We start from the raw sequence: 72,089 nt of genomic DNA, 5'->3' as shown, positions 1-72,089 counted from the left end.
TTTGTAAATACCCACCCTATTAAGTAGAGCTCATACAACATCCTCCACAATCTAGATCCTTCCTGCCTTTATTTAAATAACCATTCTTCTGGGTGGTGGATCTCAATAGTGTAAGTTAATCAGGGTGGTTTTATTCCTTGTTTCCCCAGGGAATGGATTAGCTGTGGCCATAAATAACCATTCTGGACAATGAGATATGAGAGAAAGTCATGAGGAGGCTTCTGAGAAATGTTTACTTCCTTAGAAGAAATAAACAGAAAGGGAAGTACCCTTTTCTTTCTCTTGACATAGGTGTGTCCAGATGTGATGTGCGAAGTTTTTGCAGCCATCTTATGACCATGAGGGATAGCAATTTGGGAACATAGCTAATACATGGAGGAAGGCAAAACAGAGATGAAAGAAACCGGGTCCTTTATATCAGGACTCCCCAACCCTGGGCCACGGACTGGGCCACACAACAGGAAGTGAGCAGTGGGCGAGCAAGCATTACCACCTAAAATCCACCTCCTGTCAGGTCAGTGGCAGTATTACATTCTCATAGGAGCACAAACCCTACTGTGAACTGTGCACGTGAGGGATCTAGTTTGCATGCTCCTTATGAGAATCTAACTAATGCCTGATGATCTGAGGTGGAACAGTTTCATCCCAAAACCATCCTGCAACCTAGCCTGTGGAAAAATTGTCTTCCACAAAACCTGTCCCTGGTGCCAAAAAGATTGGGGGCTGCTGCTTTATAACATTGTCCAACTGTTGAATTAACGAGCCTGCAATATCTCTAGACTCTATATTATGTTATGTAATAAGTACCTTTATCATGTAAGGCTATTGAGTTTAGGTTTTTACTACACACAGCCAAAAGCATTCTAACTGACATATGCCTGATCTTTTTAAGACTCAACTCAAGCACTGCCTCTCCCAAGAAGACTTCCCTGATAGCTGCTGTCTTCTGTACCTAGACTGGGTTACAAACCCCTACTCTGTGTTCTCAGGACATCCTCTTATGGCCATTTTTTTGTGGTGTATGTAATTATCTATCTACAATTCTCCCCCTTCATTGGACTGGCAACATCTCAGGACAGGACCATGTTTTCTTTATCTCTATTTTACCAAAACCTAAAGAGTAATTAACACATAGTAGGCATGTAATGTATACAGATGAACTGAATTGAAACTCTCCTGCTCACCTTATCCTACACCAACCAATAGGTCTCGCTGCCTCCCAGTCATTCCCAGCCTACATAATTCTCATACCTAAGAATTTCCTTCTTCTCTATCTCAATCTTTTGTAGTTTCTTTTCCCTGACATATTTAGAATATGTAGTTATATTTGAGGTCTCCCTGAACCTACAAAAGGCCATACTCCAGGTGTGCCCCTGCAGGCTAGGAGGGAAGAAGGCAAAGGGGCTTGGCTCTTTCCCCACGTTTTGGGCATTGCCTCTCCAATTTCTACCCACAGTGACCTTGGCTCTTTGGGGGAGCAGCAGCTGTTCTGTCCACAGTGTGACAGCAGACTGAAAAAACTTTGAGTTTTCACCTGTTCTCCCCTGTTCCCTCCTTCAAGGCCCCTTGGCATTATGTTACTGCACATCTTGGCCCAAGTTTGCCAAGATTTCTAAGTTCTCAGTATTTGATTCTTTTCTATATCTTGCTATTTTGCAACAGCACCAACTCCAATGACACTGACAGGTAATGTTTTCCTGCCTCCCAGATCATTACCAGTGAAAAAGATGTAAGCCCAGAACAGGCCAACCCCCCAACCCCCCCTACTCCCAGGGGCTTCAGCTGGATATTTTTCTCCCCCTCCCTGGAACCTCAGGCTGGAGGCAACACCATTCATCATTTTTTTGGCTGCAAATTCTACAAGATTATGGTTTCCATTTTTGGAAAAAAAGACTTCTCTTTAAAATTTATAGTATAAAATGGCGTATTCTCTTTCCCCTTCCCTTTTTTTATTCCCCTCTCTCTCTGTCTTCTGTATCTTTCCAGATTAGTGCCTAAAAACACAGACTCTGAAATGAAACGATCTGATTTGGGATCCTTGTTTTATCACTGAATAGCTAAGTAGTCTTTGGAAATAAACCTTCTGTACCTCGGTTCCTTCAACTCAAAAGTGGTGATAATTGTGCTACACCTATCTCATAGAGTGGTTTTAAGTGTTAAAACATAACGTAAAAAGGGCTTATAAGGATGCGTAGTACAAGGTAAGTACAATATAGGTGTTAAGTGTTATGTTACTACTACCACTACCACTGATACCGTAGCTAGCATTATTGAGGGCATACTATTTATTATGTGCCTGATATTTACTATGCTAAGCTCTTTAAAAACACTGGTCTCTTAAATTTGTATTAAGTCTTAAGAGGTGATTGAAAAAAAGTTTTTGAATGCTTTGTGGAAGGCACTTTTATACGCTCTTTACTCTGATTTTATTATGTAATTTTCACAACAACCCTATAAGGTAGTTATCATTAAGGTGCAGCCATCACAGATGATGAAACTGAGGCACAGATTAAATGGTTTGCCAAAAACCAAGTCTTAAATTTATATCTCTCTAAACCGGTGGTTCTCAAATATTAATACACATCAGAATCACCTGGTGGGCTTATTAAAACACTGATTGCTGGACCCCAGCCCCAGAGTCTCTGATTCAGTAAGTCTGGGTGGGGTCTGAGAATTTGCATTTCTGGTAAGTTCCTAGGTGATGTTGACACTGCTAGTCAGGGAGACAGGGTTTCCTATTCTGAGATCCACTGTATTTTTTTTTTTTGAGACAGAGTCTCACTCTGTCACCCAGGCTGGAGTGCAGTGGTGTGATCTCAGCTCACTGAGCCTCCCAAGCTGAAATGATTCTCGTGCCTCAGACTCCTAAGTAGCTGAATCTACAGGTGTGTGCCACCATGCCCGGCTAATTTTTGTATTTTTAGTAGAGATGGGATTTCACCATGTTGGCCAGGCTGGCCTCTAACTTCTGACCTCAGGTGATCCTCCCACTTCCGCCTCCCAAAGCACTGGGATTTCAGATGTGAGCCATTGTGCCCGGCCGACATCCGCTATATGAATGGCAAGTGCTGCCTTACCCTTAAAACAGGCACAATCCACAGTTGATATCTTGAATTTTGCCAAGAATCTTAACTAGGAGTCATATTTCTCATCACAGGAACTGAAGAAAATAATTTATGTTCATCACTCCACTCACAGTGTCCTGGGGACATTATGAGTTCAGTTCAGTCTTCCTTACATGCCGGCTTCCAGCTAGCACTCAAGGAAATGGACTGTCACTTAGCATCCCATTCTCTGGTTATGGTGATCTCTTTGTTTTGATTTATATTATTTCATTATTTTCTTTTTCCACAAAGAGATTATTTATTTCACGAGCTGTCCTTGCAAAAGGACCATGAGTCTGAGCACTGAAGCTGCTGACATCGTAGATTTTAAAGGCCCATACCTGGAGAGGCACGGGAAACCCAAGAAAATGAAGCACCACATTGGTTAAAGGGTTTGGGTGTTTCCTTTATTAACAGTGGATAATCATCAAATATAAGAGATCTCCAGACCATCAGAATAGAGATCCTGAAACTGGCAAACGTAATCCATACTAGTAGTGCCAGTTATCAACCCATTTCCTCTCGGCTCCAAATGCACCCATCTTTGCTCATTAGTGGTAGTGGGACTGGACCCTGTAAACATTTCTCCTTTTCCATCTGCCGCAGTATTAGCCTAATTGTCAATAGAGGGTACTGGGGTGTTGCTGTAAGGTCATAGCAGAGGAAGAGGCTTATCTTCAGTTATGGTGCTCTTATTCTCTTATGGTACAGCTGTCAGCAAACAGGCAGACAGGAGGCCCAAGTCGTTCACTCTCTAGTGAGTTTCTCCTGCACCCAGCAGACCACTTCCTGTAGACCAGCTCTGACCCCTCAGCTGCCTGCAGGTTGTTTCTTATAAGTCAGCTCCAGTCCCCTGGTACCCCAGCTGGCCATGTCCTGCTCTCCAGCTCAGCCCACCAGCTCGCTCCAGTGAACTCAGCCACCCAGTTTCAGTTCCTGCAGACCAGTTGCAGCTTGCCTGCACCTTCTTGAGTGTCTCAGCCACCTAGCGAGCTGTTCCTACAGACCAGCTCTGGCCAAACTCTCTGACAAGTTTCTTTACCACTGAGAGGCTACATGTTTCTGTGTCAGCCACAAGATGCCCACTGAGGGCTGAATTCAGCCTTGGAGGAGGGACCTTCTTTCATGTTCTTAATTCTTTATGTTATATTCTCTCCATTCTAGAGGTGGGAACTTCTTCTCTATATTCTCTAGTTCTCTTTTAGTAGTTAATTGCATTTTATTAGCTCATAATTCTTTATATTACATTTTTTCTGTTCAAATTACTGGTGTGTAGCTATCTCCTGACTAGACCTTACAGAATTGATATCAGTAGTGGTCCTAAAAGACAGACCCTCACACATGAGATTTGGTACTAGTTTGATCATGATTTTAGGCTTGAGTGCAGAGACAATTTCTTTGCCAGTGGGAAATTGATACTAATGATCCATGGCAGGTAGTAGCTTTGCAATTAATCAAGCTATGGTAATTGTGATGAAGTGCAAACTAAAGCAAGGACTATGATGTTGGATGGATCCTCTGGAGTGTACTGTAGCATTTACAGAAAGCAAATGACAGGCTAAAATTCCTTAAATTTTCAGTTCAAGTCATGAGTGGGGAACTAGACATTTCTAGGGCAGCCCAAAAACAATCTTTTATTTATTATGGCCACAGGCTGGTATTGATAAAAATCAAACATAAAATTTAATTGGGAGGCTTGCAGAATTACAATTTCAGTTGGATTCACAGCCTTGCCAAATTTCTGATGTAAAAGATAGGAAATAGACTGGGAAAGCATGAGACACTGAAACTCAGAGTGAGGCTTCAGGTTAGAACTGATTCTAAACACACCCACGTCACTCTGAGCCTCGCTTGCTTGTTATTCTGTGTCTGTGCAGTAACCTCAGCTGGGATAGCAATGTTCCGAGGGGATGCTCATTTTCCACAAGACCTACAACAACCGCCCCCGTTGTCACTAGACCAATAACTAGGTTCAAATCACAGTGTGCCCCAGATCAGGAACATATGATGATCCAGGAGGAAATGATTTATATACACTGCATGATTTTGCTTATGTATATGAGCAGAAACCTGACAAATACATGTGGAGTAGATTTTGTAAAATATAATGCTAGATTGTTATCACTATGTCTTTTCTTTGAGGCATAACCAGGGTCCTTTTTTAAAATGAATAAACAAACAAACAAACTTTATTTTATGGAAGTTATGTGAGGATAGCTCTAATAGAAACTAGTAAAGTATTATGATCCTGCAGTATTTGAGACAAAATTATATTAGTACATGAAGAGACAGAATGATTACTGGAACAAAATAGAGTCCAGAGAAATACATAAGTATGAATGGGAATGTGATTTGTAAAAATGGTGACATTTCAGGTAAGGGTCAAATAATAAATAAATCAATAAATAGTGTGACAATAGGCTAGTCATCTGAGGGGAAAAAAGAAAGAGACAGAAGAGAGAGAGAGAGAAAAAGGAAGCTGAATCCTTACATCATTTCTTACCTAAAATAAATTTCATCTTGGTCTATTCTTTGCAACATAAAAAAATTTATGAAAGCATTAGAATAAAGGCAGTATTTTATTTTCTTGGAATGATAAAGGTCTCTTAAAGTGTGACATAAAACCCAGAAGCTATAAAGAATAGATTTATAAATTTGATCACATAAAAATGTAGCAGAGCAAAACAAAGCCCAAAGACAAAACAATAAACTGAGAAATGTTACTGTCACCCATATTGTAGATGAAGATTGATTTATTTAATTTTACTACTATAAGCTATGAAAGGAAAATAAATCTTGGGACCCCAAACTCACTAAGCCAAAGGGAAAAATCAAGCTGGGAACTGGGTCATGCAAACCTGCCTCCCACTTTCGTTCCTAAATAAGATGGCTACACGATGAAAAGCTACACATCTCCCTCATAGTTTGCCCACAAGGAAATTCTTTGTGGGCCCCAAGATCTTTACCTTAAAGCATTTCTGTTAAAATTCACCATGGCAATATAAATTGATAACTTATCTTCACAGGTGTGGGGACATAGGACAGAACTCAAAGTCATCCCTCTGCCCACCTGACGCAAACACATATCTTATTGTTTCCTCTGCCCTATTGTCTATGCTATCATATGTAAAAATTCACATTCACTGAGCCAGACAAAGGCATAAGTGACTATTTTTTCCCCTACTGCCCCTCTTGCATGAAAATTGTGTATATCTCAATATCCCCCTCTTTTCCCCTTTAAATTTGAAGCCCTCAAAATCATATTCGAAGAAAGGCATAGACCTGTCTCCCAGGCACACATCCTTAGCTGCGGCAAATAAGCCCCCTAAAATGATTGAGACTTGTCTCGGTCATTTTTATTGATTGACAAAGCCAAAAAGAAAAACAGGTGAAAACCAAGGAGAAAAATGGACCAAAGATAAAAGCAAGCAGCTCATAATAAAAGACAGCTCATTATAAAAGAAGTACAAGGCAATTCACAATACAAATGGATGCCCAACTCTACTTGGAATTCAAGAACATCCATGAAAACAACATAAGGAAAACTGTATGAAGATGGCTGGCACCCAGTGTTGATGAGGGTAGGGAAAGGAAAACTTTGGGTGAAAGTACAAATCGATTCAGTCTTTGAAAGTATAGCGAGTCAAATCTATTAAAATTTAAAATGTGTATGCCTTTTGACCCAACCCTAAAACATTTAGGAAAGATATGCTCACACACTTGCACAAGGGTATTTGAACAAGGTGCTTACTGCTGTTTGTACCAGTGAGAAAAATGGGGGAAACAAGCTGAATGCCCATCTCTAGAGAACCAGTTAAATAAGTCATGTTACACCCATGTGATGAAACACAGTAGATCCATTTTAACAATGAGTATAAACACCAAAAGCTAGCTGTAGCGTATTAAGTAAAAAAGCAACCTTCTGAAGAGTATGTATTGTGTAATCTCATCTGTGTTTTTTAAAAAGTATATAAATATAAATCTCTAGGAAAAGTCTGGAAGACATACTAAAAATTGTTAACAGTTTTTACCTCTGGTGAATGGGATGGGGGAGGCTGTGTTTGATGAAGAGCCTGAGATTCATACTTCTTATTTTTTATAGTACTGAACTGTTTAACTTTTTTTAGTAAGTATGATTCAATTTTATATTTAAAAAATAACTTGTCCCCCCATTTTTTAAAAAAGAGTTTTCCTTTCTTTTCCTTCCTTGGCAGTTTTCTTCTCCTTGCTCTGGATAATTGCTCAGAATAAATACTCTCAAGCTCTGACCAGGTGAGATGACCCCAGGAGGTACAGGAGAAGCAACTGACTGGGCTAGAGCCAGGAGAGCTGAGTTCCTTTTCTTAGTTTTGCCTCCATCTCACAGTAGATCTCCAGCAACTCACTGAATCTCTGCTAACCTCGGTTTCTTCCTGTGCAAATGAGGCTGTAGGGCAAGGTTCCTCTCAAGGTCTCATCAGCTTGGTGGCCGAGCAGTGACCTTCTGTTCAGCAGCTTTCCAGCCCCACTCCCTGGCTCCTGCGCTCCATCTCCTGCCTTATATGGGAGGCTCCAGCAGCGCCACCTTTCACACAGAGGTCCTGCTGACACTGATGGACAACAGAGGGCTTTTATTCCACCCCATACCTGCTCTATTTGGGGGCTGCTATCAGCCATTTCACATCTCAGATTTGCTTTTGTTATCTAAATGGCCTCTTTGGGGCTAGAAAGCAGATGCTCTGAGCCATCAAGGAGAGCTGTCTCTGTCTAGGTTTGAAGTGGGTTTCTCTGAATAATCCTGTCACTCAAACACCTGAGTGGCTCCTACATTGAGCCTACAGATGTTTAGGACACCTGTCTGTGGAAGGACTGTAGTCACAGGCCTAGTGTTCAACTATATAAAGATGACATGCACAACTCCATAATCAGGACATTGTGTGTGTTTGTGTGAACACGTGTGTGTGTGTGTGTGTGTGTGTGTGTGTGTGTATCCACTACCTTTTACTAAGCACTCCCTGTGTGCCTGCCAGAATACTTAATGCTTTATGTGGGATACATCATCTAGTCCTCTAACAGTCTTAAGAACTATGTATTATTAACCCCATTTTACAGATAGGGAAAACTGAGACTCAGAGAGAGGGAAAGCACCTTGCAAACTCACTTACAATAGACCAGTTTGGTTTTGAGATGTTGAGTCAAAGGGTATACACAAACTTTCCCTATCTATATCAAGCCTGTGCCCTTGTTTTGCTTTTGGCAAGGACATAACAGGTCACCCAAGACACCGCAGTGTATACTGGACTAGGATGAAGTTCATTGCTGACTTCTCTTGATTCTTCCCCATCCTGCTTCCCACCACCTGCCCAACCACAACCAAAATTTGACTATTCCACTCTCTTTCTTCACCAGATATTTGTTTAAATAAATAAAAACCTTCTGGTTGTCAGTATTTGCCAAGTTGTGGCAGTTGGGTGGAGGAGACAAGGGCCAGGGCTGAAGAGACGAGGTATAAAGTCAATGTTTATGTGTCGTTTAAAATATGGTCTTTGCATGTGTCAGAAGTTTGCACAAATCTCTGAATCAATTTGGTTGATTTGGGCACTTTTTGGAGGATAACCAACATATCTTGAAATATGGGGTTAGGAAACAATTTCACTGGGGTTCATTTTTCAGCGACAGATTCCACCTTATCTCCAGTGCCTCCATTCCGAAAATCATAAGCATATGTCTGCTGCTTTGAGAATAAATTTGTTGAGACAACAAGCTGGCAAGACAAGGGCAGTGTGCAAAACAGGAAACCATTGCAAATGCTTCCATACTCCGCCAGGAGACAAATTACTGTGCATCTTTCACTAGGAACAACTATAGAAGTTAGTATTTTATTTCCTAGACCTATAAAAGCCTAATTGGTGCCCATATGTCATACTGTAAGATTTCTTCCAGCCCTTTCAAGCGTGCTGCAAGATTAGGATGGGGGAAAAAGAATAATTGAGCTCTCCTGTGGGTGAGATGACTCTATACGAGAATATACAGACTCCATTTCTAAACTGTTTGGGTATCACGTTGACTTTTTCTTGATTCTTTGTTAGTCCTCTCTCATCCTCACAACCGAAACTCCACCAAGCCTTTGCACCCTCCCCCACAATATAAAAGCCCCAAATCACTTCTTTGTAAGCCTTAAGATTATTCTAGAGCCCTTGGTTAGTTTTGTAATATCCCAGAAGAAGGTACACATAAGCTTTTTAAGAGGACGAAAGAAATAAGAAATTCATTATTAGTGAATACAAAGAACTTTCCTGGGAAGGTGCAATGAACGGAATGTGTGTGTGTCTTTCCCTCAAATTCTTATGTTGAAATCGGCACCTCTGCGGTGGTGGTATTAGGGGATGGGCCTTTTGTTAGATGAAGGTGGAAAGCCTTCTCCCTGAAGGTGGAACCCTGATGAATGGAATTAATTCCCTTACAAAAGAGGCCTTAGAGAGCTAGCCAGCCCCTTCTGCCATGTTAAGGACACAGCTAGAAGGCGCCATCTATGCACCAGGAAGTGGGTCCTCACCAGACACTGAAATTGCTGGCTACTTGATCCTGGACACCCAGTCTCCAGAGCCGTGAAAAATAAATTTCTATTGTTTAGTAGCCGCCAGTCTATGGTATTTTGTTATAGCAGCTCAAATGGACTAAGATAGAGGGCAGGGATTTTTGTGAATTTTCTTCACTCTACATCTTCAACATCTAAGAAAAAGCCAGGCACATTCTTGGTGTTCAATAAATATGTGTTGAACTAATAAATAAATAAATTATAGTGGACATTTGTAGTTGTTGCCTGTCTGCATTCATTCCTTTCTTTCTGCTAGGAGCACCCTAAGCCTTCTTTGGAGGAAACCTCTCTTTTCTCACCCTTAGTGCACATGGCTCAGGTACAACTGATCCATCCCCAGCTGCAAGGCAGAGCGCGTGTTCCAGGTCTGAGCCACTGGCCACCGTGATTGGTTCAGAGATGGTACATGATTCAGTGAAAGTCCAATGAGGGCCAATCTCCAGTTCTGATGGGAACTCTGGGGATATGGAGTTTTTTCCCACTGGAACTGCTATCTCTAAGGACAGTATAAGCCAAGAGATTTAGGGTTCACCTCATAGAGTGATACTTTCTAGGAGTCAATACAGAAAAAAGCAAAGCCAGAGATGGAGATAAAGTGTGAGTTCTATGTATGTTGTTTAACCCTTGCATTTAACTGTATCTGGGACCCAAAATCTTTTGGAGTTTTTAAGTTATATGACCCAATAAACCCCCTTAAGCCAAATGAGTTTCTGAAAATCTAATGTTTAAAAATAATAATAAAATTAATAAATGAATTAGGGAAATGTCAATGATTTTACCATCCTGGTAACTACAGTTTCTCTTAAAGCGTGTCAGTACTTGACAAGTACTAGTGAAGAATAAGGCTCCTGTTTCAAAGAGACCCCAAAATACCACAACTTAAAGAAGATGGACATCTTTCCCCCATGCAGAAATCTGGGAGGCAATACAGGGCTTTAATTGTGGCTTAACTAGGATTCGATCTTGTTACTTTGTCATCCTCAAAATGCAGCTTCTCTTTCATGGCCCAAAAGGGCAGTTCAAGTTCCTGCTATCAGGTTTCCTCCTGCCAGCTGTAAGGGAAAGGGGAGGAAGAAGAAGATGTGTACAGATAAAAGGCATCATCAACTTGGAGAAAGATGCAGGTGGGTGGACGAGAAGAGAAATCAAAAATAATCCTTCCTTCCCCTCTATCGTTTTCTTTCTCCAAGCATTTATTGAGCACTCACTATATACCAGGTACTATGTTGAGTGCTGGGAATATAACATTAAATAAGGCTGACTCAGTCCATACCTTACTGGAGCTTATACTTCTGAGTAAGTGTATTAGTCTGTTTTCACACTGCTGATAAAGACATACGTGAGACTGGGTAATTTATACAGAAAAAGAGGCTTAACGGACTCAAAGTTCCACCTGGCAGGGGAGGCCTCACAATCATGGTGGAAGATGATAGGCATGTCTTACATCACAGTAGGCAAGAGAAAGAATGAGAACCAAGCAAAAGGGGTTCCCTGTATAAAACGATCAGATCTTGTGAGACTTATTGATGACCACGAGAACAGTATGAGGGAAACCGCCCCTATGATTCAATTATCTCCCACCGGGCCCCTCCCACAACACGTGGGAATTATGGGAGCTACAATTCAAGATGAGATTTGGATGGGGACACAGTCAAGCCATATCAGTAAGTTATTTTAAAATGTCAGAGGTCCGATTTTAGATGGTGGCAGCTTCTAGGGAAAGATCTGGGCTTTTCTCTTTATAAGATTTAGAAAACTCAGCCACCCCCAACTACTAAGACCTAGTGGCTTTCAGTCTTCTGTCCCAGTGGCTACCAAAGCAGCAAAAGATCTGCTACCTCCATTTCCATTTTGTGTCATACACAGTCCCATGCATACACAGTTATGTACCATATAACATTCCAGTCAACACTCAACCACATACATAACAATGGCCCCATAAGATTATAATACTTTATTTTTATTGTACATTTTTAATGTTTAGATACACAAATACCATTGTGTTACAATCACCACAATATTCAGCACAGTTACGTGCTGTACAGCCTTGTAACCTAAGAGCATTAGGCTATACCATCGAGGATGTGTGGGTTCACTCTGTGATGTTTACACAGCAACAAAATCATATAACAACATATTTCTCAGAACATGTTCCCATCACGAAGTAATGCATGACTATATTAATTTTCTCTATCATGTGTATGCTATAAATCTTTTGTCTTTATGCTATTAAAAACTGTCTCTTTTCAAAGGAATTTCAGACAATTGCAGGATGCAAGTTTTTTTTTGTCTATAAAATGGAGCTAATGATGCTTCCTACTGCATAATATGTTGTGAAAATTAAATGAGATTATATATGTAAACTTCTAAGCAGAGTAAATATGTTGACTCTTTCTAAAATCATTTTTATTTTATTTTCTGATCGGAGATCATTATTTTTCTCTCTCTCTAATTCTATTTAGGGCACCTGGAAGAGAAAGTGTCTGGATTTTTTTCCAATGAGCACATATTACTTTTATGTTTAACAATTTAATATGCAAGAATAATAACTTTTTGTGTTTTAAAAAATGAAACAGCTCATTATAAAGTAAGCAATGAAGAAAAGTAAAAATAATTTTTAGTAGTAACCCCAAATGATTATTATTAGGTGAATATTTCACATCTTTCTAAGTAGATATATAGATTACAATGTTTTCAGTTTCAAAAATATATGTAAAATCCAAGTAGAATTACTTTAGCACATGGAAATGTATCGGTTTGTGTAACCGACATCCAGAGACAGAGTGATCTTCAGGGTTGGCCTGATCCAGCTTCCAGTCGCTGTGTATGGGGCAGAAGTCTTCATTTGCAGTGGTGAAAAATGTCTATAGCAGCTCCAGGTTTTGCACCTTTAAACCAACAAGTCCAGAGGGAGAGAGGGTGTTTCCTATGGTGAGCTTCTCTTAAAAGCTGAGAAGCTCCTTCTTCAGAATTCTCCACCAAGCCTTCCTTCATGTTTCACTGGCCTGAACTGGGTCACAAGCCCATTCCAGATTCTGCTGCAGGAATATGCCACACCCTGGTTGGTTTTGACCTGAGTTCCCTGAGATAAGGGATCATCCTCAGCCCAATCATTCCACCCTGGCCCTGGAGCTGGGTTCACAGTCCCCTGAAGTACTTAGGTTGCCTGGCAGAGAGATGGAAATCTGAATGAAAATCCAGTTACTATTTGGAACGGAGAGGAGAGGAAAGAGAAATGTATGCTGCATTAGTCCATTCTCACCCTGCTATGAAGAAATACCCAAGACTGGGTAATTTATACAGAAAAGAGGTTTAATTAACTCACAGTTCCACATGGCTAGGGAGGCCTCAGGAAACTTACAATCATGGCAGAAAGCACCTCTTCACAGGGCGGCAGGAGAGAGAATGAGTGTCAAGTGAAGGGGGAAGCCCCTGATAAAACCGTCAGATATTTTGAGAACTCACTCACTATCATGAGAACAGCATGGGGGAAATCACCCCCATGATTCAATTATCTCCACCTGGTACCTCCCTTGACATATGGAGATTTTAAAATTCAAGGTGAGATTTGGGTGGGGACACAGAGTCAAGCCATGTCATATGCTAAAGAGAGATTGAAAGAGAAACAGACATAGATAGGCAAAAATATTTTTACATAAATATGAGCATATTATACACATTCTTCAAAAAAACTAATGGATTTAATATTACTTGAATTGAACATTAGAAAAGTAAAACTAACATAAAACTGAAAAATTGTTGCCCTTTCATTAAATATTCTTTACCACAGGAGACACTATTTGCTCAAAATTCCCTCTTGGGGAAATAAGGTTAATAAAAGATACTATGAAAAACGTTAAAATGTTGGAGTCATTTTTTTTTAGCAACATGTTTCAGTTTTAGACAATATTGAATGACTCACAGGGTCGGAAAGATGAGTAAATCTTTAGACTTGTACTTCCTCCCATCTCCCTACCCCTCACTTCCCAATTTTGGCTCTAATATTATTTTTACAATATCATTGCTTATAATATTCACATTCTGTTGTGGAAACATCAATCCCATAATTGTTTAATACCATGAGTTCCATGTTCAAATGAATTATGTGTTCCTAAGAAGTCTTTTTTATCCCAGACTATATATTTCCAAATATTTTATTTCTATTCATCTCTAAATTGACTGTTTCATCACTGAATAATTCCTCTCAAGAAGGACTCATGAGTGTGTGTTCCCTGAGTTCTGTTGTGGGTCAGAATATTTATCTGTGACTTTTATACTGAAACTCATTCTGGATGGGTGAAATATTCTTGAGTCACACTTTCCCTTGGAAACCCTAGATAGTGCTTTATTATATCTTGGCAGGCAATATTGATTATTAGCGTCAAAGGCAACCCTAACTGGCTTCCTTTACTTTTTATGTCCTATGCCAAAATACTTTTTTAAAAAGTCCTTGAAGTTTGATAAGTTAATGAGGATATGTCTCAGTGCTGATCATTTAGAATTTGTTTTTCTTGGGTCATGGTGTGCTCTTTCAATCTGCAGATTCGTTTCTGCGTTTATCAGAGCAATTTTTTTGTCTTATAGCTTTGAATATTTTGTCTGTCCTATTTGCAGATTCTCTACAACCAGGCTTAACAACTAGGCTGAAATTGCTTTGTGCTTTTCACATGCAATTGCTATCTTTATCTTAAGGATTTTTTCTGTCTGTAAGCTTATTTTGAGCTGTGCCTATTTAGTTTTTTTTTTTTTTGACGATTTTAATCTATTTATCAGTTCTATAATAATGTTGTTTTGAATGAAAACACTTGGACACAGGGCAGGGAACATCACACACCCGGGCCGGTCATGGGGTTGGGTGACGGGGGGAGGGATAACATTAGGAGAAATACCTAATGTAAATGACGAGTTGATGGGTGCAGCAAACCAATGTGGCACATGTATACCTATGTATCAAACCGGTACATTGTGCACAGGTACCCTAGAACCAAAGTATCATTTAAAAAATAATAATATTGTTTTGGTCTTTAATTTGTTTCTATAGGACAGTAGAAAATCACTTTTCCAGATCATTCTCTTGTTTCATCATTTCCTCTTTGGGACCCACTATGCTGAATTCATATTCTTATTAACCTGTTCTATAACCTAAAGATTTCAGGGAAAACAATATGCCCTGCTAATTTGTTTCTTTTCAGATTTATAGCTTTTGATTCAATTTTTCAATATTTTGGTAGTCCAAGGCTTCCAAAGGGAGCACAGAGTTAGAAACTACTTTTCTAAAATCTCTCCTTCCTTCCTTTGTCCTCCCCTTTTTGAAGTCTATGACATTAGGTTGCTCCCATTTCTTTGTGTTCTTGCTGTTGCTGTTTTTTGTGGGGGTTTTTTTGCTGATTTTTATTATTTTTATTCATATTTTAGATGTTGGAGGAGGAGAGTCTTTATTTTGCCTTTATTCTGCCATCCTTCTTCAGAAGTCTATATTGTTTATATTTATTTTCATTTGTTTAAGCCAAGAAAAAGTGATCTCCATTTTTTAAAAAAGAATCAATGAGATCATGTATGTCAGGTTCATTAAAAACTTAAAAATACTATGCAAACATTATTTTTAAAAGATAAAATCATAGAATTTTAAGATTGAACTAAACCTAGCGTCTTGTGTTTTAACCCCATACTCAACTCAGAAATCCACGTGCAGCATTACTGACGATGGCTTCTGCTGCTCTCTGTGATGGGGAACTCGCTCCTTGGCAGAGCATATCATTTAGTAAATGCACAGCTCTTGCAGTTAGTAATTATCTATTATAAGGCCAAATGTACTTTCTGGAATTTTCTGGAACTTCAGCCATAATTTCTAGTTCTGCCGGACTTAGTAGGTGAAACAATGATCACATTCAAAGTTGTCACGATGTAGAGACACTGGCATCCTGAAGAGAAAAAATAAAAACTAAAAGATTCAGTGTGTTTGTACAGGAACGATACAGATCACAATAATTTGTGTGAACTGTTTTCTATTTGTATCCAAAAACATGCGGCAGAAAAAAAAAATGTTTTTAACAGTGAAAATGTCTGATTAACTTTGTAGCAAGTTTTTCTCTGAATTTAACTGAGTCCCACAAAATCCTTACTCAAAGCTCATAGATGGCTGCTTCTAGAAATGTTGTCAACCATTTAAAAAACTAAATGGAGTGTTGCTGATATCTGGCCATGATCACCTTTCTCTGCCACTCAAGCTGCTGAATAAGCACTTGCTGAGGGAGAAACACATTTCCCAGTGTTCAAACCAGTTCTCAGGAGGAAGCAGCCCAAGGACCATTTCCTAGTCTGCACACTCCGGCTTGGTGGGGCCACACAATCCATTTAGAAATAGTGTTTGCACAAATAACTGTTTCTGTAGCCGAAAGTTTTAAAAATACTTTAAACAAATCTTTTCAAGAATTCTAATTCTAACCTGTATCAGAAATGTGTTAAAATTCTGCAGACCTTTTTGCATTTTGTATCAGCTCAAGTTTCCCTTGAAAATGTTTAGGAACTTCTATTAATCATTTATTCTCCTTTTGAGAGTGAATTTTCTGGCATCAGAAGTTTCTAAGGCAATTGCATGGCACTTCAATACTGACCACTTAGGAATTAGGTTAAGAGGCAGATAATGGAAGCATAAAGGGAGCATGGAGATCCAAGGTGGTAAACGTTAAAGGACCCCTAACTCTCTCCTAGTCCCACCTTCACCTCCATTGAAGGCCAATATGCTTTGCACATTCTTCTCACAGCCTCCATAATAAACAGTGACGTTTCTGTGCTTATGGAAGCCGGTAATGCCATTCGGTGGGGTTTCATTTTTAGACCAACACACACAAACTTTAAGTCATCCTAATCAAATTCTATAATTCAAAAAGCCTTTCTTTCCTTCCTTCTTTCCGTCCTTCCTTCCTTCCTTTTTATATTTTATTTATTTTTTTGACAGGGCCTGGCTTGTCATCCAGGCTGGAGTGCAGTGTCGCAATCACGGCTCACTGCAGCCTCAGCCTACCAGGTTCAAGTGATCCCCCCACCTCAGCCTCCTGAGTAGCTGGGCTTACAAATGCACGCCACAATGTCCGGCTCTTTTTTTAATTTTGTAGCGACAGAGTCTCTCTGTGTTGCCAGGGCTGGTCTTGAACTCCTGGGCTTAAGCGATCCTCCCTCGGTGTGAGCCATTGTGCCCAGCCCAAAGAACCTTTCTTGGAATCTTAATTTTTGTTTTTCCTCCTGAGGACTGGGTCAGTATTCTCTTCAGTTACCTCAGCCTTTTCCTCATCCTCCTTCCCTTTTTCACTTCTGGAAAGGGGCAGGTTTATCCTGATGGGCTTTTGTGCCCCCTCCCCGACCTCGTGCATGGGTCTATTCTCCAGCCCAGGTCCTTTCCCTGAAACAAACGAAGGCTAAGTTTTACCAGAGCACACAGCAGGCTCGGCCCTTTGCAGACATTACCTCATCTACCCTTTTCTGTGACTCCCTGAGATAGGTTCCATCATCACCCCGATTTCACACACTGGGAAAAGAAGAGTTAAGTGGCTAGCCCAAGGATGCCCAACTAGGAAGCAGAAGAAACCAAATTTAAATCTAGATAGTCTGATTCTGGAGCACGTACTCTTAAGCCCTACACAATGCTGCTGCCGCATGTGCATTACACCATGTGCATTACACCATGTGCATATGATTGTACTGGGTACCTTAACATAAAACACATTATCAGCAGGCTTTGCTGTGCTTTCCTGGAAACTCACCCAAATGGTCATCTCCAACACACATCCTGTGAGCACCTCTTAAGGTGCTTGCTACTCTAGGTGATAAAAGTGGTAGAGGAAGCTCTCTGTGGGTGGCACATGGTGCTGGCATAATCTTACATGGGGTCTCACAGGCCTAATGGAATTTCCATTTGGGGCAATGTGGTGGATTGCATTACATGAAACCCTCCTGCTATGAAACACCTGGAAAAGCAGTATAAACTAGACACAGCATCCCTTTAAATGTCCCAACTGAGCTCACAAGAAAGAAAAGAAAATCCCAGGGGCCAAAAATGAAATGGCAACCAAAACCAGAGAATAACCTGCAAACTGAAGTTGGGGCCACGTGGGGGTATTTGATGATCTCACAAACCAAGGAGTTTGGGATTCGATGGTTAGTCTGGGACAGAAGGAAAAATTGATATCCCACGTAAAGTTGCTACCCTTAGTGAAAGGGGAAAAGCGGCGAAAGGCCACCTTCCCCTAAAAGACCAAAGGAAATGACAGAGAAGCTTGCATTCCTTGGAGTGAGCTCTGAGCGGGGGAAAATTTTTGAAACTCCAGGCCTGCCCTCACCAGCTTTGGGGTTCAAAGTTGTACTCCCTCTATGGCGCTGGAGACCTCTGTGTGTTAAGTTAGCGTAGAAACAGTTTTTAGACATTCCTAAAATTCCTGGCAAAAGCAGCACCAGAGAGATGCTCTCAAACTTGGAGATCCAGGATTCCCATGGTTTAAATGCCATGTTAAGATGAATTCACAATCCAAGATTTTTTAAAACCCCAAACACAGGAGCCAATGCCAGCAGGCCTATCAATAGAAGACATAAACCCTCCCCAAAATCAGCTTTGGCTAGGGACTATAAAATAAGAACGTTTAAAGTGATTAAGATAAGAAAGAAATAATGAAAGACAAAGAAGCCATAGAAAACACTAAGCATATTGTACTAAATAGAACTTTGAGAATAAACAATATAGTAATTAAGATTAAAAATTCAAGGGCAGCTGGAGAGAGAATGAGTAAAGCCATTAAACCAGTTCTGTCTGATGCCTGAGACATATAGAAATGAGAAAAATTCTAGAAGGCAGCACAGAGAAACAATAAGAAGCTCCCAGGAAAGCAATCTTGGATCTTCTACCAGAAAAAAAAATGGACAAGAAGAGCTCTTTGTGCACTGGAGCTGCGATGTCAGTAAACATTTTCTGGTAAGGGCCAGATAAAATCGTTTTCAGCTTGGTATCCATACATCTCTGTCTCTGTCACATAGTCTTCTTTGCATTTTTTATAACCCTTTAAAAATGTAAATATTTTCCTTAGCTAACAGGCTGTACACAAACAGGCTTTGGGTGGGATTTGGCCTGAGGGTTACAGTTTGTGGATCCCTATGCTAAACCCTAAGTCTGTAGCTGCTCATGGGCATTTTCTACTGCATGAGGATAATCTGCCTGAGAAGGAAACCATTCAAAGGAGGTCCTGCCAGGAGGAGGATGAAGAGAACACAGATTCCCAATGACATGGGTTGAGTGCCTGGACGCACCAAGTACAAAAACCTAACCCAGGAATTTTTAGTTATGTGAACCAATAAATGTTCTTTTTTCAAAAGTCAGCTTGCCCTGGTTTTATGTTATTTATAAACAAAAGAACAACTGGCAAATTTAGCAATGTGCTTGAATCTCTAAATCCTTTATGTGTGATAGTCTGCCTGCTTTAATATCATCTAAATTGCAATTGCTATTGTTCAGGAATTACTAAAACAGTTAAACCCAGATTAATGCAATATTTTTTACAATCAGTTGCTCTGTGAAGTGGAAAAATAGAAGAAAGCAAAACAATATTTTTGTGTGTGTCGGGCATTGCACTGACTGTCTTAGATGTTGTCCCACTGAACAGACACAACTCCTTTGTGAAATGTGCATTAACTCCGTTTTATAGGTAAGAAAATTTGATTGTGAGAAGTAAAGTAACTGGTCTAAGGCCACACTTAGAGTTGAGTCATTGTGGCAGAGATCTTATGGCTTAGAAAGCCAAAATTATCTGCTATCTCACCCTTTACAGAGAAAGTTTGCTGACCCTGCTCTGGACAGAAGGAGATATTATTATTATCTTAACTGCTGGCTGAGATCGTTCTCAAGAGGGAAACTGTGCTTGGGAAAATACTTTGCTAAGTGTTTGGGCTGGAGATCCATGATGCCAGTATCTGGAGGAGCCCTAGCAGGAAGGAAAAGATGTACCATTTTACATGTGAAAATGAGAGGAATATTGGGTATCGGCTCCTGAAAAAAAAGGAGTGGGGAGGAGGAAGGAGGGAGGGGGCAAGCAACGAGGCTGGCAGAAAAAGAATTGGAGAGAAAGAGGCTGGAAACTTTTCAAGAAGTAGGAATGTAATATTAGGGCAACAGGGTTGCAGAAAAATCTAGTACCAGATTTTAAGCTATTTGCTTTGTGGTGTATCACCCTTCCTGGGATCCCCTGGTCTTTGGTAAAATGGCTTTTTTGTATGGTTGGTGTTGGGATGAAGGGAGAGTCAAAGAGAAGTTACGTGGGGGCCCAACGTCAGAGCTGAATGGAAAGAAGTAGTTCTAAGACACAGAGAACAAAGTCTGACAAAGTTAGGACATGAGAATAGAATTAACCATAAGACCATAAACCGTAAGAACTTCCCCGAGAATTTGGAGACCCCTTGCGAAGTGCTTTAGGTTTCCCTAACCAATGTAATTAGGATCTGAACCAATCTTCTATAGGGCTTAAGGGCCAGGAGACCTTAGCTAATAGCAGAGTCAGACACTTACTCCACAGGGATTGAATAAGGCATTCTCCCTGCCTCTGGGAGCTCACACCCTGTGGGAAAACAGACCTCAGCACAAATGTGTAATAATTGCTCTGATAGAAAGATGAACAATTAAAGCACAAAGGAAAAAATGGTGGACTCTGCCTAGGGTGTCAGGGAGGACTTCTGGTAGGAAGTGATGTTTCAGCCAGGCTTTGAAGGATGAGCAGGAGGTAATCACTCAGAGAGGAGAAGGGAGAATCTTCCCACCAGAGGGAAGAAGAGGTGCACAAACGTGAAGCCAGAAAGAAGGTGTCAGGAAACAGAAGGCTCCTTGCAAGATGAGAATGAGAAGGCCAGAGGAGGGAGTGCAGAGAAGTCGGTCAGGCCCCTAAGGTTGCATGCTTTCTTTTTTCCTCCATAAAGCGCATTTACACAAGGAAGGCAATCACCGAAATTTGCTTTCAGATTGGTTATCACATCTATTATTTAATAAGAATTGGGGTTTGATGGGGTGGCTCTTTTTCTTTCTTGTTGCTCTTTGGAGCTTTTACTATTTTGTGGTCTTACAGCTGCTCTTCTTACCGTGAGCACGTCTTGACTGAACATCATGAGATGCATTAAGGACTCAGGGAGGTTTAACTGATTGTACTGCCAAGGGAAGCAACAGCATGTGTTAAGAAAAGCATAGCCTTGAGTTTAAATGCTGTTTCTGCCACTTCTTAGTGAAGCACAATTTATTTAAACATTCTGAGCCTCAGTTTCTCTCTCAATAAGAAAGATAGAGACCAAGTGCAGTGGCTCACACGTGTAATCCCAGCACTTTGGGAGGCCGAGATGGAAGGATCACTTCAGTCCAGCAGTTCAAGACCAGCCTGAGCAACATAAGAAAGCCCCAGCTCTACAAAAAATTTAAAAATTAGCCAGGAGTGGTCATGCATGCCTGTGGTCCCAGCTGCTTGGGAGGCTGAGATGAGAGGATCACTTAAGCCTGGGAGGTTGAGGCTGCAGTGAGCTGTGATCATGCCACTGCACCCTATCCTGGATAACAGAGTGAGACCCTGTCTCAAAGAGAAAAAAGAAAAAAAGGTAGATAATAGTATCTATGTGGCAGAATTGCGGTGAGGAGTAAATGACATGAGAGCCCAGTGGCTGTCACCTAATAGATGTTCAATAAATGTGAGTTCCCTATTTTCCAGTTAGATGAGATTCTTTTTGTACCTGATTTTTTTATGATTGTTGCGAGTTGTGATGTTCAGTATGATTGATAGCCACTAGCAACGTGCTGCTATTGGGCACTTGAAATGTGCCTAATCTGAATTAGGATGTGCCGTATGTGTAAAATATATACCAGGTTTCAAAGACATAGGATGAACTGAAGAATGTAAAATATCCCATTAATAAACCTTTATATTAATTGCCCATTGACATGGTAGTATTTTGGATATGTTGGGTTAAATAAAATATGTTCTTAAAGTAATCTTACTTGTTTCTTTTTCATTTTTTAACATGGCTACTAGAAAATTTAAAATTAATTTGTGGATTGCATTATATTGCTATTGGACAATTCCTGGTTATAGAGGAAAGACGGAATGAAATTTCAAGGCCTGTCTGAAGCCCAGGTGACCAATAAACTATTTCTATTTTTTCAACTTTTGCGATAAAGATCTAGTTGCCTAAAATTCAGTGGAATTTTGAAAGCAGGATGAGGCACTTAGTCAGTGGAAATTAGGTTAAATTGACTTTGATGGGAAAAAATGCAGTTGTCAACATTTACTTTTGTTGCATTTTCACCACTAACTGAATACCTTGTCCTCTAACGTTACACATAAATGTGAAAGTTAAGAGCTGTCTCTCTAACTCACCTCTGCTGGCCAGAATCCTGAAGCCACATGCTACACTGCTTTGTCTCTCCTGGATTGCACAGTGAAATTGTTTTCTCTTTATGTATGACAGAGCCTTCACTTCTTGAACTCCTCATCCTTCTCAGAAACCACACAGGGATGTCCCTGGACTGCAGAGGAGAGTTTCTTTCATATACTTTAAACCAGCTGGAGACCTCAGTTTTGATATTAAAACCATTTAAATACACATATGCACGTGTGTGCATCCACACACACACGCATATGCACATGTGTGCATGCACACACACACGCACATGCACACACGCAGAAACCCAGCACAGAGTGAGGTGGTGCAGGGGGCGGTGGCGGGGTATGGTCTCTCTTAAAAAATTCCAAGGCACTCACTAGCTTTGAGATACACAAAAAAGCTGAAGCATTTCTTCACACACCATAGTTTCTTTTCTTTGACATCGTATGTGAGGCAGTTTGCTGAGGAAGGAGGGGGGTGACTGGGGCTCCCACTAAGCACTTGTGCAGATGGAGGCAGAGAAGCAGAAGAGAGTGCAGCCAGTGTTCATTACAACACCACATCATTGGCACAGTTTCTACTTCCTTCTCTTCCAATCCCCAACTCTCTCACCTGGGTTCTAACCCTAGCACTCCTCGCAAACGGGTGCCTCTCCCTAAGTACATCATGACCTCCAGGCTGCTAAATCCAATAAATATTTTTTAGCCACATCACAGGAATGACACTTAACATCTGCCTCCCTTAATCCAGCATTGACCACAGCTATGGTGTACTACAGCCATGGGCACAGTCGCCTTTCCTCTCCTCCCTATGCACAGCAGGCTTCCTCCTGCCTGGCCTAGCAGCCTTCAGAAATGGCTCATTCAGAGGCTCTCAAGCCATACATAATGCCACATCTCAGATATTGTTCAGTTCTCATCTTTACTAACCTCTCAGCAATACACCATTCCTCGCATCTTGAAACACTCTCTTCTTTGGCTGTCCAGTGCCATCGGATATGGTTTGGCTGTGGCCCCACCCAAATCTCATCTTGATTTGTAACTCCCACAATTCCAACCTGTCATGGGAGGAACTTGGTGGGAGGTGATTGAATCATGGGGGCGGGTCTTTCCTGGGCTGTTCTCATGATAGTGAATGAGTCTCATGAGAAAAATGGGAGTTTTTCTGCACAAACTCTCTTCTCTTGTCTGCTGCCATGTGAGACACCTTCTGCCATGATAGTGTCGTCTCCCCAACCACGTGGAACTGTAAGTCCAATAAACCTTTCTTTTGTAAATTGTCCAGTCTTGGGGAATGCCTTTATCAGCAGCATGAGAACGGGCTAATACACCATCCTTATCTGGTTTCTCCTTGGGCTTTGCACCTTCCCTTTCTATCTCCTTTGCAGGCTCAATTTCAACCTCCTGACTATGAAATGTTAGATTCCCAAGACTTGGTCATAGCCCCTTCTCTTCATCTATTCTAATACTTTCTCCCTCAACATTCAGGAATTATTATTACCAGGGTTATCAATATCCAGGGCTTCGACATCTGATAATTCTGGTAGCTTTCAGATTTATGTCCTCAGCGCAGAATGTTATTCTGAGTTCTAAACCTATACATCTAATCTTTTACTTGACATCTCAACTTGCATTTCTCAAAGACCTTCAAAGTAAACTCGAACAAACTTTAACTTTTAAGCCTGGCTCTCCTTAAGTGTTTTATCATTCAGGGGATGATAGTTCATCTCTTGCATAAACCGGCAATCAAAGAGTTCCTTTGAAATCTCCCTTTCCTTCACCTTTACCACCTCATCCATTACATCATCAAGTCCCAATGACCTCATGTGCCAATAATCTCTCAGATCCAGGGAGTTCTTTTCATCCTCCCTGCCAACCCCCAGGCCAAAAGTACCATCATCTCTTGCTCGGACTGCCTCAGTAGCTCCCTGTCTTCTTTTTCTCTCACTTCCCTCCAAACATGGCCACCAGAGTAAGGTGGGATTTTACTTCCCAGACCTGTTGAGTCTTCCCTAACCTAGTTCTCTTCTAAAGTGTGAAAGACGTAGGCCATCAGGGATGTGGCTTGGAACGTCCATGATTGCTAAAAGCACTAAGATTTTGTAAGAGTTCACAGAAGGAGAAAGTTACTTCTAGCAAGTGGGTGAGGGCAGGCTTGACTGAGGAGGGTTGTTTGACTCTGGGTGGTTTGTACCTGCCATGTGATTGTTAAGAGGGTCATTTCAGGCCAGGTTTGGTCCTCATGCCTATAATTCCAGTGCTGTGGGAAGACAAGGTGGGAGGATTGCTTGAGGCCAGGAGCTTAAGACGAGACTGGGCAACAAAGCAAGACCGCTGTCTCTACAAAAAAAATTTTTTAAATAGCAGGTATGGTGGCACATGCCTGTAGTCCCGGCAACTTGGGAGGGTTAGTATGGAGGGCCACTGCACTCCAGCCTGGGGTGATAGAGCAAAACCCTGTATCTTAAAAACAAAACAAAACAAAACACCCCATCATTTTAGGGAGTGAGAACAACATGAACAAAGGCAGGGAGGTAATAAAAGACAGGTATTTGTTCACAGATTCATTTAACAATTAATTATTGAGCATTTGTTATGAGTGAGACATCATTACAGGTCCTGGGAATATATTGATAAAAAAACAGACATGAGCCTCATGGAACTTACAGTTGAGAGGTGCTGTGTGGGGAGTGTGTTGGATCCCAGAGAACATGAAGGGAATCGTGGGGAGTTTTGCTGGAGAAGTAAGTGAAGACCAGATCAAGGAAGGGACTTAAACAGATAATAGGAGTTTTCTATTTTATAAAGTCAAGACTTATAAAGTCAATGCCTTGAGGGGACAGGTGGAAAATGTAAATTAGGGGAGTGGGCTTGGTGTGAGGTAAGAGGAAGAGTGGGGATTTGGGCAAACTAGAAATTTCAAGCCCTATCCAAGGAGTGACTGATTATTCAGCCGCAGCTAATTATTGCCATTCAGAAATGTGAATCCAGAACCTCTGCTTTGAACGAAACAAACGCAAGCATGCAAGCTTTTAGAGCAACTTTTGGTTTGTTGAATTTTGATAAGTAATTTGATTCTTTTTTTTTTTTTTTCAAAATGCCATGAAAGTATCAAACTATGACTTTGGGTTGATTCAGCTTGCAGGACAGCAGTTTATGAGCTCTGCTTGATACAAATGGGAGACATTGAAGGCTCCTTGTCTTAGTCCATTTGGCTGCTATAACAAAATACCTTATACTGAGTGGCTTACAAATAACATAAACTTATTGCTCCAAGTTCTGGAGGCTGAGAAGTCCAAGATCGAGGTGCTAGCAGATGTAGTGTCTGGTCTGGGCCTGTTCCTTATAGATAATGCCTTCTATGTGTCCTCACGTGGCAGAAGGGGCAAACGAGCTCCCTCAGTTTTCTTTTTATAAGGCAATAATCCCATTCATGAGGGCTCTAACCTCATGACTTAATCATTTCCCCAAAATCCCCACCTCATAACACTATCTCATTGGGGATTAGGTTTCAGTGTATAAATTTTTCAGGGGCACACATATTCAAACCACAGCACATTATGTGTAAAATGTGTTGAAGATGAAAATAGGCAGAAAGCTCATTGGAAGTGGCCGAGGTGACAAAAAATGAGAGTCTGGTCTAGAATTTAGGCAACAAGAAAGGAGATGGGCCTCTTCCAACAAACATTTTCCTCTTCTTTCTTTTTTTCTTTTTTTTTTTTTTTTTTTTTTTTTTGAGACAGAATCTCCCTCTGTCATCCAGGCTGGAGTGCAGTGGCAGGATCTCAGCTCACTGCAACCTCTGCCTTCTAGGTTCAAGCCATTCTCCTGCCTCAGCCTCCCAAGTAGATGAGATTACAGGTGCTCGCCACCATGCCTGGCAAATTTTTGTATTTTAGTAGAGGCAGGGTTTCACCATGTTGTCCAGCCTGGTCTCGAACTCCTGACCTCAGGTAATCCACAGTGGCTTCTCACAGTGCTGGGATTACAGGTGTGAGCCATTGCACCCGGCCTCCTCTTTTTTCTTAGTAACTTAACTGCAATGTGTTAGGCTGGAAAAGAAAACTACACTTGCCAGCCTTTCTTATAGCTAGGTTTGGTCATGTAAATAAATAATTCTGTCCAATGTGATGGTGAAAGATGGTAGGATGGGGCTTCAGTAAAAGTTTTTAAAATGGGTATGCCTTTTTGTTCTTCCATCCTTCTGTTTTTATCATTCTGAGATGTGGACACAATGGCTGAAACTTCAGCAATTATCTTAAGCCAAAAGTCGAAGATGATTCTTTAAAAAGTAAGATGGAGGGACTAGGGGTCTCTAAGGTGCACAGGGCACCATTTCAGCCCTGAGTGGCCTGCCTGCCTCAGGATTTCTACTTGAAAGAAAAAATTGGTTTTATATGTTTAACCTGATACATTCTGACTTTTCTGTTGCATGCAGTCAAACCCAACCCTCACTGAGAAAGCAACTAATTAAATGCAGAGAGCAGGAAGGTAATAGGAGCCCAGGTTTGGGTATACAATATTGGAAAGACAGGCATAGCAAGAATCTAGACGCACAGCAGCAGGAGCAAGAATGTAGGCGCCAAGGATCTATTGAGTGTCCACCACGTCCCAGGTGCTGTTCTAAGGGCTTTGTATGTGTTAACTCATTGAAATCTAACAACCAGTCTATGAAGATACTAGTCTATAACCATTTTACAGATGGGAAAACTAAGGCACAGGGAGACTAAGTGACTTACTCAGATCTCCAGCTAGCAAGTGGTAGAACCATGAGTCATCCAACTGCTCTGTCCCAGAGCTGGTACTTGTAACTTCCACCCTGTGCTGCCTTTATGCACTGTCTGTCCCCACCATCTCTACCACACTTCCACTCTCTCTCTCACTTGCAGCCTCTAGCCACAGTGCTTCCTTCTGCCCTGAAAATGCAAAGGCTCTTCCTGCCTCAAGGCCTTTGTCCTAATGAATTCTCTATCAAGAAGGCTCTTCCTCCAGATTGTTATGTGGCTTGCTCCTTCTCCTAATTCTGACCTCAACTCAACTATCGCCTCCTCAAACAGACCTCTGACTCAGCAGCTGGGGGACTCTTGCAATGCATGTCTCTTGTGCAGAATTATAACCTGTGTTCACATTCTCAGACATCTATGGTTATGTTTCCACATTTAAGCTAAACAGAATGCTCTATTTAAAGAAACAAAAATAAAAACCTGGAGCTGTTGCTGCCAGACAGTCATCCATGTCCTCAAGAAATTCTCTGACAAGTGTGGAGGCACAGGAGAAGAACCACATGTATAGTGCAGGATCAGCGCTCTTCAGGAGGTCCTGGAGTGAGATGCACAGCAAGGGCAGAAAGAGTCACTTCAGCACAGGCCACTGCAAACAGCTGAGAGTGGAAGTATCAGAGACTATTAGTTGTCCTCAGTTTGTTTTATCCACTGTTTCCTTGAGAATAGGATCCCCATTTTGTTTTTGGACAAATGGTTGACAAAAACAATAACTACATTTCCCAATCTCTTTTGCAACAGATGTGTCCATGTGACCAAGTTACATGGAAACGAAATGGGAGTTCCTAAGTTGAACTTCTTGGACGCCATCAAAAAGGGAAGGGCATGACTTTCTTTGGTCCTCCCTTTGTTCCATGGGTTAACATGGGGATCTGAGAGCTCAATCTCCAGCAGCCACCCCAGCCAATGACATAGAAGCTACATGGCGAAGGAAGTGGAAAAATAATCTAGAAAGAACTTGGATTCTAGACAACTGAATGATATCACCCATATGTAAAGAAAAAGAATCAGTTTTCTAATAGTTTATACCACTGTTATTTTCGTTTTTCTGTCACTTGTAACCAAATCTAATCCTGATCCAGAGAGTGTTATATAATAAATGAGGCTGGAAGGATAAAACCAAATCAGTGAAGTCATTATAAGGAATATTAGGAAACTTGAACTTCATCCTGAAGTAATGAAAAGAGGGTGAACATTTTTTAATAGTGAATGAACAAGATTGCTTACACTTTTTTTTTTTTTTTTTTTTGAAAAATCACTGCTGGGAATGAAAGCATTCTTGGGAAGTGAACTGGAGGGGGCAAAACTGGAGGCAGAGTTGCCAATTAGGAGGCTGCTATAAGTAGCACTGCAAAATGGCACACTCTGAACTGCAGTCATGGATGCAGAGCTAGAGAAGGTGGATTGCAGGGAAATAGAAGGAGTGGAATCTCCAGAACTTGATTTATCCATGTGCTGGCTGAGAAAACGGGAGCATTGGAATAACTTTCAAGTTTCTGATTTGGGCAGCTGCATCACTCATGAGTGAAAGGCATTAGGAGGAGCAGTTTACTAGGCTTCCAAAAAAAGATCTCCTCTAAGAATAGGGAAACTAAGCAGTAGAAGATTTTAGAAATAGGATATTAACCCAGTTTCCAATTGCAAGACCATCTGTCATGTTTTTGGTGTAGTCAAAAGCAAGAACCAAACAGATCTGATTCAAAGTTTAAACAAACCATACCGTTACTTGACCTTGGACCCAGTTATTTAACCTCCTAGACCATCAGTTTCTTCATCTTTAAAATGGACACAATCACACTAATATCATTCGGCTTTATGGAAAATAATGAAATTCCCAGCTGAGTGCAAGGACATAGTAAATGGACAATATGTGTAGCTGTTGTTATTTACTGCTTGTTAAGTATTCAGGTCATCTACATGGGAGCATTTTCTCTTCTCCTGCTTAGTCTCTCAAAGATTCTTAGTACAGAGCACAGCATGTACTACCTTCATTCTCAACTAAGTCCCATTGGAGAGTACATTCTCCATAAAAACAAAGGTAATTAAAGAGTCCAGTGTGTGCACGCTAGCCCAAAGAGAACTTACTCAAATTGACTTTCACTTTGATTCTCTGCCTGCCCTGAGACCTCCCTCAGCTTCTCCTTCTAGGTATCTACTCCACCTAGCAGCTCCAGCAAAGAATTTTAAAAATAAAATGTTCTTGATCAATATCTTGATAAATTTCTTAAAGTCTTAATGTGGTGGACAAATAATTCCTTTTTTAATAAGGCTTTTTTTCTTTGAAAGAATCTCAACTGACATGATTGAACCAAAAGAAAATCGGCATGACATATATAATATTAAGCAGCTATAAATCTGGAAGAGATTCAAAACCCAGACAGAAGGCTTTGATTTTTTTTAAAGCACATTTAATCATGTTTTAAAGCAAAATGAAAAACCACAAATCTGTTTAGACATTCCAAACATGAAGAAATAATATTTTTATCAAAATCTTGTAACCTTACTCACACCAAAAGAAATTGTTCCTAAGCAGCGCTGACAACTCTGTCTGAGATGTGAATCTGAAAACACATTTTTAAAATTATACTTTGGAAGCATTGAATACGCTCAATGAAATTCCAGAATTAATCCACTCCAGTTTTGCAATAGGCACTGACTCATCTACATCTCCTTCCCTCTTCCCTTTTAGCAAAGCTACCCTACTCATCCCCCCAACACATAAACACACACACACACACACACACACACCTTCAGTTAGAACCAATGGCTATGATACATCAAAAGAGTCACAGTTAATCCAATAGACTCTTTTTTTCTGTTCCCTGCCTCGGTTTTTTCACGTTAAGTGGAGGAAAACATCTCACTTATCACCTGGAACATCTCCCAGATGAACCAAGATGCAGAGAAGCTCTGATTTAGGAATGGTAAGCTGGCTCTTCATGCTCATAAATCCAGGCTGTTTAGCAGTCCCTCGTAGAATGCCAAGAGAACTGCATGTTACTGATCCCCACAAATGCCAAAATTGCAATGGGTTGACATTTACTGTGCAGTCATCATGTAACAAATGATTTACCTAGAAAGAGACACAGTCTTCCAGTGAGATGACAGTTAATCCTTCTTCCAGGCTTGGAGAGGTAGAGAGATTCCAGGAAACAAATTAGCTTTAAAAAGTCTCTGGTTTTAGCTGCATCATACATAGTTCTTTTTTAAATATAACTTTTTAAAAGATATAATTCACATACATAAAACACATTCTTTAAAAGTGTACAATTCAGTGGTTTTTAGTGTATTCACAAATTTGTACAACCATCACTATTATCTATTTCCAGAACATTTTAATCACTCCTAAAAGAAACACCATAACCACTAGCAGTCACTCCCCATTCCCCTCCAACTCTTCAGCCTTAGGCAATTGCTAATCTACTTTCTGTCCCTAGAGATTTGCCTACTCTTGACATTCATATATAAGGGATTATACAACATGTGGCCTTTTGTGTCTGGCTTCTTTCACTTAACAATGTTTTTAAGATTGTAGATGGGAGTTTTTGCTGATATGTTGAATTTCTCTTCTGATAGCACTAACAGTTATCATATTTGGAGTGCTTCTCAATGCTGAAGTGCTTTCCATGCATAATCTCACTTCATCCTCACAACAGTAGAATGAGACATATAAAATTATATCCATTTTACAGACGGGGAATTGACATTTATAGAGAAGTCAAGTAACTCACCCAAGGCCAAACAGCTAGTAAGTGATTGAGGAAGGATTTCAATCCAGGCCTGTTTGACTCCAAAGCTTATGATGTTAACCTCCAGGATCCACTGCCAGAATTCTTAGAGATGAGTTCTGATTTTGTTGCCCTTTCCAGGGTCTTCTTTTAAACAGGAAAAAGTGTATTCCTAAGATGTTTGAGAGTTAAGGCAATTCCCCAGGGGCTGGACTCGTATGCAATGGATCAGTGAAATGCAGCATGGCCATGTCTGCAAGCTGAGGAGAAGTGAGTGGCAGCTAGAAATGTGAGGCCTCAAGAATCCTAAGATCTCTAAGGAGAATGAACCCAGAGCTGTAGCACCCAGGATACCGGATGGGCAAATAGAAAGCGTGGGGTGTCTGGCTGACACTTGGAATGCCACCGACATCCCTGTCTAGGTCACTCACTGATGGGCTAATACATCAGATTATTCATATAATAATTAATAAATCATTTTTTCACAAAAACTGGTCTTGACAAACATTGGAGAAATATAAGAGCCATGTTGCTCATCACTATACCCCCACAGCAAGGTTCAATCCTAATAATCTGGGCATGGGATTCAATGTGTTTCTAAAGACTCTTTGAGGAGTGACAAAACATCCAAGCAGAGATTCATTAAAAGCCGTTGATTTTTATGTTTCTCCCAGATGAAATGACATAAATTGCAGCTAAGATGCATAGTTCAGTCTTTAATCTCAACCAACCATTTCTTTTACTGCCTACCCTGAAATTTCAAGAAGCCACATGGTCAAGGACAAATCAACTTCACTTCTCCTGATTTTCATCCTCCCAATCCCTCGAGGCCATCATCTCCACAAACTTCAACGTGGTTAGAAGTGGAATGCATGGATTGTGAAGAAGCAAAACAGAGCATCTGAGTAATTCTTCCTTAAAACACTGGACCCTGGATGCATTTTGGATGCAGGTGCAGAGGAAATGGTCTTTAAATGATGACAAATTTTTAGGCACATGGTTAAAATGAAGCCAACCAACCTCAAATGCTCAGATCTTCATCCCACTGTGATTTTGAACTTGAGTTGAATCCTTCAAAGGGGAAAAAAGAACATCATTCTCTTCTCACTCCAAAGGGAGGCCTGTTCATCAGCCTGGCCCTCACCGTCTTTCCTGCTGTTTCTGGCAGCAGGAGCCTTTGTCTCAGGCTGAGCCCGGCTCTTCTGTGACCTTCACCATCACAGAAGTAAGCACAGTGCCGGAGTCAGACGAAAGCACACCTGAAACCCCGCTCTGCTGAATTCAAGGTGTGAGGCAAATTACTTAACCTCTCTAAGCTGGTGTTTCCTCACTCGTTAAATGAGAATGTGAGTACCAACCTCTTAGGGATCCTATGAGGATTCAGTAAAATTTCCATGTAAAAATTTTCTTAAATTTGGTTTAACAACAACTTTTTATAGGCTTCTCTTAAATGCTATAGAAACAAAACATATTTATAGCTGAAAACGAAAATAAAGCACTTGGCAGAGTGTTTGGCATGTAGTAAGCCCCAGTAAACATTAGCTATTGTTTTTACAAATTTCCCTCAGATCTTTGGAGGCACATCCCGGCGAGAGGTTGCACAGTCTTTATTTTAGTGTACAGAAGACACATGTGATTCAGAGAGGTTGAGAGGGAGTGAAAATACGAGCTCTCTCTAGTGGATGCTTTCTGGTACGAGCACTCTATCTGAAGGGAAAACCTTTCCAAAGGCTTAGAAATTGAAATGTTTTTGTGCTTAGCTCAGATCACCTCCTCTTGGGGGCAGAAAAGATGAGAAGGCCCAAATGAAGAGTCCAAACAATGGAAAGTGCAGTGGCAAGAGGCAACGACAGCAAAGGCCAACACTGCTCAGAAGAGCAGGGGTCCGGAGGGTAGGAGTGGGAAGCGGGGATCCACGCCACAGCGGGATGGGAGAGCAGAGACAGCCATGGCCACAGCTAGCCACACAGCTGCTGGGAGCCAGTTAGGACCAGCAGGCTTTCTCTCAGGCAGCACATCCCTCACCAGGACCCATGAATTAATGAGTGGAGCACAGGCTGGATTTCAGTTCATCTCCTCAAATGGGTCCTTGAGCAGGACTCAGACTTCACAGCCTTCAGCAGTGACCCTGGGCTGGGGGTGGGTGTCTGAATTTGGATATAACCCAAGAGTCCAGAACCAAGAAGTTGAGAGCAAGGAAGCTGATATCTGTGGAGTGCAGGAGAGGAATGAGGGAGGATCTTAGCAAAATGTTTCTCTATATTTCGCCACATCTGTGAACCACTGTAATGGGTTAGCTTCTTCAGAAATGGAAGCTGAAATGAAGGTTGGGATATAGGATGTGGATTAGGGACTAGCACTGCAGAGGAAACAGGAAGGAAGTAGGATTGAGCAGAAGGAGAAATCAAACTGCTGTGCAGGCCTGACAAAGCCTCAGCCAATATAATGAGATGGAATGGGGGGTCTGGAGCAAGAGGAAGGATTGGGACCCCATTAGAGGTTCCACCATCAGAGAAGGACATGGCCTCGGGCAGGTGGCTCTCTGCAGTTTAGGTGAACCCTGAAGGAGCTTCCAGCCGGAGGCAGTCTGCTGACCACATTCCCCATGGCTGCAGCAAGGCCCTCCTTGAGAGGAGATCTGCGTGGCACATCTCCATGTGCCACCAAAAGCACCTCGATGTCTATGCAAGGTCAGTTCTCATTATTCACACTAGTTATATTCTATAACATCTCTGCAAATACTGAATTAGTAAATACTGAATCATTGTTCCCAGGTGAAATACAGGGTTAGGTACCTGTGAGCCTCTGGTCATAACATTTTCATCAGTCAATACATGACCTTGTTTTATATGTGCTTCCATTTAAAGACACCGTATTTAATACATATTGTTGACTCAGTGGCATTGAACTCATGACCAATATCACACTGTAACTATGCCTGAAGGAAGAGTGTCTAATATACTTGGGTTCTCCCTAAGGCACATCACAGCTTTCCTGCACTCAGGAAAGCTAGATAGCACTGTGGCTTTACAAGTGGGAGTCATTTTAACAGTGAAATTACCAACAAAAAGTGCAGAAATGCAAAAAAACATGGCACTAAATCAACCACTTGATTATAGATACTTGTTTACAGTATGAGAGCTGAACAAAATAGAGCATTACCTTGCTGGGCCTCAGCTGAAAACTTAGATAGCTGGCAACTGAAATGTTTTGCTGCTCCACACATGTCTGCAAACAATAGCAAAGCCACTCCAAATATCAACTTTGGAGTTACAGATACATTTTAGCAAGTAGGCAAATTCACAAATACAGAATCTATGAATAGTGAAGATCAACTGAACTTAACTTTTTTTTTTTTTTTTTTTGAGACAGTGTCTTACTCTGATATCCAGACTGGAGTGTAGTGGTGCGATCTTGGCTCGCTGCAACCTCTATCTCCTGGGGTCAAGTGATTCTCATGCCTCAGCCTCCTGAGTAGCTGCGATTATGTGCATCACCAGGCTCGGCTAAGTTTTTGTGTTTTTAGTAGAAACGGAGTTTCGCAATGTTGGCCAGGCTGGTCTCGAACTCCTGGCCTCAAGTCCACCCACCTCGGCATCCCAAAGTGCTGGGATTACAGTTGTGAGCCACTGCACCCATCCCAATCATACTTATATTTTTAATTGCCTCCTTTTTTGTAACATATGTATTTATTCTCATTTTAGATACTATTATTGATGAAATCATGGTTTCACTGTGTTGGGTATATTTTTATTAACATACATTAATTTAAGAACATTCCTGTTAATAATAAGCTATTCTTCTTTATGCCATCTAAAATTGTCTCATGCACCCCTAGTGGTACATAGGTTTAAGGAACTAGTGAACCTGGTAGGCTGGATTTTGTGGGTGACAAGGGATTCGATACATGAATGGTTTGTCTCCAACCAGTCTCAGGAAAATCTTCTCTCCTTAGGTTTCCGTCAGAATCATTCATTTGTTCAAGGATCACTGGGCTAGAGGAAACCAATTTCTCTTCCATATCCACTCAGTGTGAGCTATGTTTATCCTTCACTTGCTAATAAAACAATAGCTTGTGTTTAATGTGGATTGATTCAAATAAGAGAATTCAGCAACTTTCCAAGTCCACCAACTTCTTCCTGTGTGGTTAAGCATTCCCATGGTTGATGAAAATGGAGAAAGAAAATTACAAAGGATTTGAATATTATCCTGAAAGTTATTTGTTTGCTTTTAAAATCTCAATAAAATATTTCTCCAATTTATTTTTCGTAACTTCGTGGAAAGCAAGAATAATTTCTGTGAAAGAGCTGATTAACAAGGCAAAAACACCATTTTATCTCAAAATACATTGTTAATCAATTTTAAGTGTTATCTGGCATTTGTAATTTAGGATGTCCGGGGTTAATAACATTGCAAAGATTCTCTGATGGTGCAATAATCACGGGATGCAAATTGATTTCTTTCAGTGGTGTGCTTGTTAAAAGCATATGAGCTTTCTAACTGGCCTTCAGCCACCCTGCCAAATTGTGATCTAACTACATTGTCCTATAATTTGTAAGCATTCACTGAGTTATTTATAGATAACATGAAATATTTGTTAGTTCAAAGTGGATATGATTTAGGTCAAACCAAAGACAGAGTGTATAAATGTTAAAATCTTGAACCTATGTTAAAATGTTCAAGAGGCTATGTTCTGTTTTCTTTCCCTGTTGTGTCCTCTGATGAATATTACTACCCATGTCTGGGTTTCCTTTGTAATTCTCTTCCAATTAATTACTCCAGAGAGAGAAGAAAGAGTTGCTACAAATATAACATAATTAAAACTCACTAGTTTTAAGAGTGTGGACTCCAGATGAAGGGAAAATCTGTGGTCCCTACGCTTTATTATCTTGCAGATTCTGCTGCCCTTGGCTTTTAGAGCACCTGGTTTCCCTTTTTGTTTTATCCCATGATGGTGGCAGTAGGTTTGGTCTTCACAGACCTCAACATTCCCACCTGTAAGCTGCAGCACACCAGTATGTTGCAAACAGGTCACCAGTCATTAACCCTGGACATCTTAAATGGCAAATGCCATAAGATCCTCAGCCTTCACAGTGGCCAGGTGGCCACCTGGAGTGCATGGGGCCTCCTAACTCATGTATCACCTCTGGCCTTGAATAACCTCATCCAGAGAGTCTAATATACAGTACAAGAATGTTCCTTTCCTATGTGTGCCATGACATGAAAGAGGTTGGGGAACACCACCCAAGACCAAGGTTCATCATGACTTTGGGAACCTCGAAGGGTTCCTTAATGCATGTTTACTTGACTTTCTAGTACCTGCTCACCAGTTCCCCAGAACACCCGGCCCATCTTTAGACTCAGCTGGCCAAGCTTACTTCATTCCTGCAAAGATTGACCAGATGTTTACCTAACCCACTTTCCCTTCCTGGGCTTAGATGCAAATTACATTGCCCAGACCTCTTTCCTCTAGATGTATGCACAAGACTAGCTCCTGCTGATGCAGTGGAAGTGGAAGTGATGTGTCACTTCTGGGTGAAGGCCATTAAGAGTCTTGTGCCTTGTCCACACTTTCCTTCTGACTTCTCCTTCCAAAATATCCATGGACACAACATGTGTTGAAGATGGCAGCTAGGTCTTTGAATGACTGCGTTTTCTACAGCCATCCCATGGCTTCTGGCTGATTGAAATGGAATTTCATGTGAATGAAAAACAGATTTTGTTTGTATTATGCTCTGAGACTTCAGAATTTATCAGTTATAACAACTGATATAATTTACCTTAATCAGTACAATTCTTTGTCCCCATAGACATACACAGTGTTATGGGCTGAATCTGTTTCCCCCAAAATTCATGTGTTGAAGTTCCAACCCACCCTACCCCTCCCCAGCCGGCATATTCCAGAATGTAACCATACTTGGAGAAAAGGTCTAAGGAAGTGATCACGCTGAGGTCATTAGGGTGGGGCATTAACCCAATATGACTGTGTCCTTATAAAAAGAGAAAGATGCCAGGGGCTGGTGTGCACAGAGGGACAACCTCAAAGAGGCAGCAAGAGGTCAGCCATCTACAAGCCAACCGAGAGGCCTCAGAAGAAACCAACAGGCACTTTGGTCTTGGACTTCCAGCCTTCAGAACTGTGAGAAAGTAAATGTCTGTTGTTTCAGCCTCCCAATCTGTGGTATTTTGTGACGACAGGCCCCAGCAAACAAATGCACACAGTAAAGTCACCTCACGTACCATCTCATTTCTTTCTTATTTCCCAATAGGTCTGCATGAATTTTTAACCTGTAGGCATCTGCTGAGTCCTTAAGGATGCTAGTTTGCTAGTTCTCTTATCCCTGCCATAGATATCTTTCATGATCCAAGATCAGTTGTGGGAACTCCTATTCTCAGGCAAACTCAAACACACACCAAAGCATGCACACACACACACACACACACACACACATGCACACAGTATATGTTGCTTTTCTTGATATTTTCCACATTTCATAATTCTCTTGACCACAGAGGTTTATTCAATGAAATTATACCAAGGGCTGCCCTAGATTTGAACTTAGCCCAGTCCGAGACCCCACGGGCAGCTAGATGAGTTAGGTGAACGGAAGCTTCAAATATTTCTGAAAGATTCTCCTTTCACTGCATCTCCTTCCTAGCCAGAACCCTCAAAGCTTGTCACTAATAACTCCCCTAAGTTATAGGTTTCTGTGACACAGAATCTATCTCCAGAGACCGTGAGCACGAGCGCTGCCTGGTGTGTGCAAGGTCAGAGGAATTGCCCACTTCCCTCCCGCTCCCAGAGCCAGGGTTACCTGTGGAATCTACAAACCTGTCTAACCATGGAATTGCCATGTGGAGCCGAGATCATGCTTTGTTGATGGAAGCAAGATGCATGATCCTGAGCAACCCACAAAACCCAAGACACCACCTTGCAAAAGCTGTGTTCTGGCTCAGAGCTTTCGAATAGGCAACCACCCATTAACATACAAGTTTCCGAATTATACACAGGGCTACCTGCTTAGCTGATTGTATTTTACCCTTTAGCTTGGAAATCTTGTTTAACACAGCTCCCTCTACTGGGCTATTGGTTACTCTGAAGCTTTTGGTGTCCAATTTGGGAGAAAAGAACCAGCCCAGTTAGCTGTTGAGGAACAAGCTGATAGAATGAAGGCGAAAATGACATTGTCTGATACGAGAATACTAAGGGATGTATACATGGGGCCCTCTGGGTTTTTGCCAATCCTGTTTGGGTGTTTCCCTACCTTAGGTCCCTTTTGGCATCTTAGTAATCTGCCTTCTGAGAAAAAAGGGGCAGTAATCCTGACCTGCCTTCCAAGGGTTACAGGATAATACAGTTACAGCATGTTCTTCTAGGGAAAAATACGATCCCAAGTTCAGTCCATGGGAAGTCAAGCATCAGAAACAACAGGGCAAAGGTGTTCCTGAAAGCCAAGCCAGAACACATTGACAGAAGGGCCCCTTCCAAAATAAAGACAGCCCGAGAGGACAGCAGGCAGCCAGGCAGGGTCTTATCTGGGACATCAGTGAGCGTTCCGGGCTCAGACCAAAGGCTGTTCATGACCTTTGTAGAACTGCCACAGACTCTGAAAAAGGGACCATCCAGATTTTCTGTTTTCATCCTGGAAGTTCTTTTTCCTCACTTGCTGCAGAGTGGGGTCAGAATGAAGCTTTCAAGCAGGGAATGAGGCAGGGAAGTCCCTGAAAATGTGCCTCCTCTCTCTGCAGAGCTTAGCACAAGGGATGTAGATGACTCCCAGTCGGGCAGAGAGATGGGTCCATCCCTGTCACACACATAAGTGTCATGTATGACAGAGTTTGAGGGAGTCCAATAAACAGTACATTTTGTCCCCATTATAGGAATCAGGCAAATGAAGATCAAAATTGACAATATTGATAAAAGTCAGGCTAGAGAACGTGGCTTTCAATATCTTAGCTAGGTGGACGTTTCAGTATCTTCTCTTGAACTAAACTCATTCACTGGGCTACAAGCAGCACCTTCCTGGCCACAGCCAACCTCTGTAAAGTTTATGACACAGAGCAGTAGAAGGAAATGATCTCCACCAGGGAAAAACCAGAGCCACTCTGTCCTAGCTCCCTCTCTGGAACTAACTCTCCAATCAGATAAGCCATTCCTCGTCTCCTGGGGAGATGAGTAAAAGAGGTAAACAGTGGCCAGTTTCCTCTAGTGGAGATCTTTTCACAGGTAAGGAAGCTCAAGAGAAGGAAATAAGCATCCACCAGCAATCTCTTCTGGAAGTCTCTGTGGACATTCACCCTCCTTCCCTCTGCACAGGAACAGGTGGTCACTCACACTTCCTCAGCACCTGGCAGGCCAACCAGCTCAGGGGCTTTCCAAGCCTGCAGTTACATTCATAGCTGGCCTTATCATCCTGCACCATAACTACTTCTCTCTCCCCTATGTTACGGTATGAACTCCTGGAAGGCCGGGACCATATTCCATTACTTTTAAAATTCATTTCTGTAACCCTGGTGCCTAGTATTAGCACATAGTGGATGCTCACGAAATGTTTCTGGAATGAATGGACACGGATGGATGAATAAAAGAAGTGAATAGACAATAAAACCAGGGGAACCCCACAGGAGTAGGGCTTTTTTCTAGAGATAAAGGAAGGCTTTGACTTGGTCCAAAAGGAAAGCCGACTCAGCCCTGGGGGCTTCATTTGAGAGCCAGCCTCACAGGAGCCCCCAGAGTGAAGAAAATGTGGATCTGAGCTAAACTCCTCAGCATGCCAGGGTTTCCCAGGCTCCATTAGCCCCTTGCTGGGTCACCACAGCCTGGCTCCAGCCCCTGGCCTGAGCGTGGGCCTTTCTGAAGTATCCTCTTGTTCCACGGATCCTCAAAGCTCTCCATATCGCTTCTGTTCCTTCCCATCTTCCCCCCTGTAAGTTGGGAGGACTTCTAGTTCCATTCGACCTGGCAATCCCATTACTGGGCTTGCTCAAAGGAAAATATGCCCAAAGAAAACAAAATTATTCTACCAAAAAGACACATGCACTTGTATGTTCACTGCTGTGCTATTCACAATAACAAAGACTTGGAACCAACCCATGTGCCCAACAGTGGTAAGATTGGATAAAGAAAATGTGGTACATACACACATTTGGAATACTATGCAGCCATAAAAAAGAATGGACTCATGTCCTTTGCAGCAACATGGATGCAGCTGGATGCCATAATCTTAAGCAAATTAATGTAGAAACAGAAAACCAAATTTATAAGTGGGAGCTAAACACTGAGCACACATGGACATAAATATGGGAACAATGGATACTGTGGACTACTAGACAGTGGGGGATGGGGGCAGCAATCAACTATTTATCGGGTACTATGCTCACTACATAAGTGACAGGATCCATACTCCAAACCTCAGCCTCATGCAATATTCCCACGTAACAAACCTGCACGTATACCTCTGGTATCTAAAATAAAAGCTGAAATTAAAAAAAAATTAAATTAAAGAAGAACTTCTAGTTCCAGGCTGGCCATCTGGTTTGAGGATCTTCAGCCCAGAGAAACATAAAGCCCTCTCACAACCAAAGTACAACTGTTGATACAGTAGGAGCTAGATATTCACATAGTATACATCATACGTTTTTGTTTTTTTGGTCTGGTATAGACTCAAATAGCAACTTGCCCAGAAAACATAGTCCTTAAATACTGATTGGATAATTAATTGATCAGTGATATGTTTAATGACATTGACCATGGATACAATAGCATGGCCTTTGAATAGAAGAAAGACCATGGAAAGGAGGAGTTGTGAGTCCTGCCCTCTTTTTCCCCGGACATGCAATGTAGTCGTTGAGACACTAAATACAAGTCTGACTGTTCCACCTCTGTCACATCTTGTACAAGTTCTATAATTTTTCCAAACTGCAGTTTGTCCTTCTGTCAGCTGGAGATCATTATTGTACCAACCTCATAAGACTGTTCAGTATGAAATAAAATAAAACACATAAAATGCTTAGCCTTGTATCAGGCACATAGTAAGTATTTGACATAAATATGTTTTTATTGCTGGTGTTGTTTTTGTTTTTTTTATGAGTTAAGATCCTGGAGAAGTGTGGGAGGTCAAAGGGAAAAGATGATAATAGCTTCCAGGGGCCCATGTTGAGTGGCAAGGCCCAGAGTGACCCTGTGCTGTGGCACAGATCTGTGACTCTCCAGATGTTCACGAAGGAATGGTTTTCTGCAGAATGAAGGAGCTGAAGTGCAAATGGGGTCAGGGAATTTTATGGGAGCTTGGAGGAAGAGTCAAGAGTAGAGTGTTCAGTCGTTACATCAAGTGAAAATAGAGACCCTGACGAAGAACTCGTGCCCTTACCTGGAGAGCTTGCCCTTAGGAAAGAGAGAGAAAGAGACAGACAGAGAGAGAGAAAGAGAGAGAGAGAGAGACGTAGACACACACAGAAAGAGACACAGACACAGAGAGAAAGCACCGTCGTCCCTCTTGTGCTGGCTGCTGACCAAACCCCACTGTGCCTCAGCCCAGCTTCCTGCCTCCCTGGGGAGGGGAAACGTGTCCCTTGGCCAGTAGCCATCAAAGGTCTTAGAGGGATGCTTTGTGTCTGACCTGCCAGGGAAGGCAAACGAGCCCCACTTTTTGTTCCCCAGGGAACTGGCCTCTTAGGGACACTGGCGAGAGTTGTCTGCATATGTGGTCAATGGAGGGAAGCAGCTAGCACACAAGGGGACCAAAAGGGATGGCGGAGAAACTGCACAGTGGTAGGGGGAAGCCCGCGGGCTATTTTAGGCCAGGCTCAGAACTGGAGTCAATGGAGGTTTTGTTTATGTAACATCTGCAGAAGGCCCTTCAGAGCAAATAACTCTGGGTCTCCAGGCCAGGGCTGCAGCAAGCAGGGGTGGGGCCGCGAGCTTCCTGTTGTTCTTGGCACGGCTGCCCAGCTGTCTGCGTGGCTCCTCTCGGAGCCATTTGCCGCCTCACTGCTTGCTCCCTGCCATCATCTTCTCAGCTCTTTTCCTAGGGGCGGGTAAACAAAGTACAAGAAGCAGTGCAGGCAGAGCCGTTCCTCGGAGAGGTGACTCGAGCACTGTGCCCCAGAAAGTTGCCCTCCTGACCCCAGGGCTCCCTGGCAGCCCCGCAGCCTCAGGAAACCCCAGGGCGTCCTTTCTGCACATCCCTTTAGCTGAGCGGCTTTGCTGTCAGTTTCAGTATGGTAGGAAAAGGGGCCTGGCTCTCAGGTCTGCCCCACACAGGTCTGAACCCAGAGCTGCATTTGGCAGTTGCTTACTCTGTTGCTAAGTGCTCAATCCCCATTAGGTATCACAGGCAGAAACATACATATATACGAGATAAATAATGTATGTTAATTTCCTTTCTACCAGGCCTGTTTGAAGGCATGAATACTATATTGTTATCTTTTTGAAACACAGATTCCGTTGGGAAAGATGGGGATAAGAAGGCCTTTTTCAAGTTTAGGAAAATTTATATGCACAAGAATGTAGAAATCTGAAACTGACAGTCTGATAAACTTGTTCACCTATGTATCCACCCACGTAACTAATACCCTGATCAAGATACAGAATATATCCATCGCCTTTATGTGAAAAGCTCCTTTGTGTCTCTTTCTGGTTAATAACCTGCTTACCCTTACTTATATTAGTCTGCCAGGGTGCCAGAACAAAATACCAAAGACTGGGTGATTTCAACAACAAAAATCGGTTTCTCACAGTTTTGGAAGCTGGATGTCCACGATCAGGGGACTAGAATGGCTGGTAAGCGCCCTCTTCTTGGCTCGCAGATGGCTGCTTTCTCAGTGTATGCTCACATGGCCACTACTTTATGCACCTGGAGCAAGTGCTCTGGTGTCTATTCTTAAAAGGACATAAATTCTATCAGATCAGGGCCCTAACCTTATGACCTCATTTAACCTTAATTACTTCCATAAAGGACTCATCTCCAAATATATTCACACTGGGGCTCAAGGCCTCAGCATACGAATATGGAGGGGACATGATTCAGTCCATAGCACTACCACGGTGCATTCTTCCCCCAGTGATATGGTTTGGCTGTGTCTCCATCCAAATGTCAACTTGAATTGTATCTCCCAGAATTCCCATGTGTCAGGGGAGGGACCCAGGGGGAGGTAATTGAATCATGGGAGCTGGTCTTTCCCATGCTAGTCTCGTAATAGTGAGTAAGTCACATGAGATCTGATGGGTTTATCAGGGGTTTCCACTTTTGCTTCTTCCTCATTTTTCTCTTGCCACTGCCATGTGAGAAGTGCCTTTTGCCTCCTGCCATGTGTCTGAGGCCGCCCCAACCATGTGGAACTGTAAGTCCAATTAAACCTCTTTTTCTTCCCAGTGTCAGGTATGTCTTTATCAGCAGCGTGAAAACAGACTAATACAGTATATTGGTACCAGTAGAGCGGGGCGTTGCTGAAAAGATAGCTGAAAATGTGGAAGTGACTTTGGAACTGGGTAACAGGCAGAGTTTGGAACAGTTTGGAGGTCTCAGAAGAAGACAGGAAAATGTAGGAAAGTTTGGAACCTCCTAGAGACTTGTTGAATGGCTTTGACAAAAATGCTAATAGTGATATGAACAATAAGGTCCAGGCTGAGGTGGTCTCAGATGGAGATGGGGAACTTGTTGGGAACTGGAGCAAAGGTGACTTTTGTTATGTTTTAGCAAAAAGACTGGCGGCATTTTGCCCCTGCCCTAGAGATGTGTGGAACTTTGAGCTTGAGAGAGATGATTTAGGGTGTCTGGTAGAAGAAATTTCTAAGCAGCAAAGCATTCAAAAGGTGACTTGGGTGCTGTTAAAAGCATTCCATTTTAAAAGGAAAACAGAGCATAAAACTTCAGAACATTTGCAGCCCGATGATGCAGTAGAAAAGAAAAACCCATTTTTTGAGGAGAAATTCAAGCCAGCTGCAGAAATTTGCAGAAGTAGCAAGGAGTCTAATATTAATCCCCAAGACCGTGGGGAAAATGTCTCCAGGCCAAGTCAGAGACCTTCACGGCAGCCCCTCTCATCACAGGCCTGGAGGCCCAGGAGGAAAAAGTGGTCTCATGGGCCAATCCCAGGGTCCCTGTGCTGTGTGCAGCTTAAAAACTTGGTGCCCTGTGTCCCAGCTGCTCCAGGCGTGGCTGAAAGGGGCCAACATAGAGCTTGGGCTGTGGCTTCAGAGTGTGCAAACCCCAAGCCTTGGCAACTTCCACATAGTGTTGAGCCTGCAGTCCACAGAAGTCAAGAATTGAGGTTCGGGAATCTCCACCTAGATTTCAGAAGACGTATAGAAACACCTGGATGCCCAGACAAAAGTTTGCTGTAGGAGCGGGGCCTCATGAAGAACCTCTACTAGGGCAGTGTGGAAGGGAAATGTGGGGTGGGAGCCCCCACACAGAGTCCTTACTGGGGCACTGCCTAGTGGAGCTGTGAGAAGAGGGCCACCGTCCTCCAGACCCCAGAATGGTAGATCCACCAACAGCTTGCACTGTGCACCTGGAAAAGCCACGGACACACAATGCCAGCCCGTGAAAGCAGTGGGAGGGAGGCTGTACCCTGCAAAGCCTCAGGGGTGGAGCTGCCCAAGACCATGGGAACCCACCTTTTGAATTAGCATGACCTGGATGTGAGACCTGGAGTCAAAGGAGATCATTTTGTAGCTTTAAAATTTGACAGCCCCACTGGATTTCAGGCTTGCATGGGCCCTGTAACCCCTTTGTTTTGGCCAATTTCTCCCATTTGGAATGGCTGTATTTACCCAATACCTGTTTTTCCATTGTATCTAGGAAGTAACTAGCTTGCTTTTGATTTTGCCAGCTCATAGGTGGAGGAACTTGCCTTGTCTCAGAGGAGACTTTGGACTATGGACTTTTGGGTTAATGCTGAAATGAGTGAAGACATTGGGGGACTGTTGGGAAGGCATAATTGGTTTTGAAATGTGAGGACATGAGATTTGGAGGGGCCAGGGGTGGAATGATATAGTTTGGCTCTGTCCCCATCCAAATCCCAACTTGAATTGTATCTCCCAGAATTCTCACGTGTTGTGGGTGGGACCCAGGGGGAGGAAATTGAATCATGGGGGCCGATCTTTCCCGTGCTATTCTCATGATAGTGAATAAGTCCCACAAGATCTGACGGATTTATCAAGGGTTTCTGCTTTTGCTTCTTCCTCATTTTTCTCTTACTGACACCATGTAAGAAGTGCCTTTTGCCTCCCGTCATGATTCTGAGGCCTCCTCAGCCATGTGGAACTGTAAGTCCAATTAAACCTCTTTTTCTTCCCTGTCTGGGGTATGTCTTTACCAGCAGCATGAAAACAGACTAATAGACCCAGCCCCTAGCAGGTAACTACTGCTTCACTTAATGTCTCAAAACTAGAAGCAACCCAAATGTCCACCAACAGAGAAATGTACAAGTAAACTTTGGTCTACTCATACAATGGAACATTTTGCCTCAATGAGAAATAATGAAGCCAGGTGCGGTGGCTCACACCTGTAATCCCAGCACTTTGGGAGGCCAAGATGAGCAGATCACCTGAGGTCAGGAGTTCAAGACTAGCTTGGCCAACATGGTGAAACCCCGTCTCTACTAAAAATACAAAAATTAGCCGGGCATTGTGGCACACATAACTGTAGTCCCAACTCTTCGGGAAGCTGAGGTACGAGAATTGCTTGAGCCTGGGAGGCGGAGCTTGCAGTCAGCCAAGATCATACCGCTGTACTGCAGCCTGGGTGACAGAGAGAAACTCTGCCTCAAAAAAAAAAAAAAAGGAATGAGCTCCTGGTATATAGGATCCATTTTCAGCTTTCTTCTAAGCAGGTTATGAATAAAACACAACAAAGGCCTTTGGATTTTGAGAATTCTGATCTCTGCCTAGACTGCCCTGAAAGTTTGTTTATTCCAACCAAGTTTAATTATTCCCTCATGTTTGTAGCAAAAATTTCAAGTTTTTAGGGACGTTGCCTAACCACTGATAATCTTCTCACTCTACCAGGATAGACAATGGAGACCCCAGCTCATATCACAAGTGTCACCAGTAGAGCCTTTGAATATGAAACATATCTTTCTTCGGGGAGAACTTGACTTCAAATTTGGATTTTCTGTTATTTTTATTAAAGAACAATAGGGTAGCCAGTTGGCTGAGGAAAAAGCAGTTGTTTCAAATTAGGTGTAATTTTGAATTCAGCCAATATTGGCTTAACAGATTTTACCCAAGATGTTTCTCTATATATAGGATGTTTGACTTAGTCTTAGAAAGGCTGTGGTGGGTGTCCACGTCCATTGTTATTTGGCCTTATGCTTTGCAAAGTATCAAAGTAAGTTTATTTTTAACAGTTATGCTGCCAGTTTGAGTTAAACTGTTTAACAAGGGAGAGTTTTTACTAAAAAAATCGTCTCTTTGGAGGCAGGGAGTCTTAATTCACTCAAATAATAGATTTTAAAGTGGAAGTAGCTAGTACTTGAGATCTGAGATAACAAGCCAACTGCTTGCACCTCCACAAAATGTGACATTTCCCAGGCAGTGAATTGGGCTTTCTATTCCCAAAGGTTTCATTCTGGTTTCTATAAGTCTGATTTTTATCCAGAGCCCCTGCTTGCTTGGTGTTCCAATTTTTTTTTTTTTGTACCAGAGGGATATTAAAATGGCAGAAGCAGAGAAGCCAGTGAGATGTAGAGGAAGAGTTTACGTGTTAACATCAGAGAGACCTGGGTTCAAGTACTATATTCTCCTCGCCTGGGTTTGTGACCAGGAACAAGTTACTTTTCTGAGCCTCAGTTTCCCTGTTCATAAAATGGGCATGACAATGCCTACCTCCAAACATTTGATAAGAATTCACTGTGAAGTGCCTGGCATATATGAATAGTAGCTCGTTCATTCAACAAATGTTTATTGAGCACCTACCATGTGCCAGATGCTTTAACAGTGGGGACACAGTGGTAAACAAATGATATCTGCCCTCTTGGATCTCACAGTTGTTCAATAAATAGCTGCCATTCCAATAGGTATATGAAAAGGTACTCAACATCACTAGTCATCAGGAAAATACATCAAAACTACAGCGAGATATCATCTCACAGCTGTTAGGATGTCTATTATCCAAAAACAAAAAAAACAAAAAAAACAAAAAAAACCAAAGATAATTGTTGGCTAGGCTGTTGAGAAACTGAAATCCTGGCACACTGTTGGTAGGAATGTAAGATGGTGCAACTGCTATAGAAAACAGTATAGAGGTTCATGAAAAAATCAAAATAGAAATACTATATGATCTAACAATCCCATTTGGGGGATTTATCAAAAAGATTTGAAATCAGGACCCCAAAGAGATATCTGCACTCCCATGTTAATTGCAGCATTATTCACAGTAGCCAAGAGGTAGAAACCACCCGAATGTTCATTGCTGGATGAATGGATAAAGAAAATGTGGCATACTGCACATGCAGTAGAATATTATTCAGCTTTTAAAAAATTCTACCATATGCTACAACATGGAAGAGCCTGGAGGACATTATGCTAAGTGAAATAAGCCAGTCACAAAAGGACGAACACTGCATAATTCCACTTACATAAGGATCTAAATGTATCTAAAGTCAAACACATAGAAACAGAGTAGAATGGTGGTTGCTAGGGGATGGGGCAGCGTAAATGGAAAGTTATTATTCAAGGGGTATAAAGTTTTAGTTATATAAGATGATTAAGTTCTGGAGATCTGCTGTACAAAACTGTGACTCTGGTTAACAACACTGTATTGTAACTTAAAAATTTGTTAAGAGGTAGATCTCCTGTTGCATGTTCTTTAAAAAAAAGAAATAAATATTATAAATCTAGATCATGGTAATCTAGATCATGTTTGCATAACTCTGTAAGCTTACTAAAATGTATTGGATTATACACTTAAAAGGGTGAGTTTTATTATATATAAATTACATCTCAATAAAGCAGTTTTGCAAAAGGAGTTGCCATTAATTTAACAGTCCCATTTCTTTCAAGCCTTTGTTCAATATCACCACTCCGCTCCCAGCTTCACTTTTTTCATAGCCACATTTTAATATATTATAGTTTATTTATCTTATGTAATCAATTCTGAGTTTCACGTCTTAACATACATAACATCAAGATGCACTCTATAATGGCAGCAATTTATTAGCAGCATTCTTTCTTTCTTTAGTGGCACATAGACTAACAGTGCATCTTGTATCACTGCCATCTTAGAGACAATAAACTGTGCAGTTGTGTTATTGTTTCTTGCCCTTTTTCCCCTCTAGAATTTTTACTTCACTGGTAGGGATCTTTATTTTGTTCACTGCTGTATTCTGAATGTCTAGAATAGTGCCTAGAATGTCACATATCATTGATAAACATTTGTTGAATGAATGAATGGGTGTCATGCCTAGCATCAAGAAACATACTAAAACAAAGGAACTGAAATTAAAAGATGAGTTAATAATAGAGCAACCTACTTTCATCATTTCCTCTTCTGTTCTATCCGCAGGACACTGGGGAAATAGCCTAGTTTTGAAGAATGTCAGCAGGGAGCCACCAGGGATCATCCTCCCGGGTAAGAAGACACCTCCAGAGACCTTCAGGAAGCTGGAAGGAAGCTTCCAATGGTGAGCTCAGCCCCAGAAGCTTCTGTCCATGCCATCTCACTTCTGAAGTGCTAATTCACCACTTTCACTAGAGATGCTGAAGGCAGCCCTGTCTTGCCTGGAAAGTGACAAGTGGTCCCACCAGCAGCCAATTAACCTCTTTTAAACACTCCCTAATGGTCCAGGAATCAATCCCCTGCCCCGAAAAGCAGGCTGAGTCAGTTCATTTTGTCCTCCTGAGTAGTGCATGACCTGCTCCCTGATCTGCCTGAAGGTCCCTGAGGTTAGGTTTGGGTGCAAGTGGCTCCCTTGACAGTCTGGAGAGGCTGTGCAGGCATTCATTACCCATGGCCCCAGGCAGAACCTACGCCAGGCCACGTGGATGGGAATATGCAAATTCCTTGTTAGACAAGTCCTGTGCTCTGTTTCACATTAGCTAATATTCACCAACCCAGTCACCGACCTTTTACCGTTTTCCTTCAGTTTCAAAGAACAAATCTTACTATTGTCCTCTGGAAGGGACTGAAGAGTCAAAGAGCCAGGAAAACCCATTTGAGGGACGAGTAAAACTTCCCACAGAAGCAATATCCCTTCCTTGAGCAGCTTTGAGTTGCTGGACTTTGTTCTTCACATTTTTGTTTCTCTTTCCATCATTTCTCATTAGGCACAGCGTCCAGGGTCCATGGTACTCTTAGGCACCCACAAAAATGTGTGAGTTTATTTTAAAATCAAGAAGGAAAAAAACAAACTTTTAGGGTTAAAAAAATTGCATTATTGCTCACATCTAAAAAAAATGAAATTTTCAAGGTCTAGGAAAATTTAGACTTTGTCCAAAATAAAAATTAAATACAATGTTGAAGAATTTAAAGTTATACCAAAAATCATGAAAAATTGATATCACATTATGAAAGAAAGGGCACGTAAAACTCATCTTGCAGCCGTGAGGTTACCAGAAGAAAAAAGTGATCTTGTCAGACTGAGAAGCCTGGTGGACCCAGGACATTCAGATCCCTGGCAAACAGCGGAGAGAATTGTTAGGGAGAAAGGCAATTGTTAAGGGAAAATGCTGGGACTAACATTTCTTGAGTGTCACTCTATGGTAGGCTTGATGCAAGGCATTTTAGTGATATTATCTCATCAAAGCCCTGCAGCAACTCTGAGAAATCATATAACCATCCAGCTTTACAGAGAGTTTAAAGAACTGCTACCTGACTGCTCTCCTGCCATCTCTCTGTACATTTCACTTTCTTAAAAATAAGTAAATACATAAATTCACATGTTAATAAATCCTTCTCAAATTACCTTATCCAAATGTTGATTTGGATTTTTTTTAATGAAGATTTTTTTTTTATTTTTTTGAGACGGAGTCTTGACATCTCGGCTCACTGCAGCCCCACCTCTTGGATTCAAGCAATTCTCCTGCCGCAGCCTCCCAAGTAGCTGAGACTACAGGTGTGCGCCACCATGCCTGGCTAGATTTTCTGTATTTTTAGTAGAGACAGGGTTTCGTCATGTTAGCTAGGCTGGTCTCGAACTCCCGGCCTCAAGTGATCTGCCCACCTCAGCCTCACAAAGTGCTGGGATTACAGGTATCTTTTATCTTTAAATTAGAACCAGAAAGACAGACATTGACCATCAAAGACTTGATGTGCGTTTCAGACAGGTTTGGACTGCGTTCTAGGATGCACCTGGGGTCTTGAGGCACTCAATTACCTAAGGCGGCCTGACTTGGAGAATGGGTGGTTTTTACTTATTTTGTGAAACACATGTTTCAAATGTCCAAAGGTAATTTAAAGAAAAACAATTTCACAATCAAGTTTTGGTTGTGTTGGCCCTCATGCAAACACCCACGCTGTCCTCAGAATGTGGCCTAAGGGCCATTCAATTAGGAAACACAGAAGATGAAGCTTGCCTGCTGCAAACAAAATGTTGCAAAATCTCTCCTGCAATGGTTTGGATATGGTTCGTTTGTTGCCACCAAAGCTCATGTTGAGATTTGATCCCCACCGTGGCAGCGTCGGGGGTTGGGGGCTAGTGGAAGGTATTTGCGCCATGGGGGTGGATCCCTTATGAATGGCTTGGTGCTGTTCTCATGTTGGTGAGTGAGTTCTCACTCTCTCAAGACTGGATTAGTTCTCCCAGAAATAGATTAGTTCCCCAAGAGGGTGTTGTTACAAAGCCAGGACATCCCTCAGGTTTCCCCCTCTTCCGCATGTCTGCTTCTCCTTACTGTTGTTCGCCAGGTTGTAATGCAGCATGACACCCCTTGTGGAAAGCCAGGCCCATGCCCTAGCACTTCTCAGCCTGCAGAACCAAGGGCTAGGTAAACTTCTATATTTTCTTTATAAATCACCCAGTCTCAGACATTCTTTTATAGCAACACAAAACAGACTAAGACATGGCCCTAGAAAAACAAACAGTGCTGACTTCAGAAGCTGTAGCTGCTTGCTGAGACAACTTGCCTTATTTGTTTATTCAGTGCCTTTGAGCACCCATTGTGTTGTGTGTGGAGCACTGTGCTGGATGCTGGAGGTTAAAACATAAATGGGATCTAGTCCCAGATTTCAAGTTACTCGAGTCTAATAAGGACAACCATCCTGGCCCAAGCCTGGCCTATGGCAGGAGCCTCCTCCCTGGTCTCCCTGCAGTCACCCTTCTCTTCAGGACACAGGATGCTATTTAAACATGCTTGAGCCCACACTCCTTTCTGCTCAGTATCCTCCAACACGCCCCACCTCACTCATGCCACAACCTCAAGGCTTCCATTGCTACTCTCTGACCCCATCTAATGCTTCTCTTTCCCTTGTTCTCTCTGCTCCAAGCACAGTGGCCTTTGTGCTTTTTCTAAATCAGGCCAAGCTCACTCCCACATCAATGGTTCTTCATTTACTATATTTTTGGCCGAGAATACTCATCCCCAGATGCTCCTCACCTGCTCAGGATTTAACTCAAATGTCATTCCAGTGAAGCCTTCCCCAGTGTCCTAGTCAGTATGACAGCTTCCACCCATGTGGGAGCCTCCATGTGCTCTGTCTCTGAATTATTGTATTTCATTGCACTCAGCATCATCTAATCGTTGTGTATTTTACTTATTTTTCACTGTCTGACTCCCCTTTGCTTCTTTTGATTCTTTTTTTTTTTTTTTTTTTGAGATAGTCTTGCTCTGTCTCCCAGGCTGCAGCACAGTGGCACAATCTCTGCTCACTGCAACCTCTACCTCCCAGGTTCAAGCGATTCTCTGCCTCAGCCTCCCAAGTAGCTGGGATTACAAGTGCATGCCACCATGCCCAGCTAATTTTTGTATCTTTAGTAGAGACAGAATTTCACCATGTTGGCCAGGCTGGTCTCGAACTCCTGACCTCAGATGATCTGCCCGCCTTGGCTGCCCAAAGTGCTGGGACTACAGGCATAAGCCACCATGCCAGACCATCCCTTTGCTTCTTGAAAGTAAATGTTCTACCTGTTTTGTATCCAACTGTATCCCTAGTGCCTAGGATAGTGCGTAGCATATAGTAGTTGCTCAATAAGACTATACTTATTTTTTGAATAAATAAACAAGTGACTGAATAAGACATTCAGGTAAAACAACAACAACCATAGAAATACTAACCAGGTATGGTTTTTTGAGAACACAGAGGGTGAATCCTCTTTGCTTTCAGAAATTGGGAAGAGGTCATTTTGTGCTTAAAGAATAAGCAGTACTTGGCCAGGCTTTAAAAAGAGAGAAAAGCACTCAAGTAGAGGGAACAGTGTAAGCAAAAGAATGTTTTCATTTGGGAACTTCAAGTAGCCTGGGTTCAATGGATGCAAATTGTCTGGGTACATAGGACATATGTGGAAAAAGGATTGACATGAAACCAGGTTGGAAATACAGACAGACTCCAGATCACCTTATAATATGGAGTTTGGGCTTCCTTCTTCAGGTGATGGAGAGCTATTGAAGCCTCTTAAGCAGAAGAGAGATCCAATTGGACTTATGTTTTAAGACCTCTCTGGAGGTGGTATAGAGAAAAAAATTGTGAGAAAGATGGGAATTGGAGGACAAGAGAGGATGGATTTAAGAGATGTTGGGAGAGTAGGCCAAAGGACTTGCTGACCCATGGTTGTGGGAGAATAAAATGTCTTGAGCAGAAAAAAACTAGAATGACTGCCCATGTTTCTTCTTGGGTAATTGAGGTAAACATATAAATTCACCCACGAAATGTGTATTGAGAACCTATTATGTACTAGATACTAATCTAGGCACTGGGAATACAGCTTTGAACAAAATTTTAAAAGCCCTAATTTCAGGACCTTACGTTCAACTGGAGGACTGTCAGTAAATATATCAAGAGATAATGTAATTTCAGCTTGTGAGAAGCTTTCTGAAGAAGAGTAAAGCATGATATAAGGATGGGGCACAATATTTATTTTATGCAGGAGACAGACTTTTCTGAGGAGGTGATGTTAGAGCAGAGACTAATGGAGAAAGCCGTGAGAAGTCCTGGGGAGAAGATATCCAGGCAAAGGGGATAGTGAGCATATAGAACCTCTACTAAAACAAGAGAGTCTTGTTCAACAAACAACAAAAAGGAGAAAAGCAGGCAGGGGCTGGATTCTTATAGCCTTGACCACCATAATAGTAAGTGTGGATTTTATTTTTTATATTTATTTATTTATTTATTGAGATGGAGTTTCACTCTGTCGCCCAGGCTGGAGTGTAGTGTTATGATCTCAGTTCACTGCAACCTCCGCCTCCCAGGTTCAAGCAATTCTTCTGCCTCAGCTCCCCAAGTAACTGGGATTACAGGTGCCCACCACACCTGGCTAATTTTTGTATTTTTAGTAGAGATGGGATTTTACCATGTTGGCCAGGCTGGTCTCTAACTTCTGACCTCAAGTGATCCGCCCACCTCGGCCTCCCGAAGTGCTGGGATTAGAGGCGTGAGGCACCACACCCAGCCATGAGTGTGGATTTTAATCTAAGTGTAATGGGAAGCCATTGGATGGGTTTGAGCAGGAAAGAGACATAATTTGACTTATGTTTTTGTTGTCATTTTAAATCACTGTGGTTCTGGGGAATAGAACAAATTTCAGAGACACAGAGGCAAAAGAAGATGGTGGCTGAGACTTGGGTTGTCACAGTGAAAGTCCTGAGAAGGGGGTTGTCTTTTCATCTTTTTAAGGATAGAAAAATTAGGACTTGCTGATGGATTGGATGTGGGGAAAAACAAGAATCGAGAATTACTCTTGGGTTCTTCACCTAAGAACAGGTGGCTGTTGGTTCCCTTTACTGAGCTTGAGAAGTGTTTGGGAGGAATAGGATTTAAGGAGGTGGAGGAGGAAATCAAAGGTTTTGTTTCGGACATATTACACGTGGAAAGTCTTCTGAACACCCAAGAGGAGAGGTGGCTGGATACCCAAGTCTGAAGTTCATGGGTAAGGTTTGAGTTGAAATATAACTTTGAACATACTTGACATCACAAGCTTGGATGAGATCACCCAGGGAGCTGTATATGGATAGGAAAGTGAACATAGACCTGGACGGATCCTTGGCCACTCAAGATACAGTAGTTGAATGGAGGAGGAGGAGCAGCCCGGGAAGGAGACTGAGATGGAGCTGCTGGTGGGAGAAATTCAAGACCGTGATGTCTCAAATGCCAAGAAATTGTTTCAAGTAGGAAGAAGTGATCTTATGTGCAAAATGCTGCTGAGAGATCCAGTAAAATGTGGCTAGAAAATTGACCGCTGGACATGGTAAAATGGAGATCATTGGCAACCTAGACAATAGCCATGTTGGCAAAGCGGTAATGACAAACAGAAGAAAGAATGGGAGGTAGGCAAGTGAAGATAACGACTACAAACGACTTTTAAAAATCTTGGCACTACTTTCAAAAATCTTGGCACTAGAAGTGTACAGAGAAAGCAAATGAGACCTGGGTGGGGGCTGAGGGGAGTCAAAAGGATTTTACTTCATTTTTTTTAGAGCATGTTTATGTGCAGATTGAAAATATTCAGTGCAAAGGGGGAAATTAATGATGCAGGACAAAGAGGAATGAATTGTAGACGTCAAAGCTTTGAGTGAGCAGGAGAGACAGTGCACAAGTAGAGAGGGGTTAGTCTTAGGAATAGGTACGATCTCACTCGCTGGAAGAGCAGGGAAAGAAGAACGTAGGGACTCAAGTGCTTGAAGTGTAGTGGATTTGGTCCTACCAAGAGAAGTCCTCTTCAGTTGTTCTTATTTTCTCAGCAAAATATTCAGCTGATAGTAAGGAAGTAGAAGGGTGCTGAAGTTTCGAGAAGTGGGGAGGAGATATGGAGAAGTAGCCACAAGATCAGGAGAGGAAGTGGGATAGAAGATGTATTTGAATTGAGGAGCAATGGTGGCTGTCCACCTGAGATGTATGGTCTTTAATTTAAAGTGAGATCAGTCAGTTGTGTGTTTAATGTCAACCAGTTTAGCGACATGGGGGGGCAGGTGTGAAGTCGGCAGTGAGAATCAAATGATGACACTTTGGTGGAGGAAGACACTAGAGATGAAGAGTTCAGCTGGGCGTGTGTTGGGTTTGAAATACCTGAGGAGATCCAGGTGAAGCTGTCTTGCAGACAGTTGGAAATGAAGAATCTGTGCTATAAATAAAGGTCTGGGAATCACTGATTGATTTAAAAAAAATTACAGAATGTGTCCTGTGCACCAGATACTGTTCTAAGCACTGGGCACAACAGAGAACATAAGACAGAATCTCTGTCCTCATATACGGCTTGTATGCTGGTGAGGAGGGGCATCATGAATAGTTCAGTCATTTCCAAAGAGAGAGATCTGCAGCCCAGAGGATGTGCAAGATGATCTCTTGAAATGCGAGCAGGAACTATTTGAACTCACATTTACATTTTTCTTATCATCTTTAATATCTATTTTTATATGTGTCTCATTCATTTTCTAAAATGCTAACACAGTAATACATATTATATAAATAAATATGGATATGTTTGGAGACACATGCTCAAAAAGTATTTACTGATAGAAATGCTTGATTAGAAACATTTGAAAACCACTAGCCATGTGTGAGATAGTAGAAGATGAAGAAGATGATGAAGATAAGTCTCCCAAAACAGACATCAATAAAGATGTATACAAGAAATTAGATCAGCCCTCTGTAGAGCACAGTCTCTGAATTATTCCATCCTGGGTTAACATTTTAAGTAATGAGCCTTCCAGAAGTGGGACTAAATAAAGGTATCAGGAAGAACCTTATAATGATTGTGCTGTCAAAAAATAGAACAGGCTGCCATGTGACAAGTAGACACATTCAGCAGAGGCAAGATGCCTGTTGGTGAGACAGGCTGTGGAGGAAATCCTCACCAGGGCCCCACTGATTTCAGAGGGAAGATTGGACCACAAGACCCTCAAGTGCCTTGTAACTCTAAGCATCTATGAGTGTATGAAGAATAAGCTGGGAATTTGGAATTATAATAATCTCTTTATGTAAGGAGTTGGATTGAGGAAGGGTGAATCATAGCCTTGCATCTACAAACAGAAGGGTGATGGTCTGCCCAGATTACAGCCAAGGGAGAGCTGGAGAATGTGTCAGCATTTCCAGCTTGCTTCGTGGGAGAAGGTGCCTGAGTAGCAGATGTGAACATTTTGGTTTCTGTGGTTGGTATTTTCCTATAGTGGAGAAGAGTGACTCATGAGGTCCACACAGCCAGATGAAAATCACCCTGGAGAGGCAGCTCAGAATAGTGGAAAGTTATTCCATGGACTGTTGTCTTCAGTGCTTGCCGGTAAAGAAACTGAAGCTCAGAGAGACTAAGCAAGTAGGCTGGAGCCACCCAGCTGAGAAGTGGTGGAGCTGGGATTCAAAGCCAGGACTATCTATCTCATTAAACTCCATGTTTACTCTGCTACGTGGTAAACTTAAGAAATGCTTTAGGAAAAACTCAAAGGGGTGTAGATGATCAAAAAAATGAGACTATATTTCTTTTCTTTTCTTTTTTTACTTTAAGTTCTTCAAGTTCTGGGATACATGTGCAGAATGTGCATGTTTGCTACATAGGTATACATGGTGCCATGGTGGTTTGCGCACCTATCAACACATCATCTAAGTCTTAAGCCCCGCATGCATTACGTACTTGTCCTAATGTTCTCCCTCCCTTGCCCCCCAACCCCTGACAGGCCCTGGTGTGTGATGTTCCCCTCCCTGTGTCCATGTGTTCTCATTGTTCAACTCCCACTTATGAGTGAGAACATGTGGTGTTTGGTTTTCTGTTCCTGTGTTAGTTTGCTGAGGATGATGGCTTCTAGCTTCATCCATGTTCCTGCAAAGGACATGAACTCATCGTAAGAATGTATTTCTAAGGATACAGATTGGCTACTGTAACAAAGACAGCCAAGAATTACCAAAACCAAACAGAGATTTAAACAAGACAGAAATATTTTTTCCTCATACATAATGGTCTGAGCACAGGGAGTCCAGGGCTGATATGACAGGTCCGTTTTGTTGGGGCCCAGGTTCCATCTAACTCTCAGCTCTGCCATCTCTTATGTTGTTGCCTTTATCTGCATGGCTAAAGACTGTATAGCTCCCCAACATACCACCTTGGTCTGTATTTCATCTAGTGGAAAGAGGGAGAAGGAGAGGGAAGACGTACTTCCTTCTCTTAGGTGTGACGCAGTTGTTGTACACCTTGCTTCCGGTCACAGCTCCTTGGACACTGAGTTATGATGGAAGCTGAGAAATGCCTTCATTCCAAGGAGCTATATGCCTAGCAAAACTCAAAGATTCTATTTCTAAAAGGTGAAAGGGAAAATAGATATTGACAGGCAATCAGCAGCCTCTGGCACATTAAATTATATCTATTAGAAGAGCAAGAAAAAAAAATAAAGGGACTTTTAGACTATTCTAAAGGAAAGGGAAGGAGGGCTCTCCAGGTCTAGGAACAGCTTGGGAAAAGGCAGAAGAAACAGGCTCCTTTTAGAGAAGTGTTTGCAGCCAAGTTTGGCTTAAGAGTTTAGGAGTGCAAGGAAACTCTAAGAAACAAGACTAGAAATTTTTGTCATGGACATTCAATACAAAGTGAGAAATTTGTACTAACCTCAGTCAGCAAGAGAAAGTGATTGCAGGTTTGTAAGCAGAAAACATTATGATGAGGTTGTACTTTACAGAGATTGTCCTAGCAGTTGTATGCATAGTGGGCTGGAGTAAGGCAAGATGGAAAGCTGGGTAGGATTGTGGAAAAACACTGGAGCGGGGTCAGGAGGTCTGGCTGCAAAACCCAGTGCTTCACTAATGACTACTGCATTGTGGTTAAGAGTCAGGCTCCAGAGCTGCAGTCCCTGCATTCACATCTCATCTCACCACTTAGCGGCCATTCCTGAAAACAGGAAGATCTTCAGAGAGTGCTCAGCATCTTGGGCACATAGCAAGTTCTACCTTGACTGTTACCTTGAATAAGCCGCCTCTCCAGGCTAACTGCTTCCTGAGTTCAGTGTAAAAACTTGATGAGTTGATTTCTAAAGACACCTTCAGCTCTAAAATTCCCCGATCCCCTGAATCTGAGTATGATACAAATGTTTAACACTGGCTAAAGAGACCTGAAAATCACATTTTAGAATATTTTTCTTTCCGGTAGACAACATATTAATTTTGTTAAACCCACCTTGGCTCTCCCAGAGCAAATTATAATGATTTGTTGGTTAGAGAAAAGAATTATATGCAAATCACATTTTACTTAATGCCAAAAAAAAAAAAAAAAAAGCTAGTAGCCCAGGGCATTTGAAGCCACACTGCTGCTTAGGGTACCTGCTCCTCTCTCCTGTCTTAGAAGAGGAATGGGGACTCCAGGCAACTTGCTAATCTTCTTAATCAAATTGGGAGTAGGTTTTTTACCATAGTCTTTTGGGGAAGCCACTAAAGAGATCCCTAGGTCCAAGTATGCCTCCTAGATATAACTTCTACTTCTTGGGGGCATTTCTGGGGACTCCTGGCTCCCAAGTTCCAGAGAAGATGGTTGTGCAGAGAGGCTATTCTCCTATAGCTCAAAGGGATGGATACACAGGACACGATCAGCCAGTCTGGTATTGCTTAGTCCATATCATGGATTATGTGCCTCCCAAATTCATATGTTGAAATCCTACCCCCAATACCCCGGAATGTGACCTCAGTTAAAGAGAGAATCTTTATAGGGGTAATCAGGTTACAATGAAACCATTAGGGTAGACCTTAATTACAATGTGACTGATGTCTTTATAAAAAAAGAAAATTTGGAAACACACACACACAGGAAGAACATCATGTGAAGATGAAGGCAGAGATCAAAGTAATGTTTCTATAAGCCAACGAATGCCAAAGATTGCCAGCAAAGCCCCAGAGGCTAGAGGAGAGTCATGGAACAGATTCTGTCTTTGACATCCCTCAGAAGGAAGCGACCCTGCCAACACCTTGATCTTGGGCTTGTAGCCTCAAGAACTGTGAGACAATACACTTCTGTTATGTAAGCCACCAGCTTGTTACAGTAGTCCTAGCAATCGAATGCAGCCCAGCTCAACAGAAGGCGAAATGACCAGCACCTGAAGTGCCTGGCACATATTAAGTGTTTGAGAAATATTTGTTGGATGAAGGAATGAATGAATGAACGTATGGTTTTGCATGAATGAATGACTTCTCCCCTCACCTCCTCTCTTGAGGCACGCTCCCTCTGTGGTAAGCTGTGCTGATGGCACCCTTGCTGGAGAAGAGGGAGGGAAGAAAGGTCACAAGAGCAGATAGAAGCAGCTGCCAGCAATAACCCACAGTTCATAGAAACTATCCCCAGACCATGGGTGCCTGGGGCCTTGGCCCGGCCTGCTACAATAAGGGAAATTCACCTAAAAGGGTTGAAAACCTACCAGTGACTGTTATTTATTCTTTGTGCTAAGGACATATTCAGGTCTATAAATTTGCTTAGTTTTTAAAAATCAGCAAAATATCTTAAAATCTGTTTGGATGAATTGGGGCCCAAAGGTAACCTCTGGTGTGTATTTTCAGAGCAGTTTCCCACTTCAACTTGAAAGACCTTTGAGTTTCTGGGAAAATATAATCCATATGTTTCTGGGCCATTTATCCTGGAAACCTTGGGAAGACTTGCTTTGTCAGCACCAAGGGAGGGAGAAGAAATGCAGGAGACTCACGACCCATTCCCTTTCTGAGTGAGTACGTTTCCTTTTGCTAGCTTCACCCTCAAAATCCTTCCATTCAATCCTAACCTTAGTTTCCCCATCTGCTGGAAGAACTCATCATGGATCTTTGTGATCGTTTCTGTTTAAGGGCACAGACCTATCTCTTAACTCTCAGACATGCTTTGAATGAGCTCACACGGAGGCTAGAGAGACCCAGTCCCCGGCCGGGCTCTCATTTCCTTAACAGCAGAGCTTCCTTCTCACACCCCGCTTCCCTGATGTATCTCTTTGTGAAAGGCAGTAAAATAATTTATTTTAGTGTTTGGGGTATAAATAAAATAAAGTAAAACACAAGCACGTAAAGAATTGGTTGAGATAAGGACCAGCTTCATGTTATTAGGAACAAAATGTCCCATGCAGATCAGAATAAGAGGGTTTCATAATAAATACTTGCATGTCTCCTGTTCAGAGAAATGTGAAGCTCTATTCCAGGAAAGCTTCAGAATATATGAACCACATGGGACTGAGCCCCTTCCGTTCAGTGACTCTTAATGACCAGCCTCTTTACTTGGGATTTGTTTGATTCAGCTTGTTTATTGCTTTATGTATGTAGGTAACTTCATAAACTCCCAAAAAGCCCATAATTGATTTTAAACAGCAAAAAGAAAGTTACATGATCATTTTGCCCTTGGCTTGAAAACATTTTATTGGTAGAAGATATAAGAGGGAGGGAAAGAAACAGCTTAGGTTAGAGACAGAAAATCTATCAATCTTGGGAAAAGTTAAAGAGCTTGAAGAAATAAATTGCAGAGCTGGCTGACTCAGTCGTCATAGCAATGCTATAAATCACTTGCGGACAAGGGGCATCACAGTGCCCCTTCATGAGGTGCAGTCTTGGGTCTTCTGAATCTTAACTCCTGCATCAATTACTCAACCTGAACCACAAATTCCCCACCTGAGAAGTTAAATCACAGTAAACTTCTGTTCTGATTCACAGAGGGGAAGAGTAATTTGAGTTAATAAAAGTTCTGAAATGCATTTTTTTAACCTCACATGCCTTGTGTTGAATTAATTCCCATTCTTTGTTTCACGATGCATTATTTTAATTTGTCTTTGGGAAGTCTGTTCCATTCTTTCCCTTCCTTCCACTTTTCTTTCTTCCTTATGTGTTTCCTCCTATCTCCCTTCCACACTCACATTGTCCTTCCCTACCACCATACATCCTAATATGTTTAATATATATTTTTGCATGTATGTGTGCTTGCAAAATGAGTAATTTTTTGTGCATATGCATTTTAACTTTTACATATTGTATTATGTTATATATTCATGATATACAACCTCGACACTTACCCACCACTGTCCCAATTATGGAGACAGATTGCCTTCAGCAACCCAGTCCACAAATAATACCACCATGAACATTTATTCATTGATTCCACAAATATTTAAGAGAGCACCTGCTATGTTCCAGGTGTGGTTCTAGCTACTTAAAATGCATCATAAAACAAAACAGATAATAATTCCTCTACTTTGGGAGTTGACAGTTCAGCAGAGGGAGATAGAAAATAAGCAAAAATGACTAAAATAAGTAAATTACATAATATGTTAGAAGATGATAAATGTGATGCAGAAAAAGAACAAGTAGATCAGAATAAGCAAGATTGGAGGTGTGGGGAGTGGGTGGGCAGCAATTTAAATAGCATTGCCAGGGGAGTCTTTTGAGCATAGATGTGAAGGAGGTGAGAGGAGAGCAATGGTGCAGGTACCTGGGGAGAGGGAGTTCCAGGGAGAGGAACTGCTATTGCAAACGCTTAAGGCTAGAACGTGTGCAAGGCGCAGCAAGCAGCCATGTGACTGGGGCACAGGGAGTGAGGGAGAGGGCCGTGCCTTACACCCTCTATCCTCCTTAAAGGACTTTGGTTTTTATTTTAGGTGGGGTATCCTTGGAAGGTTTTGGAAAAAAAAAAATTTCATGATCTGATTTATGTTTTAAAAGGATCACTCTGGCCACTGTGTTGAGAAAAGACTGCATTCAAAGCATGAAGAAAAGCAGGGACTCTGGTTGGAAGGATTTTGTAATAAAGCAAGTGAGAGATGATGCTGGATGAGATCAGGATGCGGGTGGTAAAAATGGTGAGAAGTGGGCAGATTTTGGACAAATTTTATATTTAAAACAGCTAAGGTTTCTCAAAGTTCTGGCTCTACCTAGAATATAGAAAACCACAAGGGTACATTGCTTTCCTACTAACAGTGAGAAAAATCTGGATAATCTATAAAATCATAACTTTTCTAAAGCCCATCAAAGAGCTGAGGTCTCAAGACAACCAAAGAAATTGAATGCCAAAAATTGACAAGACTCTCCTAGGAGAAATGAGATATACAGACTGTTTCATTTTTTTGGCAATGCATAGGGAGAAAAGGTGGCTGCCATAGAAGTGAGTAAGAAGAAAGCTAAAATGTTAACAAATTCCTAAAGACTTAGTGTGGGCTCGTATATTAGGAGCTGTAGACACAAGAGAAGCTCTCTCTCTCAAGCTCTTCATGGGCCTCTAACAGGGGCTCATGGAGACTGAAGACAGGGTAGGAGACCAGAGACAGTACCTCTCAGTGGCCCAGGTTTGTAGGAAGGGATGAAGTGCCATTGGAGAAGAGGTAACAAGCACTACATACTTCCCCTAACCTTTCTGCCATACAAAGCTAAAGTCTTATGCCACTGGGGAAAATGCAGCAAAAACTTCTCCGAAGAGCTCCTGGGGAGGGGTGTAAGGAAAACCCATCTGCCTCTGGGTAAGGGGTATATAAATGCCTCCTTCCTGGCCCTGGCAACCAGGCAAAGATCTACTGCTTCTAGGGGAAGAATAGAAACAAAAACAATCTGCCCCCAGAGAAGGAGCAAGAAAACCTCTTGTCCCCAGGATCTTGTACCAAAACAAGGCAGAGTTCTGCTGCTTCTGGGGAGGCTACAGGAAAAATCTCTCCTACCTAAGAGTATACACCAATAAGAGACAGAGTTTGGGGCCATGTGCAGTAAAGGGAGAGGAAGAAGCCAAGCTGCACAGTTTCTACCTAAGACTGAGGCTGGACTAGAAAAATCGAGAATGTCCCATCCCCACCCAATCAAGAACCTAGCACCAGGTGAAAAGTGACAGTAGCCTACTGCAAGAAGAGGAGCAAGACCAGGGAAAGCAAATCCCTCCATGGAACCACCATGCAAGGACAGTTGAAATCTGAGAGTGGAGCAAAAGCAGAAAAACTTACTGTAGTACCCAAGGCCTCCCACTGAACAAGAGCTAAAGACAGCATCCCACCAGAGGAATCCGAACTCTGTGGTACACTACGAGTAATGACAGCAGTAACAAAATCCAGACCTATCTCAACTCCCCCACACTAACAGCTTGACAGAACAAGAGGCATGGCCATTCCTGGGCATGAACACCATTCACTTCAGCCCCTACCGTTCTTCAAACACAATGCTTGGCATTCAGTAGAAATTATGGGACATAAACAAGCAAGGGGGGGGAAAGGCCCATCATTAAGAGATAAAGCAACCAACAGAGACAGCTTAGAAATGCTGGGATTATCACAAAGGGACTTAAAAATAACTAGGATTCATATGCTGAAGGTGCTAATAGAAAAGGTAGACTGCATGCATGAATAGATGGAAATGGACCATTTCAGTCAAGGGAAATGGGATTAGCATTATTCTTTGAATAGTTATAGATCATTTCTTGTGGCTGGAGGAGGGGCCTTCATTCTATCAGCACAAACTGCCTCAATTATCACAGAAAAATATCAGGGTTCAGCTAGGAAGGAAGGACGAGGGAATGACTATTAGGTAGGCAAACAGCAGCAGTATTGTGAGGGTACACATAGAGCATGGAAATCATTGCTCTTTACAGGATACTTTTCGAAGACCTAAGGAAAACTCTGTTCTTACCTTACCTCAACCATCTAGAAGTATGTATGTGTCATGGTTAGGGTAACATAAGAAAGGCTGGCCACAAGGACATCAAAGCCACATCACTGATTTCCTTGGACCGAGTCAGATTTCATCATACAATAGATGGACAGAACAGGCCTCTATAGACTCCAGGAAGAAACAGAGCAAGGAGGAAAAACTCAGAAAGAAAATGAAATCAAGTAGAAACACTGGATGGAAAGGGATCAGGATAAACAGAGCTGAGAGGAGAAACAAATGGACTGAGAATACAGTAAAGGAGAGGAAAAGAAGAAAAAAGATAGACTGAGCAGAATTAAAATGAACTTCAGTGCCATTGTGAGTTGTATCAATTAGGATAACTGCAAATAACAAAATCTGACTATAGGGACTTAAACAAGGAGTTGCTAGTTTTATTTATTCATAATATGAAGTTTGGAACTTGGCAGTTGCTGACACAGGTTCAGAAGTTCAAGGATGTCAATCTTGGCAGGTAGTTCAGACAGCTGCTTACATAGGTTCAACAGCTCAGTGATATTATGGCTGACATCTTCACCACTGCAAGATGGTTGCAACAGCTCCAGCCATCATCACATCTGGGTTTTAGGCAGAAAGAAGATGCCGTAATGCCAGCTATCTCTGTTCCCTTTATCAAGAGAGCAAATGCAGCTTCAGAACCACCGCTCTACAACAGTATCCTTCTACTCACTGGCCAGCTGGTGGCACAGTCATGTCTGACACAGTTATGTCTACCAGCAAAAGAGGGTGGGAAAAGCAAGTATATATCTGGGTCCATTTCTTCTGCAAATTTCAAGTTTTGTTAGTAAGAAATAAGGGAGCATGTGATATTGGATAGACAATACCAACAGAGTCTACTCTTGTGTTTTAAGTAAGACAATGTATGCAAAACAGTCTAACACCACATCTGCCACAAGGTGCTCAATAACTGTATGTTTATTAAAAAAAAAAAAACTGAAGAAAGAAAACTTTGAGATGGAAGGATAAGAGACAGACTATATATCAGAGGTCAGGTTCCCACACTCCAAGAGTGACAAATTGAAAGTTTAGACTTGATTTTATGAATCCTTAACATACTCAGCAGAGACCTTGCCATCCATTTTAAGAGCAGTATTAACAATTGGAGGGGTGGCTGTCCATATATCTTTAATGGGTGGGATGGTTATTATAAACTGTGAGAGAAGAAACGGGGCCAGATGCAGAGAAATAGCAAATGTCACAGGAAATAAGCAAATGCAGAGATCCCTGGTTCTGAAGAGGACTTTGGAGAGGTGGAAGACAAATCATGCACAAAGTCTGTAAGTGTGTTGTATATACACACATGTGCACTGTATAAATAGCTCATGGTCTGCCAGGCCATTCTTCAGAATTGCAATACAGGAGCGGTTTCCATGCACCACATCATAAATTGTCTCAACATATCCCTTCTATCAACTTCAGAAATTATTTCAATAGTATTAACTTTGTTGCTTTTATGAAATTTTAAGGATACGTTTTACCATCTGTGTCTGCACAGAGAACTGACTTAAACTTTAGTTACTTATCAAAGACAACCAACTAGTATAATAAATTTGAGCTAACTTCAAAAATTTTGTCCATCATCATAAATTCTTTTTTTGATGTTTCTGAGGACAACAGTTGTGGATCATGATTGTCATGCCTCTGCTTAGTTTCTTGAGGGTGTGTGAGACTACAAATTGGAAGCATCACAGACTCAATGGATACCTGTCCTTTTCCAGGCAGACATTCTTAATCTCCAGTACCATCTCCTTTCTTACAAAATGGAAGATGAAGGAGCAGGTAGATACAAGAAAGCACTAAAACATCACTGTGTGGATACTAGTTTAGAGAACATATATTTAGTGGCCATCACTTTATTTCAAATAATTGTTTATGTAATTGATATTCTGTTAGAGATCTTAACTGGGTTGCAAGCCAAAAAGTATGCTTTAAAATGATTTATTTCACTATGGATGCACTATTAACTAACATTACCATACAGTTAAACACTATAGCTAATTATAAACATACAACATAGGAATGTTTCACTTTGAACCAATCCTTCTTTACCCAGGAGGGTTGCTGTGTTAATTTGGATACATGCTTTGAGGCTTTAATAAAGACCCCCAAATAACAGAAGCTTGTGCAATCTCATGTAGAACCTCAGGAAGGTAATCCAAGGTTGGCAGGGCAACTTCGCAGCCACCATGCACTCAGGTTCCTTCTAATTTTGTTGTCCTGTCATCCTCAATGTGTGGCCTCTATCTCATGCCTGTATTAGGCTGCCATAACAGAATACCACTGACTTGGTGGCTTAAACAACAGAAATTCATTTTCTCACAGTTCGGAAGGCTAGAAGTCCAAGACCAAGGTGTCAACAGAGTTGGTTTCTGGTGAGGTGTCTCTTCCTGGCTTGCAAATGGCTACCTTCTCACTGTATCCTCACCTGACCTTTCCTCTGGGTGCCTCTTCTTAAAGGACACTAGTCCTATTGGATTAGGGTCCCACCTTTGTAGCTTTATTTAACCTTAATCACCTCCTTATAGGCCATATCTTCAAGTACAGTCACATTGGGACTTACGGCTTCAACATATAAATTTGGCAGGGACACAATTCAGTGGATAAGATAGCCCAAAAGAGCTGCTCTAACTGCCCCCACCATCCACATTCCAGTCAGAAAGCAAGGCAAGGACACAATTCTTCCCTTTAACATGCCCTTACAATGAGAGAATGTGTGAGAAATTTACACATATCTCTTTCACTCAAATCCCATTGGCCAGATCCTAGTCATATGGCCATGTTTAATTGCAAAGCAGGCTGGGAAGTAGGTTTTGTGGCTGAACTTCCACATCCTGGTTTAAACTTCTATTTCCATCTATACACAATGTTTATAAGGAGATGTATAAGAATATTTACAATGTAATTATTCATAATAGCAGAGACTAGAAACAGTCTAAATGCACAAAAAAAGGAGATAGTTAAGTTGCAGTTATTTATACAATGGAATATTACACATCAATAAAAATGAATAAACTAAAAAAGACATACATTAATAGTTGCAAATTGATAGATCTAGTATGGTTCAATTTATTCAAACTTGTAAAACACAAAATTGTACCACATATGTTTATGAATGCACACATATGTAGTGAAAGTATAAACAGGTATGGAAGTAATGAATACAAAATACATGATGCTTAATATATGCCAGGCACTGTTTTAAGCACTTTACATACATTAACTCATTTATTCCTCATAACAACCCTATAAGGTACTTTATCCTCATTTCGCAGAGAAGAGAAAAGATGTTAGGAGATATATTAGTCCATTTTCACGCTGCTATAAAGAAATTCCTGAGACTGGCTAGTTTACTAGAAAAAGAAGTTTAATTGGCTCACAGTTCTGCAGGTTGTGTAGGAATCATGATGCTGGCATCTGCTCAGCTCCTGGGGAGGCCTCAGGAAACTTTCAATCATGGCAGAAGGCGAAGGAGGAGCAAGACATCTCACATGGCCAGAGAAGGAGGAAGAGAGGAGGAGGTGCTATACACTTTTAAACAACCAGATCTTATAAAAATTCGATCACAAGAACAGCACCAAAGGGGAAAATTTGCCCATAATCCAATCACTTCCCACCAGGCTCCCCCCTCCAACACTGGAGATTACAATTTGACATGAGATTTGGGTGGGGACACAGATCCAAACCATATCATGAAATAACCAGCAGTACCAGCTACAGCCGGAAATGTTCTATTTTCTGGTGTAACATGTCACCATCTCAATTTTGCTCTTTCTCGCCTCTGTGCACTTTCATTTTGTCCCACCTTGTTTCACCTCCAGATTATTGGTTCCACTCAGTGCAACCTGGGAGGAACATGGTGCATTCTTATAATGGAAGAAGACTTGGTTGCATTATTATACCAAAAGGTCCCTCTCCTTCTCCTTTCAGGGATGAGGAGATACGATAGGGTAAAGGGCGATGCCATTAGCCATATGATGGTAATTAGAGAAGGAAGCAGGGTCAAAGAAGAGAACTTCTGGTTGGAGACATTAGGACATTGTGTCTGCTGGTGGGAGTGATAACCTTTTGTTCTATTTTTAAAAATCTCCAACAAGAGCAGACCTTTGTGGTGGAGAGGATGTTTAGAGGCTGTTGACTTCCTACATTATTTCACTCTGAGCAACAACTGTCTCTTGCCTCTTGCTTCACATCTCTTAAAAGTAGAATATCTCCTTCCCTTAGCATTTTTAATCTGGTTCTTACAAAATTGTGCAATTTCCTGATATTTTTCCTGTGGTAATCTAGCCAATTTCTGCTTTGGGGGACTTTCCCTGTTGCTTTAAGGTTTCCCAAAAGCTTTATATTAGTCTTGTGCTCTTCCGCTCCTTTATGGGAACATGTTGTTCTGGCACTCATGGAACAGCTTTTTCAAAGTGCGTCTTGTCACCTTGGCCCCATTTCAATCAACAAGCATTTATTGAGTGCTTTTTTTGCTCCAGTGGTGTTCTAGATCATGTAGAATACAGACATTAAAAACTCGGAGGTGTGAAAGGACCTAAGTGATAACCACTCATTTTCCAGGTGAAGAAACTGAGGTCCAAAGAACAAACAATCTGCCCCAGGGCCATGAGGCTATTTTGAAGAATAACCTGCTGCATTCTCCCATTTCCTGTTCTCCTTAGAGTACATGCTTTGATTGGGAAGATGAAATCATATGGAATAATAGGGCATCCTCTCTGAGCCAGGCATCAGCTTTTCAATATGTTATGTAATTGGTATCCTTCCCCTCAAGGACTTAATGATAAGATTACTTTGTGAGAATGTGACAAAACAAAAACAAAAACAAAAACAAAATTTATCTAGGCAGTTATACACAACGTTTATAAGGAGACGTATAAGAATATTTACAATGTAATTATTCATAATAGCAGAGACTAGAAACAGCCTAAATGCACAAAAAAAGGAGATAGTTAAGTTGCAGTTATTTATACAATGGAATATTACACATCAATAAAAATGAATAAACTAAAAAATACATACATTAATAGTTGCAAATTGATGGATCTAGTATGGTTCAATTTATTCAAACTTGTAAAACACAAAATTGTGCCACATGTTTATGGATGCACACATATGTAGTGAAAGTATAAACAGGTATGGAAGTAATGAATACAAAATACATGATGCTTAATATATGCCAGGCACTGTTTTAAGCACTTTACATACATTAACTCCTTTATTCCTCGTAACAACCCTATAAGGTAGATACTTTATCCTCATTTCGCAGATGAGAAACTGGACATAAAGAGGTGAAGTAACTTGCCCAAAGTCATGTAGAAAGATCATCTAGGACTTTCATTCACTCAACAGAGATTTAGTAAGTGCTCTTTTTTAAGGAGGTAGATGGAATGGTGAACAATGTCGACATAGTTCACATTCAGCCTCTGAGAAATCTGACGGTTTTTTTTTTTTAAGTATTTAGCTTGTTTAATTCAGTGTTTTTTAAACTTTCTTGACGATAGCACCTGTTTTATAGTAATGCCTATTAACTTCCAATAGTACTATGTGCTCTTCCTAAGATAATTTAAGTAGAAGCATGATTGCATCCTAATGAGAAATGTTAACGTATCCAAGTCTGGGCACTGTGGTGGCAGGAAGAAGGTGGGGGCAGTGATGGTGGGTGTGGTGGGAGCTAAAAAGACAAGGTTTATTCATCCAGGCACTACACAGAAAAAAGGCTGCCTTAATATACACATACCAGCATTCAGTCCATGCAGCAGCACTATCCCAGTTGGGATGGTGGTTGCCCCCAGGCTATCATGGTTAGAAGACATTAATCACTATGATTACCCAAAAAAAATCCAGCTCTGTTTCCAGTTCACTGAGGAATATTCTGCTTATAAGTTACCTTCCCTGCAGATTTACTGACCAGCAAGATGTCATAATTTTTATTGTTTATTAAATTGCGTTCTAGTTTATAGTTCAGTCTCTAGTGAGTTTTGGTAATGTGAGTATATTCTGCAATACCAATACTTACCATAAGGCCCTATCTAAATGAACTAATAATCTAAATTCTGAACTTACACAGCTAAAGATCTTATCCTGGAATATCAGGGCACTGATGCTTTTAGAGACCTCTTGGAGAGCAGCTGCCTAGGGGGTCTATCTCACTCTTGGCCTTCTTTAATCTGCTACATGTATCTCATTTTATTTTCCCAACAACCCTGTGAAGAAGATATCACTCTTCTCACTTTACAGATAAAACATCAAGGCTTAAAGGGAATGTCTTGGGTGGGAGTCTGGCCTTATTGCCAAAACAGTGTGATGGAATTCAGGTTTTATTGGTGCCTCTTCCTATCCTCAAAGTGTTAGAATAACTCACATTCTCCTCTTTTTGTACAGTTTCCCAGTGGTAGAAGTTTGTGGTGCAAAGGTACTCAGGTGGACAGGTTTGGCCCTCAACATGAACTTGATGGTGAGTGCTGGTCCTCAAAGCCAATTTCTCTATGCAACACTTAGCCTCTTCTACCCTGCTTAGTAAGGAGAGAAGCCCTTTGGGGATGGCACAGGATAGGGCCCTGAACATCTAGAATGGAGCTAGATCCTCCAGGGAGTGGGCAGGGAGTAGAAGAAATTGTAAGAATTATCGGCCGGGCGCAATGGCTCATACCTGTAATCCCAGCACTTTGGGAGGCCAAAGCTGGTGGATCACCTGAGGTCAGGAGCTCAAGACCAGCCTGGCCAACATGGTGAAACCTTGTCGCTACAAAAAATAAAAAAAATTAGTTGGGCTTAATGGTGCACGCCTATAGTCCCAGCTACTTGGGAGGCTGAGGCAAGAGAACTGCTTTAACCCAGGAGATGGCGGTTGCGGTGAGCCGAGATCTCACCACTGCATATAAGAATCATAGGGGGGAAGAGGGGAAGAGAATGATAGACCAGAGAAGAGGCTCAGAGCCAGATGCCCACTTGAGGTGACTGCTTTTGCCCTGAAATGTAATTCCAAGGGAAAGGCAATGTTCTGTACCATCTTATTGACCCAAGTTAGTGAGCTATCATCCATACTTTCTTTCCGAAAATGGGTTTTGCCTTCACATCCTTCCAGATGTTGCAGGCCTAAGAGTGGAGGTACATATTCGTATGTACATGCAGAGAAAAAATGTTTGTAATAATATTCACAAAAAAAATAACTAGTTATCATCTTTGGGTGGAAGGCTTTGGTGATTATTACTTCCTTCTTTCTACTTTTTTATATTTTTGTTTTAAAATAGTGAACTGAAATTATTTTTTAATCGTAAAAGATGGGATTTTTGTCTTATTTTTTATTTTCATTTGGGAAACAAATAAACCACTACACGTATCCACTAGCTTCAAACAGGACTTCTGCCTCCAGCATGCTTGGAAGTCTTAACACGGCCCTGTATACAAAATGGTATCCTCCGGCCACACAAGCAAGTTGAGTAGAAATGGAAGAAAGTAAGCTCTATGCTCAGTTTTGGATCTCAAGATGTATCTGTGTTGTACAAGTTATAGATCATACCCTTTCATGTGCCAAGAACAGGCCATCTGATAGCTCGTGTCTCCATGCAGTATCATCTTCAACTTTTCCAGCTATTTGCTCACTGCCCCTTAGGTCAAAGGGAGCAATTTATGACTGATTATGATTACCCGGGATCTAGGCTGAGAAGCTCATAGAACAAATATGGAAGCTGAATGAGGCTTTTTAAAATTATAATCCAAGAAGAGAGATGATAACCAGCTGCTCCATAGTGAGTATCAGGAAGTAGACAAGAACCAAAATGTCTTCTGAGTAATGTAGAGTGAGGCCAATTAAATGTTGACCTGGGGTATGGAGGAAAACTGAGGATTTCCTTCTCTGTAGGCCTCTTAACAATAAATACGTGACTATCTAGCAAGATTTGTTTATGTGATTGTCCTCATAAACCCAAAGAAATAGACTCAATTGATTTCCAATCTGTGGTTACAGAGAGTTTATATTTTGCTTTATTCTAAGAGGAAATAGCAACTGGTGACCGACCCAATTCTTCCTCTCTACCTTTGCTTCCAATGAGTGTGGTATGTTTTATATTTCCTGGCTGTGTCTAAAGGCTGTAGTCTGCAGAGTCCAAGGTATCCAATGGTTCAGGGACTGAAAAGGAAACCCAGGTGGAAGGAGTATGGGGATGTGGCTCTCCTCCTCTGAATCCTTCCGTGGGGTCTTCTCTGGACAAAGATTACTTTTCCTAGACTTGCACTGTCCAATACAGTACCCACTAGCCACGTGTAGTTATGTACATTTAAATTAATTAAAATTAGGTACAGAAGTTTTAGAGAAACAGAAACGCGAACAGGGAGTCCTGAGCATAGACCATCTCCTTCGTCGCATCTTTCAGCCATGTTGGAGAGTCTCTTGGTCTTATCTGGGAGTCAAATTCACTGAGATACTGAGTTTGCTCTTTATAAATATAGTCAAGTAGAAATTGAAATGTTCTAAACTAAGTTTAGCTGGTCCATTCTGCAGCCTACAAGAACTTAACCCTAACTTCTAGCAATGTTTTAGCCAATAGGTTTTACCATTCCCTTCATTGTCTATTTTTTTTCTTATTTAAATGGAATCCATGGAGTTGTGTAGCTCAGAAAATGATATTCTGAAGTATTTTTTCTCAACTATGCGTCAACTTTCATTTGCATTTAGCTTTTGATGAATTATAATATTCCATACTATTAATGTTCTATAATTGTGTGAGCCAATTCCTAGTACACACTGGCTGGAAAACCTATATACCAGTTTAAAAAATTTTT

General features: G+C 41.6%; 1 long non-coding RNA gene across 1 annotated transcript; it reads right to left on the bottom strand.

The window, feature by feature from the left end:
• Positions 1–14,431: 14,431 nt before the first annotated feature.
• Positions 14,432–48,329, bottom strand: LOC116467533 (uncharacterized). Its single transcript, XR_004247809.1, has 3 exons — positions 48,064–48,329; positions 27,281–27,456; positions 14,432–15,602 (listed from the first exon to the last, which is right to left on the bottom strand). It is a non-coding gene; the product is annotated as an uncharacterized LOC116467533 (long non-coding RNA).
• Positions 48,330–72,089: the final 23,760 nt, after the last annotated feature.

The sequence above is a fragment of the Hylobates moloch genome, unplaced genomic scaffold (genome assembly GCF_009828535.3).
Source record: "Hylobates moloch isolate HMO894 unplaced genomic scaffold, HMol_V3 SCAFFOLD_2, whole genome shotgun sequence".
Taxonomy (NCBI): domain Eukaryota; kingdom Metazoa; phylum Chordata; class Mammalia; order Primates; family Hylobatidae; genus Hylobates; species Hylobates moloch.
This window is presented reverse-complemented; position numbering and strand designations above follow the sequence as displayed.